This window comes from Thunnus maccoyii, chromosome 23 (genome assembly GCF_910596095.1).
Source record: "Thunnus maccoyii chromosome 23, fThuMac1.1, whole genome shotgun sequence".
NCBI lineage: Eukaryota > Metazoa > Chordata > Actinopteri > Scombriformes > Scombridae > Thunnus > Thunnus maccoyii.
Window position 1 is genome coordinate 23177659 of NC_056555.1, and position 70719 is coordinate 23248377.

At 38.6% G+C, this 70719-nt stretch overlaps 5 protein-coding genes across 10 annotated transcripts in view; 1 reads left to right on the forward strand and 4 right to left on the reverse strand.

Annotated features, from left to right (window-relative positions):
* Nucleotides 1-260: 260 nt before the first annotated feature.
* On the reverse strand, nt 261-6631 carry LOC121891205. 3 transcript variants are annotated; one of them, XM_042404009.1, is made up of 6 exons: nt 6462-6631; nt 5243-5402; nt 4603-4704; nt 4298-4423; nt 3037-3078; nt 261-816 (listed from the first exon to the last, which is right to left on the reverse strand). In XM_042404009.1, the coding sequence occupies exons 1-6, from the start codon at nt 6593-6595 to the stop codon at nt 718-720; spliced, it is 663 nt and encodes a 220-aa protein (XP_042259943.1). In that variant the 5' UTR covers nt 6596-6631; the 3' UTR covers nt 261-717. The 3 variants fall into 3 exon arrangements, with proteins under 3 accessions (XP_042259943.1, XP_042259942.1, XP_042259944.1); XM_042404008.1 differs by having other exon boundaries at nt 5243-5405; nt 6462-6630; XM_042404010.1 differs by lacking the exon at nt 6462-6631 and adding an exon at nt 6222-6348 and having other exon boundaries at nt 5243-5405.
* Nucleotides 6632-9134: 2503 nt separating this feature from the next.
* Nucleotides 9135-28655, forward strand: LOC121890934 (bestrophin-3-like). Of its 4 annotated transcripts, none has more exons than XM_042403582.1 (14): nt 9135-9455; nt 9583-9750; nt 11969-12063; nt 18891-18978; nt 19075-19220; nt 20834-20988; nt 22090-22167; nt 22365-22517; nt 24359-24439; nt 25290-25441; nt 25850-25940; nt 26596-26714; nt 26924-27208; nt 27472-28655. In XM_042403582.1, the coding sequence occupies exons 2-14, from the start codon at nt 9599-9601 to the stop codon at nt 27962-27964; spliced, it is 2088 nt and encodes a 695-aa protein (XP_042259516.1). In that variant the 5' UTR covers nt 9135-9455; nt 9583-9598; the 3' UTR covers nt 27965-28655. The 4 variants fall into 4 exon arrangements, with proteins under 4 accessions (XP_042259516.1, XP_042259514.1, XP_042259518.1 ...); XM_042403580.1 differs by having other exon boundaries at nt 9135-9444; XM_042403584.1 differs by lacking the exons at nt 9135-9455; nt 9583-9750; nt 11969-12063 and adding an exon at nt 12089-12297.
* A 192-nt stretch (nt 28656-28847) lies between these two features.
* nots (nothepsin) lies at nt 28848-36163 on the reverse strand. The gene is made up of 9 exons (XM_042403585.1): nt 35733-36163; nt 34743-34923; nt 34037-34154; nt 33432-33550; nt 31846-32045; nt 30105-30230; nt 29626-29770; nt 29377-29475; nt 28848-29081 (listed from the first exon to the last, which is right to left on the reverse strand). Exons 1-9 carry the CDS (start codon nt 35789-35791, stop codon nt 28905-28907), a joined length of 1224 nt encoding a protein of 407 aa, XP_042259519.1. The 5' UTR covers nt 35792-36163; the 3' UTR covers nt 28848-28904.
* An 883-nt stretch (nt 36164-37046) lies between these two features.
* cct2 (chaperonin containing TCP1, subunit 2 (beta)) lies at nt 37047-46976 on the reverse strand. Its single transcript, XM_042403438.1, has 16 exons — nt 46870-46976; nt 45621-45695; nt 45438-45503; nt 45118-45229; nt 44565-44641; nt 44133-44245; nt 42388-42590; nt 42181-42281; nt 41062-41189; nt 40837-40940; nt 39939-40058; nt 39708-39836; nt 38457-38560; nt 38033-38132; nt 37684-37825; nt 37047-37469 (listed from the first exon to the last, which is right to left on the reverse strand). The coding sequence occupies exons 1-16, from the start codon at nt 46870-46872 to the stop codon at nt 37439-37441; spliced, it is 1608 nt and encodes a 535-aa protein (XP_042259372.1). The 5' UTR covers nt 46873-46976; the 3' UTR covers nt 37047-37438.
* Nucleotides 46977-56938: 9962 nt separating this feature from the next.
* LOC121891197 (myelin regulatory factor-like protein) overlaps nt 56939-70719 on the reverse strand; it is a 25738-nt gene continuing 11957 nt past the window's right edge. Inside the window, exons 10-25 of the mRNA XM_042403999.1 lie at nt 70644-70719; nt 70350-70550; nt 69162-69270; nt 68945-69054; nt 67594-67739; nt 65670-65831; nt 65502-65573; nt 64152-64198; nt 63554-63715; nt 63388-63435; nt 62515-62599; nt 61809-61883; nt 60968-61079; nt 58928-58999; nt 57916-58004; nt 56939-57758 (exon numbers count right to left, since the gene is read on the reverse strand). The exon at nt 70644-70719 is cut by the window's right edge and continues 15 nt beyond it. Of these exons, the coding sequence (XP_042259933.1) occupies nt 57758; nt 57916-58004; nt 58928-58999; nt 60968-61079; nt 61809-61883; nt 62515-62599; nt 63388-63435; nt 63554-63715; nt 64152-64198; nt 65502-65573; nt 65670-65831; nt 67594-67739; nt 68945-69054; nt 69162-69270; nt 70350-70550; nt 70644-70719 (1567 nt within the window). The 3' untranslated portion in view covers nt 56939-57757. The remainder of the gene's footprint in view (nt 57759-57915; nt 58005-58927; nt 59000-60967; nt 61080-61808; nt 61884-62514; nt 62600-63387; nt 63436-63553; nt 63716-64151; nt 64199-65501; nt 65574-65669; nt 65832-67593; nt 67740-68944; nt 69055-69161; nt 69271-70349; nt 70551-70643) is intronic.

Here is a 70719-nt window from a genome sequence, read left to right on the forward strand (position 1 = left end):
GGGGGCCGTTAATCAGCTCAGTGGAAACGCAGGTTTATTATGTTTTGTTCATTTCTTTTAATTCATCTAAGAATAAAAGTGATTCATAACACTGAGGGAAGAACTCACTAAAAGGTGCGGTTACATCGGGTTTCCGTTGCACTGAAACAGGAAACATGTGCTTGACTTTGTCCATATTCCAATATTCATACAACGGAAATCCACCTTTACAGCTTATTTTAACCCTCGTTTGTCTAAAAATGACTCATACGTGATTATATGTTCTGCACTTCTTTATTTATTGGTCATCCACACACACGATTAAAACACAGCGTCAACACAGCGTTTCTGTCGGGCGCCGCCTGTTTGTGATGCGTTTTGGTCCAACAGGCTAAATTTGTGGAATTAAAACAGTGTCAGAATTCACACATTGAAATATAATTTCTGGCTGGTTTATTAGACTTAATTTCAGCAGCATCACTGTTCAAACAGTGTTCAGGATTGGACGGAACAAGCTTATAATCACTGGGATTTATTCTGTTATCCACAGCTCTGTAGATCTGTGATAAGCTTTGATGTAAACTGTGAAAATTAAAAACTTCTCGCTTTCATCAGGGGGATAAATATTTGTGTTGGGAGGGGGGGGGATTTAGGCCCAAAGCTGCTATTTACCCACCACTGCTGTACAAAATACTGTGTCCTGGTCCCCTCTGTTCTGTCTCCAGGTGTGTGTTTGTTTTATGTCTCTTTGTGTCCCTTCAGTAACAGATCCATGTACGCTCCGGTCACCAGACTCTCCTTCGACACACCCAGCTGCTCCATCAGATGCTCGGCCACCTGAAAAACAAACAAAACGAAAGATCTATTTGAAACATGAAAGTTACTTTCAGGTACTTTTGTTTGATATGAACAGAATATTAGAGAAACACTATTTTCTAACATCTATACTATTAAAACAAGAAGAAGTGTTTCTCTCGTAAAAGTGAAATGAAACCAACAATTATTTTCATTATCAATTAATCTGTGGATTCTTCTCTTGATTAGTCGATTAGTTATATGGTCTATAAAATGACAGACCAGACCTTGGTTTACTGTCACAGAAGACTAAAGAAACCAGAAAATATTCACATTTTAAAAGCCGGAAACAGAGAATTTTAGTTTTTTTTTTTACTTTAAACCTGCATATAAATGAACGTTTGTTACATTCACACAACGCTAATTAAGCCAATCGCCGGCAGATAAATCTCTCTGTGTTTCACAGTATACAGGGTTTTTAAGCCTGTGCTGGCTGTTTGGCTGTTAACTCCAAATGTTATCAGACTGAACTGATCAAATTCTGACAGTGAAACGAGTAATTTTGCGATGGTTGTGTCTATCGTTTCATATCTTGCTCTATCGTTTATTTCTTTTGACGGCAATATTTTTCGTCGTTTGGAGTCTGTCCATCTTTTGCGCGGGTTACATTGATAAATTAACTCTTCTTGGCATTTTACTTGCGAACCTTTTATTGCACTTCCACTAACATGATGAGTTTAGTTGTCTCTCCTCTGCTGCTCTGCGCTGCGCTGCACACACGGAGGTCTCAGCCCCGCCCGCGCTGAGAGAGAGCAGAGAAGCAGCGAGACGACGACTATAGATGACAGCAAAACACAGTAGAGACCGTCTTTATTTGTGTTATTTACCAAATGTACGTGTACTCGTTTCATTTCAGCTCAGTGTGTGAGAGTCTCTGCTGTGTTTTGCTGTTGTTTATAGTGGTAAATTGTGCTATATCAGGATCGGTATCAGGATATGAAATGAGCTATATCGCTGCATGCCTGTGTCGATCAGTCCCAGCCGAGTGCCCCCTTTACTCTCACTGCCAGAAGGAGGAGACAAAAGTCCTGCACAGCTTTAAAACAATGACTCAAAACGATTCATATATTATCAAAAGTTACTGATGTATTTTGTGTGGATGGACTAATCGTTACAGCAATAACACCGTTAAAGCAGGACGTAAATCCCACATTAGTGTATCTTGTCTCTCAGTCACACACTCACACTCTCTCCTGCCACTGATCATTTTGTCTGTTTGCACTCCTCTTCATCAGTGACACCAGTAATTCTTGGCTGATTGACAGATGATTCATTCCTCGCTGTGTTTCTGCTCTTTAGGAATTTATTTCCTTCACAGCAGAAAAACACACGAACCTTCAGAGACTCAGTTTTCTCCAGAGTGTCTTAAACCAGCAGTCAGGTGTCTGTAATCATTCCTCCTCTTCATACTGGATATTAAAAGATCCTTCAAATGTGCTTTCAGGGTGAGTGATGGAGGCCAAAATCCACAGTTAAAAGTCTCTGTGAAGCTTATATGAGGCTTCAGCAGTCTGAGTTAGTCATATCAAGTGGATATCTGACACATTTACAGTCTTTTTACCATCAAATTCCCTCTTTGTGTTTCCTCGGACAGTGTTTCCCTGTTGAGCTGCAGGTGGAAGTATAGTAACAAAAAGACTTTGGCACTAAAAAGACTGTAACATTGAAAGATATCTACTTGATTTGACTCATTTGGACGCTGAAGCTTCATATTAGCTTCAGATAAACTTTTAAATACATTTTTTGCTGAAGCATCTGAGCAGCAGTGTGTGTGTGGAAGCAAAACTACCAACGAACATCAGGCTGTTTTACTCTACGACGACAGCAGATGTGAGGACTCAGCAGCTGGTTTACCACAGACGTGACGCAGCGGAAGCTTCGAACCAGCAGGAACTCTACAACCTGGTCTGACGCCGCCGCCGCCGCCGCACAGGAAAACATACAGACGATACTCAGCGGTGAGATGACCTCTCAACACGGACAGATGGACATCGTTGGCCTTATATAAGCTCATCACAGTCACGGTAAATAGCGTCTCCGACACATTACATTAACGAGTTGTGTTCCAATTAATTCAAAATTGATTCAAGAGACACGTTTTAAAATGTAATTTCCAATAATATATTCAGACTAATATGGCGGCAACATTCACTCGTTCATCAGCATCTACTCGCTGCCGGAGGATAAAAAGTTACGACCCACCTGCTGTCCTTCCTCGACGGTCTGCTCCGGACGCATCACCACCTAAACATGAAGTCATTCAGTCAGTGAGTTGACGTTTACACAACTCTGGATGTGTTTTTCTGTTTAGTTTCTTCATCACATCACGTTTACTCCTCAACTCTTCTTCTGTCTTTTCAGGATGATTCAAGTTTCTCTCTTCCTGCTCGTCTCTGACTGAAACAGCTTTAACACATCTTTTTATAGAACGGTGTCAAACTGATTCTTGATTTGATGAAATAAAAAACAAAGATCAACTGATTATTAATTGATTATTTGTTGCGTCTGTAAAATGTCAGAAAACGGTGAAACTGCCTGTTATCATTTCCAGGAGTCAAAGTTGACGTCTTCTTTTATCCAAAAGATAATCAGTTTACTGTCATGTGTTTGACAAAGAAAAACATAAAAATCACATCTGAGAGGCTGAAACCAGCAAATATTTGGACATTTTTGCTTAAAAACAAATTACAAAAGCGATTAATCGATTATGAAAATAGTTGCTGATTGATTAAGTTTCATTTGACATGAGCAGTTTATACTAGATACACGTTTACAGCGATATTTCATATCTGTAGAAACTCAACAAGAATTTAAAGATGCTCAAGCTGGAGACGTTTACACTGTTTTCATAAAAAACAGCTTGAAAGCGTCATAATCATTATTTAATTTAATAAATATATATATATATATTTTTTACATTAAAATGATTAATATACAGCATGCAGCTCAGAGTCAAAGGTGACGTCTTCATACGTCCAAAACACAAAAATCATCAGTTTACCGTCATGTTTGACGAAGAAAAGAATAAAATCACATCTGAGGAGCTGAGAAGTGAATATTTGGCATTTTTGTTTAAAAAATGATTAATTATCTGTCGACTGACTCATTGATTAATTGACTAATCGTTGCAGCTCTACAGCGACTCCTCACCCAGATCACCACACCCTTCCTCTTGTGATCAACTCAGTTTGTAAATGACTGAATTGATTGATTGATTGATTGATTGATTAATATATAATATATAATTAAGGCTTTTCTGTGGATGAATTATTAGAGTGTTTTCATTTTAGCAGGTTTTTCTTTCATTATGTATAAAACATTATTGAATTAATTCACAACAATATAAAAGAAAGAAAAGCTTCATATTTAATAAGCTGGAAGCAGAGAATGTTTGGGATTATTGATTCATTTCCTGCTGATCCATTAATAAATTGATTGTTTCATATGTGTGTGTGTGTCTGACCTCCAGCTCCATGTAGTGTCCCAGTCCCTCCACCGTGTCCAGGTGAACTCTGGTTTGACCAATCAGAAACAGCCGCCGCTCCTTCCGCACCTCACCTTTCACCCCGAGAGCGTCTGACAGCACAACCTGCACACGCACGCACACACACACACACACACACACACAGAAACACACACACACAATATGTGAAGATTTATTTATTCAGCACTTCAAAAAAAAAAGATACAAAGTGCTTCACATTAAACGCATCTTACAAGCATGAAACACACACACGCACACACACACACACGCAGGTGGATGTTTACCTGGAGGCTCGGAGGGTCGCTGGTCGGACTGATGGAGTAGCGGGACAGTTTGGGTCCGTCAGTGTCCGGACGCTCGTAGAAGATCAGCTGACCCGACCCGTTCTGAACAAACAAACAAACAAACAAACAAACAAACCAGTGAGTCAGTTTGTACTTGTGTACGAGGTGTGGTCTGACTTTTAAATTTCTGTTATTACTTTATTTTGTTTTTATTGTTTTTTCTTTTTTATCTTACATGACTTTTATTTTTTCCATTTTTTCTTCAACTTTCTTTTAAATATTTTAAAATATTTTTTTGTTATTTTATTTATAACAATAATAATGTTTATTTGTATATTTTGTTTATAATATATAATTTTCTCTATTTTTTTCTTTACTTTATTTTTCTTCCTAATTTAATTTGTTAATTTTCACAATTATTTCTCGTGTTTTTGTATTTTGTTTCTAACGTTTACATTGATCACTACTGATTGTCTGATGTACACAAACTGTTGTTTTAATATATTTAAGCTTTTAGTTCATGAGTGAATGAAATGTATTGATCTGATCAGTGTTAATAAAAGATAATTGATCATATGTTCTTACAGACTGGCGCGCACACACACACACACACACACACACACACACACACACTGTGTACCATGAGGTCTCGTAGCTTCAGGCGTCCTTGGCTGCAGTTGAAGAACGTGTCGTGCTGCCTGATGATCGTGCCCTCTGATTGGCTGAGCTTGGCCGCCTTCTCGGCGAACCGCGTCGGGTCGCTCACTTTGGCTTTGATCTCCACGTTGGACGGCATGGCGCTACTGAGCATGTGCAGAACAGAGCAGAGAGAACATTAAGTCATCCACCTGTGTGTGTGTTTTCTTCATTCATTAAATCAAACTGGGACCATTAACAGGCCTGATGGTTAACTGATGATTTTGTCGTGAGGTTTTTTTTTTTTTATAATTTTCTCCCAAATTCTATCAATCAATCAGTGCGGAAAAAGTTAAATAAATAGGTTAAGAAAAATATAAAGCTTTTTATATATATATAAAAATGATTTGTATATGTTTTTTAAATCACAATTATTGATAATCGATTCATCATTTTCAGTCACTTTTTAAGAAAAAATGTCCAAATTCTCTGATTCCAGCTTCTTAAATGTGAATATTTTCTGGTTTCTTTAGTCTCTATGACAGTAAACTGAATATCTTTGTGTTGAAGACGTTTCATTGACCAAATGACTAATCAATTAACAGATAAAATAATCAACAGATTAATCGATACTGAAGATAATCAGCTGCAGCTCTATGTAATATATAAAATAACTTATTATGCAAGTTAAGAGGACCATTAAATTCACATAAAAGTCAATTAAACCCATTTGAAGGATGTTTTAATATCCAGTGTGAACAGGAGGAATGATTACAGCGAGGAAAACCTCTTTCACTGTTCATAAGGACACCTGACTGCTGTTTATAGACACACTTGAAAAACTGTGAACTCGTCCTTTAACTTAATCCGAGCACATTTCACCAAACTCGACGGATTCGTGTGGTTCCCAAACCCATTTTTTTTAATGATTAACGTAATTAAAGTGTCTTTGAATTGGACCATATAACAAACACGTGTCCTACCGTGTAACCTGAGCCTCATTAAAACACGTTTATAGCCTCAATCAGTCGATAAAAGCGACTATAATGGGAGTTATTTTAAGCATTATTATGCTAACGTTAGCCTGCTAGCCGGCGGTTAACTCCCGCAGACAGTTAACGGCTCAAACTGAAAACCAACTGAGTAAAAAATAAATTATTATTTTACTTGTTTTCGGGGTTTCTCTCTGCTTTCTCTCTGCGTGTGTCGGTGATTAATTTTACCGCGAAACTCTTCCTCCGGAGCGGAGCAGCAGCAGCAGTGGCGGCGGTCTGAGAACAGCCGGAGACACCCACAGGAAGCGGAGAGCAGAGAGAAAACTGACCGCGGAGCAGCGCTGAGAGGCGGAAGGAAACATCTCTAACGGAGGGTCCTGCGGAGACGATCAGCAGATGATCACTCTGCGCGACTTCCCGGAGAGCTTTGAAAAGCACAAAAAAAAAAAACGATATGAAGACGTCTCACTCTGCATCTTTTCAGCTAACGGCAGCCATCATGGCTGACATTTAAAGGAAAACTCCACCTAAAATCTATGGTTTTGAAAAGTAAATGTGGAGTTTGACCTTTTTTTTTTTACAGGGGACAAGCAGGTCACAACACTTAAAATTCAGTTAAAACTTAATGTTTATTTCTTTATTAGAGCCTGAGCCCAAAGGGCGAAGACCCTATTGTTTTTCGTGTGTTTGTTTCTTTCTTATTTATTATATTATTTCTTAAAATTTGCTCACAGCAGTCTGTGAAAAATGATCCTAAAATACAACTTACTGCAGAAATGAGAGTAAACAAACAAACAAACAAACTGAAAACATTTGTAATTTTACATTTGCACATTACATGTACCGTTCTGATCAATATCTTGTACAATTCAATATCTCTTTTCACTTGGAATATATTTTTACTATATTTAATTTTTTTAAAGGTATACTATGCAAGTTGTGTTGGTGTTTGTAAACACAGCATTCAAAGTTGGCCCCTCCTCCCCGGCTCGACCAGAGCAAGCTGAGAGCAGAGCGAGAGAGAGCAGCAGTGGTCGAGTGAGCTAGAGAGTGAATGAAGAGGGCGAGCGGCGTTGGCGAGAACAAAGCCGTGAATCAGATAAATAAACACACAGACCTGCTGCTCTTCATACATCCATGACACAGAGACAAAAAGCGGAGCGGAGCAGAGGAGAGAGATGGGGACAGCAATGTAACCTGGTCACTACGCTACGAGTCCTGACATCACACCCTGTGCGCTGCTATTGGCTGGGAGGTACACACCCACGGCCCAAAGGTTGATGCCCAAAAACATCCTGAATACAGAAAAAATAATGAGAAAATACATGCAGAGGGCAGAGTCTCTGCAGATAAATACACCGCCACACATTTCTAGTGGGTCATAAGTGATGATTTAGAGGGATTACTTTTATATGAAAATCCAGCATAGTATACCTTTAATTATGCATTTTATTTATATATTTATATCACCTGTCTTTTGGGGAAGTTCTTACTTTGTATAGATACTTGTGTTTTTTTCTTATCTTGTATTTTTTGATTGTTATGCACCACAGCACCAAATCCAAATTCCTTGTACTGTATGTGCAAACCTACTTGGCAATAAACCTGTTTCCGATTCTGAAAAAAGGGAAAAAATAGGTCAAAAAAAAAGAAAAACTAATACGGGGGAAAAACAACAAATAAACAAAGCAAACAAACAAGTAAAAAGTGAGTAAGAAGGGTAGATTGATTCATCTTTCATTTTCATTCTTAACAAAATGAAACAGAAAAATGAACCTTATTGTGAACAAAACAGTTACATTTGAAATGGTTAACCAGGGTCACAGCAAAATAATAGCATTATATATTAATACAATAATAAACTTCATACCTTTTAAAACAGCTGTCTTACAAAGTGAAAATGAAATTAAATATACAAGGTACACACAATATACATAATATCCATATGTACAGACACATACACAATGGGTGGTGTCAATAAAGTGGCACCCAATAAAATATAATTATCACTGTAAAACTGAACTAAAACTAGTTTTTACTTATATTTTTATTGATCAAAAAGACACACAAGCAACAGACCCAAACCAAAACGCTGCAGTGAAAGGGAGTACTTCATTTTTCTAGTTTCCACTCTTTTAATGTACAAATTGAAAATGAGCACAGAGTTCAAAGTTTGAAAACTACAGAAGTCCTCAAACATAACATTTTTTTAAAAATCTTATGCTCAAAAGACAATAACTTATGTGAACAAGATAGATCTAAAAAAAACTTGTGCAAACAAAGTAATATATTGTGCATCTTGTGCAAACAAGATAAAAAAAAATCCGGGGGGGGGGGACTTTTGGGACTCCGTAACTAATCCCCCTGCCAACACCTCTAAAGCTCACTAACTACTTTTAAAATTCATACACAAACAGTCGCATGATATCGATTAATACTGATCTTCTTGTTCCACTTTCAGCCAAAAAAAAAAAAGGTGCATTTTCCTAAAATGTAAAACTGCTCCTCTGGTGTCCCAAGCTGCAGTTCCTCAAATGGCCACTAGATGCTGCGTCAACAAATGTGACTCTATTGAAGTGAACAGAAAAACCTAAATGTCTACTTGACTCCACTAATTGAGGAGCTTTATAAACGTCTTTCTATGTTATGTTTTTAAACAATCATGTTCTTTAATTTGTGAATTTTGCAACAAAAATGAAATGATTCAGGTTGCATATTTAATAACCGCCTCTTTCTGATTGGTTGGTCATTACTTTCACTTGCTGGTATGACATCATGTTGTCGCTGACAGCGTTTCTGTTTATACATGTTTACCTCCACTGCTGACTATGCCACACACACACACACACACACACACACACATACATACACACACACACACACACACACACACACACGCACACACACACACACACACACACACACACACACAGCTGAAACATGACTACATTTAGCTCGCCATCAATATAGCTCTGGACCTGTGGGTGTGTGTGCTGCCTGGCATTACTGGGCAACTGGACAGCATCATGGTGAGAGACACGGAGCGAGCAAGCATCAGAGAGAGAGAGAGAGAGAGAGAGAGAGAGAGAGAGAGAGAGAGAGAGAGAGAGAGAGAGGGAGGGGGAGCAGTGGTCGGTTGGCATTTGGCAAAAACAAATCAGGAAAGAAGAAGCCTGTTGAAAAGCACCGCTGAGGGAACACAAAGACATCTGTGAGTTTTCTGTGAGTAAAATACCTTGAGAATAACATTTTATCCAGACTATAACAGGAAAAGCAGGGTAATCAGAGACAGCTGGACTATTAATTAACTCAGAGTCTGTCCCTTTGGATTCATCTGTCTGTCTCTCAGGTCGGACTGTCTCAGGATGACCGTCACTTATTCTAGTAAAGTGGCCAACGCCACTTTCTTCGGTTTCCACCGGCTGCTGCTGCGCTGGAAAGGAAGCATCTACAAGCTGTTGTACCGAGAATTCACCGTGTTCGCTCTGCTCTACACCGTGCTCAGTGTCATATACAGGTCACGCACACAAAAACACACACAAACACACACAAACACACAGTGACTGTATGTGCAGTACACAATAGGGAAGTAGAAGCACATGAAAGCACCTGAAGGGTTCATATTTATACCTTTTAAAAGTGACACTTTACAACCAAACAACACTAGAGAACGCTCCACTTTTTGTAAAGAAAGTTTAAGTGTGCTTGCTTAGACTGAAAGTTGAATGTGTAAACACTGTATAAAATTCAAAATGTCATAAAATGTTAAAGCTGGAGTGCAGGACTTTTGTCTCCCCCTTCTGGCAGTGAGAGTAAAGGGTTTGACAGTCCACCGGCTCACCAGGATTTGTCCCAGTACGCCCGATGACCAGTACTGGCTGTAACCTACTGTTGCTGCGGAAAAATGGTGGATAAATCGTTTTGAGTGTTACACAACCCCTGTGAAATGGCTCGTTTCACTATCAGAATTTGATACATCCGGTCTAATAACATTTGGAAAGTCTAGAAGAGCCGCACGGTTAACGGCCAGCGCGGAAATGTTACGCCAGACATGAGATTTATAAACTCTGTATACTGTGACACACAGAGAGATTTATCTGCCGCTGATTGGCTTAATCAGCATTGTGTGAACTCATTTGGCTTGAATGTAACAGACGTTCATTTATACGTAAAAGTTCAGCACCGCAGGTTTAATTATTGAAAGCAGTTGAACTGACAGTTGAAAAATAAGTGATGAAAGCAGTCGAAATGCTGAAAATTGCATTTAAGTTGCGCAATTACAAACAAAGTCGATACAAAGACACGAATTTGAGTGCGAATACGTGTCCACATGAGTTGAAAATGTTTCAACTTGAGCAAACATTTGCACGCATCACGGCACTGTATGAATGTGCTTCAAAAACGTGTAAAGACGAGAAGGAAAAGGACAGAGACTGAAGGGAAATAACAGAAAGAATCCTAGTTTCTTGTGATTTCTGAGTATTTTGGTGGTCACAAACTGTCCAACAGTCAAATACACACAAATAACACAATTGGAATTGTGTTCTGTCTGAACATAACATTAAAGACGAAAAGTGGTGAAATGTCAGTTACAGAATAAGAAATGAAAGCAGTTGAACTGTCAGAGTAGAGTAACACCGTGTCTACACTGAAAGCATTTTCAGTCGTCCATCTCACGCAAATCTGACAGAACAAATAATAATTTAATCGGTACAGCTGTCTTACCAGGTTGTGTAACGGTGTAGACCCACTGAAAGTGGCCGGATGCGACTGTAATTCACCTCCATTCATTTTCTATGGCACATGAGCGAATTGCTTCACGAGGCATTGTAGGATTCCAGGCAACACAGGACTGACCAACGGCACAAGACAAGAGAGAGGTTTTAAACTTTATGCAAATTAAGGTGAAATTTGTCCGGAAGTGATGCGATGAAACTGATTAAGTGGCTTAGTGATGGACCAGGAAGATCTTAGAGACTACAAGTACAAAGACACACAAAATGACAAAGGTACAACAGAGCAATAGCAAAGTTTTCTGCTGGTGATCGATGGTGATACAGAGTCAAACGCAGCTGATTCCAAACATATATAACCTGTGTTGAATCCGCGAAAACTCAAATTTTACCAGGAAAACACACAGTGGCCCTTCCTTGTTGAGAATTTGACTCAAATATATCTGCATCCTTATCAGCCGGTGTTGACATGCCCATAGTGATGATGACGATGTTACACAATTTTTTCGCTTCCAGTGGGTTTTCACTCTAACAGCTTGTGTTTCATTTATACACATCAACGTGTCTGGAAGGCTTCAAGTCTGTTTACATGCGTAACTACGGTGATTGTGTTTTTTGGCTGCCAAAACGATGGGGGAAATGTCAGTTAAAGAGTAAGATATGAAAGCAGTTTAAGTACCAAGAGACACCCATCTTAAGGCCTTAATATAAAAATGGTCATGAGTATTTACGTTAGAAATTAACTGAATGTACTGACTTCATATTTCTTGAGAGACGTTTGGGGTTTTTCCAATTCACTTCAATACAGTCAGAGTTTCCTTAGAGCACCATCTAGTGGCAATTAGATGAACTGCAGTTCAGCACTGGCCTCAGCACGTCTGAGGTGGTTTACTGATGATTCAAAAGGCCTCTAATTGACTGCAGAAAAACTAACATTGAAGACTTTTTCAGTTGGTTCGTGATGAGTTTTTGGTTTTGACAAAAATGTCCTCTGTTCTCCAGGCTCGTCCTCACCGACCCTCAGAAGAGACTGTTCGAGAAACTTTCCATGTACTGTGACAAATATGCTGAGCAGATCCCTGTCACCTTCGTACTGGGTACGTCTGTTTACTGACTGAAGCTGTACTCTCACAGGACCAGTGTTGGGGCCGGGTTACGCTAGAACAGAACTAGTTTGTAGAGGTGATTGATATAATTTTTGACCTGTGACAGGCTGTCAACTGTGATGCTCAAGTGTTGGGAAGTGTCGCACTTGACTCAAGTTTTTTTTGGCGGTAACCGAAATGGACATTAAAAAAAAAAGACCAGCACAGGAGCAGGAGCAAGAGCAGGTAAGTCAATGCTGCTTCATTTCTGTGAAAGACAGAGGATGGACTTCAAAAACGTGAGTCAGATACAGCCTCTCTCTCTCTTTGTGTCTGTCTGTATCTTTGTCTCTTTGCTCACGTGCTGGTTAAATGTCCCGCCGTCACTCCCTGTGTGTAACAGTTATTTAACTCTTTGCTGTGTTGTTGCTGATGGTTTGTAGCTCTTATTTTGCGCTGTTTCTGGACGCTGAAACAGTTGTGTTGTTGCCAAGCAGCAACCTCTGGGGTTGAAAAATTAAGCCAATGTGGAGGTGCCAAAAGTGAGTCAATCCCCATAGACCGCCATGTTAAAGTGCCCAACTTTACAGCAGAAATAAACGTCTTTACAGCCTGGTACAAAAAACGGTTTTGGTCTCTATAGCTATAGCTAGTTTCCATGTTCAATTAAGGACATGGCCTCTTTGAGTGACAGGTTGCTAGACGCTAGGTGGCTTGTTTCATCAACCAGGCTTTATTCAGCCCACCTCAGCTCCACATCTTTGCCCATTTTGGATTAGCCGGGAGTTAGGCGGAGTCAGGCACTGCCAAGATGGCGGCCCACTCTGAGCTTCAAAACCACTCTCTAGAAACCAACGGGTGACATCACGGTGACTACATCCATATTTTTACAGCCTATGGCTGTTGCACGCCAGGGCTTTGATAGGTTGTTTGCTGGTTGTTAAATCACCTGGATGTATTCCAGAAAGTGAGTTTAGTGAAAACTCTGAGTTTGTTAACCCTGAGATGAGGGAAACTCTGGGTTTTTACATGATGTTCCTCAGTCTTTGCATTGATTCTACAGTCTCTGGAACTCTTCTGGAGGGATGAACACCATTCTTCAAAAAGATACTCCCTCATATGGTGTTTTGATCATGTTGCTGTCTAACACGTCAGACTAACAATCAGTGTTTCATCATAGGATAAAGGTGATCACTCAGAACAACTTTGTGTTGATTTGCACTGACCCTTCCCTCTAAGGGGACAAGTGGACCCAAACCATGCCAGCAAAATGCCCCCCACAGCATAACGGAGCCAGTGGCAGGTTTTCTTCAACAAACCCTGAGTTTCTTTCTGTCTCCTCCTCTTGCAGAGTTTCATGTCCTCATTCGTTCAGTCCGTATCAAAGCACTTTAATAAGCAGGGGTTTACTGTCCGTCAGAATCTAAATCCTGGTTGGTTATTAGTGTTACTCAGGACTTTCTAAAGTTTTTATGCACAGTTATTTCTTTGAACTGTTACACAGTGTGAATTCAGCCACAGCTCAGAATAAAACCTCTGCATGTTCTTATGTTATAACACTGTTTGCACACAGGACAGCTATCAGTTTGTTAGAGCAACTCTTGCACTGAAATCGTTATTGCACATATTGTGTAATCTCAGTTTAAATGTAAAAAATCGGTATGAAGCTTTAGACATGTAGAATTATCTCTATCACTCATGATGTGATCGGTTGCATTGATGGAACATCATTCCTATAATATTGGAGATTATATGTTAATATTTCTGAGTCAGCAGGATCGAACAGCACCACTGTTGAATGCTGTTGAGCCAAGATACAAATAGACGTCTGAACATTTAAAATCTACTGTATTTTCACCTCGTCGCCTCAACTCAGAGTTCAAGTTAGACTCAGAGTTTGTTGAACCTGCTTTCTGGATTGGACCCTGTTGCTGCTGCTTGTCTGCTATGTGTGATTGTTTGGGGCCTGTGCAGAAGGTCTGCTGGTTGGTCCTGAAAATGTCTTCATTAACGACTTGTTTTCAAGCTATGTTGTATAAATTTTAGTAACTAACTATAATATTTTAAGCCTTGAAGGATAGTTTTTGCACATCAGTCATATACATGAGTGTGTGTAAGTCATGGATCTGTAACATGCATTGACACCTTTTTATGTGAACATAAGTTTTTAGATGTTAATGTAGAGTTTAAACCTGTATCGGAGCTTTGTTGGTCTGAGTTAGCTACTGTTTCCCTTCCAACGACCCACTCCGCCAAATTATGTATGTGTGTCTGTAAACGTATCAGATCTTTCAGAGACCGATTTAAACACACAGTGAGATGTTCTTGCTATGGGATGAAACTTCAGCTCTGCAGTTAGCAGAAAAATAACATTAATTTACATTCTAAGCTCAGTTAAATACAGTATCCACACTGTCTGGGGACATTTCTATTACTTTTGTGATACATGTCTTCAGATTTAAACCAGTGTTGAACCTACAGTAAGCAGTTGGTTCTGTGCGTACTGTAATGTGCAAATATCGCCAGAGTTTATTTCACTAAAATCCTGCAGCTACATTTCTGTGACTCCTCTCTGATTTTCATTGAATTCTGTTAAAGTCTGGAAGCAAATGGAAACAACACATTGAAGCTCAGTGGATGTTTTATTATTGTTTTAAACCTTGAAGATGTGCTGATACATGTAAATCGTACTAATGTGCTTTTTGTATAAATTTTGCTTTTTGATGGGAGAAGTGATTTTGATATTGAACCTGCTGGTGGAGGGATTGCGAATGTAATGATAGTTTATAAGTGAAGCTAAACTTGGTTAATCTCACACTTTGCTATATCGTTGGATACATGATGCCTGATTTATGTACGTGGCACGCTGTCAGTTTGTTTTTGCCATGTAGTGGCATTGTGCAAATAGCTTATAGACGTAGACTAAAAAAAAACATGGTTGTGAGGTTCCCCTTGCTATTAGAAAATCTGATGTGATGTAGTTGCAGTCACCACAACTCCAGGTTTGACACTGCTTTCATGCAACAGTTGTGCTATAATGTTTTTGGGAAATAGCTGCAGCATTAAACGAAGAAATAATGTTGCAGCTCACCTTCACCACCTTATTTCTTGAGACTATCATATGTTACAATGAATAGTAGGCAATTCACTTCTTTAATTGCTCTTAAGTTATTTTAGATTATTCTAAATAATTTTTAGCAATTGATTCCTTTCTTTTTTTTACAAATTTGCGTCTAACACAGTGTAAAATGTTTTTTAGTCTTTGTGACGTATGATATGATGTTGATTGTCATGCAAGATGAACTTAAGCAGTTATTTAGAACAGCGCAACTATGTTTTAGTTAAATTTGTTTGACATGTCCTCATATAAAATTTTAACAGACACCTGTCAGCAAATGGTTTTATGTTTCATATACATAGTAAAGACCTTAACTAATTTACTGACCACATCCTGAAGATTATATCTGGATACAACTGAAATGTTATAATAAGGCTCCTGAAAGATAATGTCATTGTTATCCATCTCATTATCGTTCCAGATTTCACTCTTTCAATGACCTCCTGTTTACAGCTTACAGACCTGTCAGATTCACATGGGATCAAAGAACACAGTTGATGTCTGTTGTTATTAATACTGTAATCACATGAGGAACCCGGCTAATATTGGTCCTCTGAGAACAGGGCTCAACACTAATCCACACTGACTGACTGACAAATGAATGTTTAAATGTACTATAACTTGGACCGTAGGCTACCAAAAACTACAAAATATTTATTTATTTAATAATAATAAAAAATTAAGTTGATGATGCTTTATTAGTACACAGTAATTTTGTGGAAATTTTCTGAGAGATTTGTCGGTATTTAATAGTTAATTTTAAGGACATTTTACAGACAGGGTGGTGCAACTTAGTACAAAATATTTTTTAAAAATGGAAAAAGTTGTAAGTTGGCTTAGCAGTACCAACTCATTATATTTGGATTCAAATTTAGTTCTTAATACGCAAAATATCATAATAAATTTGATTCTTAACAATTCTTTAACAGACAGAAAAACAAAACTTTTCAGTGAGTAGTTTTATGTTGTTTCTTTCAAAAAAAAAAACAACTACTAAATCAACGTAACACTTTTTCAATTTTTTCTTATAATTTGAACCAAATTGCACCACCCTTTCTGTAAAATGTCCTCAAAAACTGTAAACTGTAATTGTAAAATACCTGAAAATTACGCAGAAAATATCCAGGAAATTTGTATAAAATTACAGGACCTGTAAATAAAGTGTTACCATTAAAATCAAATCAAAGTACTGAATCGATATGAGATAAAAATCTGACCAAAAACCCCAGCTGTGACCCTGCTTCCCGTTTGAGGAGAGAGCTGCAGAGACAGATGGAGAGTTCAGTTGCCTCATTAGCAGGCTGCTAATGGAAACAGATCATTAAAGAGCAGAGAAAGGCTAAAAGCAGGATGAGTGTTTGAGTAGCTCTCCAGCCTGATTCACACTCAGTCAGGGAACACACAGTATGTGTATATTCCCAGGGTGCTACACATTCCCTCAATATACTTTCAACTGAAAACATCCTCATGCTCAGTCCACAGTTCAGTGTTTCTTCAACATAAAAACAAGAATAATGTCCATAAAAATACATAAATATCCATAAAAATACGTATTGTACGTCAAGTAATAATATCTAAATAATAATAATATCTTTATTGGATGAGCTGCTTCCATCATATATATAATCATTTGTTATGGATAAGTATAAGGACACACTGGTTATGCTAACAAAAACTATGCTAAATGTACAGGTCTTTCAAATTAAACAGATACGTGTTTTGACCATGTGACCAGATCAACACATAGGAGTGTTACACTGTTACACATCAATGTTAAACATAATGATGTGTTATGTTGTGACAACGCTGTGGTTGAGGTCTGGTTAGATTTAGGGAAAGATCACAGTTTGGATTAAAATGATCACTTTGTTAAGGTTAGAGAAACGTGACCTTTGTTAAAGTTACTACTTCCTTAAAGTTGGGTCGCCTTTGTTGTCATGGCAACAATAATAACCACAAGGTTAAGGTTAGGGGACGATCATTGTTACGCTTTTTAAAAAACTGTCCCAACTTGCAGCTGGAGACAGGAGATGAACAGCGGTCTCCTGTGACAAAGTCCACTGTTGCGCTAATGCCTCCATCCACCCCTCCTCCTCTGAATGAGGAAATCTATATACGTCATCTGAACTGCACCACTGCTCCGGGTAACAATTTCTATGGCCGCTAGATGGCATCTGTCACTCAAAATGTAACAATGTCATTTTTGGGTGACTGTCATTACGACCTATTGTGTTGTTTCTCTTAGGAGGACATGCTAACAATGTGCTAAACATGCGGTTACCATGCTAAAGACACGTTTAACACGCTGAACACATGCTACACATGCACTACACTTGTGCTAAACCCATGCTAAAAATATCAGATACATGCTAAAAACAGGCCATAATTAGCTGTTATTGGGTTATCGCAGATATTGTATCAGCTACAGTTGTGTACTTGTGTCTTTAGCGCTATTAAGCAAATGTCAGCATGCTAACAGGCTAACACCCTGGTAAACATATACCTGCTAAACAATAGCATGTTAGTATTGTAATTACATTAACATTTGGCTCAAAGTGTCGCTATATCAGTATTGATGTTGGTAGATAGTATGCAAAAAGAAATTACAGAGCTGTAAACTGCTGCAATAAAAAGCAGCATTTTCATGTGTTTGATTAAAAATGTTATTGTTTATGTGCTTTTGCTGTTATTTAGAAGTTATGTAAAATAGGACAAGTTACATTTACTGTTCAAAAATGATTAACTCTATCTTTACTGTAGAGGTAAGATACTAGATTGGATTGAGTTGAGTTGAGATGTTCAACTATAAGATATCTTTACTCAAACATGTTGCCACTAAATGTTGCTTATGTGTTTGTGTCAAACACAAACACAAATATATAATATTAAAATTGTTGTTGGATCGTTATTATTTTTATTAAAGGGTAACGTGAAGGACCAGTGTGTAGGATTAAGGGGCATCTAGTGGTGAGATTGCAGATTGCAACATACTGAATACCCCTCTGCTCCCCTTCCAAGCGTGTAGGAGAACCTATGGTGGCCATGAAAGTCGCGAAAATGCAAAAAGCCCTCTCTAGAGCCAGTGTTTGGTTTGTCCATTCTGGGCTACTGTAGAAACATGGCCGTGCAACAAGGTAGGCTCCATGGAAGAGGACCCACTCCCTATGTAGATATAAAGGGCTCATTTTAAGCTAATAAAAACACAACAATTCTTATTTTCAGGTGATTATACACTAATTAAAACATACATATGAATATTAGATTCCATTTCTGCCAAGTCTGCTCCACTAGATGCCACTAAATTCTACACACTGCACCGCAGTGCTGCAAAGTGATGTTTCACTGCCCTTCATGGTCTTTTGTCACTTGAGGAAAGTAGAAGTTAAATCACTGGAGGTCAGATTTTTGGTTAGATTACTCTCTAAGTATTATTATTCCATTTATTGGGGTCCCCCAGTGGCTTCCCTCTCTTTCCCTCATTTCCTGTCATCTTTTTACTATTGTTGTCTACTGAAGTTATAAAAATGCTCTCCCAAAAATAATAGTAAAAATGTATTATTCCATTAGTATTACACATTATGGTAAATGGACATTGAATACACCTTAAAGAAACATCATATATGCACACACAGCAAATATTAACATAGGGGGAAGCTGCTGAGAGAGTTTTATTTATATGAACTAAAGTGAAATTATCATTGTCTCTGTGTTTGTTTTTTAGGTTTTTATGTGACTCTGGTGGTGAATCGATGGTGGAATCAGTTTGTTAACCTGCCCTGGACTGACAGACTCATGTTCCTCATCTCCAGGTAGCCTATATTTACACAAACAGACAGAGTCAGTGGATACACAATGCACACTATGCCATGTTGTTTATGTCTTTATGTTTTTTCTGCTTCCTCCAGCTGTGTTCAGGGTAAAGATGAATATGGTCGCCTGCTGCGTCGGACCCTTGTACGTTATGTCAACCTGACGTCGCTCCTCATTTTCCGCTCCGTCAGCACTGCGGTCTGTAAACGCTTCCCAACTGTGGACCATGTGGTTGAAGCGGGTGAGAGTCTGAGTGTCTCAGTGTGAGAACAGCTTTGTTTTGAGATTTAAATAGGTAAAAATGAGTTTACAAAGATGATTGAAGGGTGAAACAACCTCTCCTCTTATGAGGACCTCGTCCCTCCCTCCAACCATTCCAACTGTCTGAAATACTGCCAGGGAAACCAGGTTTTGATAAAACGCAATAAATTCTGCTGTCCAAGTACAGTACCATAGTTTACAGTACATATATATTTACAGTATATATTTATGTATGGTGTGTATATATGTGTAACTGAACTGTCCATGCTGTGTCAGTGTGTCTGAAATGATAGAAGTCAGACGGGGTTCAGCTCCTTCCCGGCTGTTCTTCTTCCTTCCTGTAACCGTCTGATGTGACCCCAGGGATTGGCTCGTTATCAACCAATTACAGCAGGACTCAGAGAGCTGATGGTGATGACCCTTGTGTCCGATCCCTCATGCTTTGTTAGGTTAAAGCCCTCAGACTACAATATAATTCACATTTTTGTCTGGTGGGTTGGTTGGTCTGTCGGTCTGACTAACACTCAAGTCCAAGAAATATTTCAACAACTACGAGCCAGATTTTCATTAAACTTGCTGTTAATAATCATACACTTTGGTGAACCGCTGACCTTTCCTTTAATGCCAGATCCAGGTCATAATTTCCCCTTGTGCACCAGAATATCAAATTGATGGCAAATTTCCATTTTCATCTATTAGAATTAGTCTCTCAAAGCCAGATGTGGGACTACATTAAAATTAATTTATATTCATGAAGAAAAAATGCATCTTGAGACAAATAGTTAGAACTATAGATGTGAAATCCATCAATGACAATCCTTGACTCCTTAGATTCTGGTCAAGGATTGGTGCAATTTTTAGTTTAAATCACAGCTTCAAATTCCTTAATGAGATGTTGGATTGATTTAGAAATGCTCAGTAATGTTTTTATCACAAATAAATATGAATATTATGTGACATTTCAAGCAGAATCCATTCGAAATGTGTATAATTGAGCACTGGGGATATCAAACGGACCTTGAGTTGTCTGACACAGTAATACTTAACTCATGAGGCAATGTTGTTTTTTACATTACAGCTTTTGAAATTAAATTAAAACTACTCTAGTCAATCACAGACTTTAAATACATTATTTAGCTTTTGCTAAAAAATACAAGGCATAAATGTTATTAACAAGGGTCTTCAGCCATGCTTGCAGCTCTGTGAGGCTGTGTATTGGATGCTAACATCACCTTACTAACCTTACCTGATGTTTAGCAGGTGTAATGTTCACCATGTTAACTCAAAACCACATGCCAACCTCATGGAGGCACTAGAGGAAAAGTCAGAGGCTCACAAAGTCTGTAGGATTTATCCTCTGGGGAACATGAATGTCTGTATCAAATCTCATGGCAATCCATCCAATAGTTTTTTAGACATTTCATCTGAACCAAAGTGGTGGACCAACCGCCATGATGCTAACATGGCTAAAAATAGGTTCATATAAACTACAAAACTGCTTCTAAACTACAACTCTCAAGCATTCAGGAGGGATAACAGGGTATACATGCCGCTGGTTTTGAATAATCTGTCTGTCTGTTTGCCTCTTTTTAGGTTTTATGACTCCAGAGGAGAGGAAGGTGTTTGAGAACATCCGCTCTCCTCATCTGAAGTACTGGATTCCTGTTGTCTGGTTCTCCAACCTGGCGTCTAAAGCTCGGCAGGAAGGACGCATCCAAGACAGCATCGACCTGCAGAACATTCTCAATGTGACACATAGGATTACACTAGATGTTTTATCTCCTGTCAAAATTCAATTATAGATAGAGGGTGGGAAACAATTTACTTTTCAAGTTAAAAAGATGCTCAACAAAACAAACAAAAAACTTAGAGAATATGTTATAGAGAATAAGGAAATATGTTCCTGGAAAAATGAACAATAACATGTTTTTATGGTGTTTTAAATGCTAACTAGCTAGTAAATGTATTTAATGGGAGAAAAACTGTAACAAACACAAAAAACTAATGTACCATTTGCATATGTATATATTCTTATATTTCTTCTTTTTTATGTTACAATAATCATACCTTTATGTTATTTATATTTACTCAGTATGAAGATATGTAGGTACAACAATGAGCACAATGACTGAGAACAGATTACTATGAATAGAGTGCTGTTCAACTCTTCCAAGTAAAGCGTTAAAAGGAGGGTTTTCATTTCACTTCATTTTTTTTATTTTTTTATTTTATTTTATTTAATAAAAAAATAATAACAATTCTCAACAGCAGTCTTTTGGTGAGATGTTCTGAAACCAGTCTAGTGACAGGTTAGGATTTGCAGACAATAGACAACAAAGTGTTATAAAAACAACAAAAGTGACAAAATAAGCATTCTCAAGACAGGAAACAGCAAAGCATTTATGCAAAAATACAGCAATATCCACTGCTCTGTTTGAATAACCATGCAGAGCAACCCAAGGCAACAAAATACTGATTAATTTCATTTTTGCCCTAAGGTCACCCCAACTTGAATTTAGGGCACCCAAAAGGCAATTTGGGGGGCACTTAGGTGGCAGACTAGAAGTGGACTTTGGCCTCAACTGCCCCTCTGGTGTTACATTAGCACAAAAATGAAGCAGGACATTTTCCCATTTGGGCAAAAGCCCTCAAAACCACTTGAGCGCCTGAACCCCTATTAGTCTGTGACCACACAAACCAGACATGTAGGTAATGTGACACTTAGCTTTCTCCCTAAAGGCTGGGCAAGAGTCCTCTTCCAATCAGCCAGTTAAGATTGGAGAAATTTGGGCTTGGGCAGCTGGTGCAAAACTGGAAAACATATTAAATCTGTGTCTGTGTTTCTGCAGGAGATGAATCTGTTCAGGACTTGGTGTGCAACTCTTTTCGGCTACGACTGGGTGGGCATCCCGCTGGTCTACACACAGGTCTGTCTTATATCTGTCACAATACCATCTTTAAAACGGATGTAGCTCATCGAATCACATCAGTCATCACATCAATCATATTCCCTCGTTACTTTAACCAAATCAGTGCTCTAAATCTCCCAGAGAGAGAGAGAGAGAGAGAGAGAGAGAGAGAGGGATGTAAAGTACAATCTTTATCGCTGTCTCTCTCTTTGCAGGTCGTCACTTTAGCCGTCTACACGTTCTTCATCGCTTGTCTGATTGGTCGACAGTTCCTTGACCCCACCCAGGGTTACCAGGGTCACGACCTCGACCTCTACGTCCCGGTCTTTACACTGCTGCAGTTCTTCTTCTACTCCGGCTGGCTGAAGGTGCAGTAGACCTTTATTTTAAGGATGAGGCTGGTGATATTCTTTATTTTTTATTAGTTTCAACAAATCCCATGAAAAGACCAACATACAATACTTTTTGACTTCCCTACTCTGTCTGTGGCTCTGAGCTTCAAGCTGATTGGTTTCTTGAAGATATAAATCTTTAAAAACAGCTCACAAATATCTAGTTTCATTTTTAAAAAGGCTCAGTAATTTACTTAAACAGCTGGCCACTGTAGTTTTTATCAAATGTTACTCAAACAGGTGGAAATAGAGCATTTGTTAGGGACTATTTTCAGCAGTGAATGCATACCAATGTGGTGCTCTAGTGAGTATTTCTGGTCACTCAGTGCAACAATGTGGCTCACTGATGTGTTTTTAATCTTTTTATTTTTGGACAACAATAGAGCTCTGAGATGCACATATAATACTTGTTAGATCAGTTCATTGTTGGTGTTGGGTTTTTCATGGGATATGATAACAATAAGAAAAATATAGAATATCACCAGCCTTATGTAGCACATGCATTGGTGGTGTTTAATGTTTTAGTCCATTGACTTAAAGGGGCCCTGTGGAGTTTTCTAACAAAACTAACAAAATTAATTAAAAATTGTTTAAACTGAGTGTTACTCACCAAAATGAATTGTGAGTATTCTCTAGTCTAACTCAAGTATTGAATAATAATAATAAACTTTATTTCTAAACCACAATTCATGTGTTGAATGCATTTCTTTCCTTACATTTGCAAAGTTGATTTTTAATGTATTTTAAATCCTAAACTCTTCACATCCATGTTTATTAGCCTTGCAGTCTTCTTCTTCTTCTCTGCCTTTGTTGGAACATCACTGCTTTTCTTGGTGCATTAAAGCCTCCTGTAGATCAGTGGAATAGTGTGAAACCACTGGCAGGGGTGTGTTGTGTGTGTTGTCGTGGACCTACTCATAAACAACCATTCCATAGGTTTGCTAAAGGTCAAAAACTACAAGGAAGCTTTAAGTTGTGTCAAATTTCAAATCACTTTAATTTTCTATCCAAAGTAACAGTAATAATAATAACAGTTTCTGGCCGCCATTAGATTGAGGTGTTGCATTTAAGGACACTAAGATTAAAACTGTTGAAGTTAATGTTTAACAAAAACTGTCTGTGTTGACAGGTTCCATCTTGGGATTCCTTGTAAGCAAAGGAAGCTAGTCATACAAGCAAAGTGATTTTTGCTCTCCTGTATTCAGATAGGTGCGTAGGAGAATATAGTCCAATTTGTTATATATACCTGATGAAGTTTGCTTGACTGAAATGTAGCTATTCAATACATTCACCATAATTGTTGAGTGTTGTTACAAGAAGCAAAAGAAGCCAACAAAAAAAATCAGTGTATCACACATCTGAAAGTCTATCCTATCCTGTTTTCTGCCTGACTGAGACATAAAGAGGACTAAGGTTGATCTGCTGTTCATCTCTTGACCTTTTCTGTTATATTAATAACACACTATATAAAGTTATTAATAACTTACTGAGTGGATATGCCAAAACACTTTATGAGCTGCAAAAGAGCCTAACATGTAGTGGGACTAAAGGTTTAAGGTTTTTCCTGGGCGTGGTGCCAGGAAAAATGGCCTGGGGTTGTTAAATTAAAAATGGTACGTCCTCTGAGAAGCATGAATGTGCTCTGTAGATTTTGTTGAAATGGGACCCATAGGTCTTAAGACTGACTTTCATCAAGCGAAACAAGAATCCTGAGCCAAACTCAAATATGGGAAAGTCCAAGGAACATTTTCAGAGGAATGTTTAACATTACATCTTTACATTGTGTGTCTGGATGTGATTTATGTGTTTTTGCTTAGGTAGCGGAGCAGCTGATTAACCCATTCGGAGAGGACGATGATGACTTTGAAGCTAACTGGATCATTGACAGGAATCTTCAGGTCAGCAGCCAATAACATTAATTTTAAACGTCTTATCTGTCTCTGACTGTGTGTTCAGACTACCTGGCGACAAAGCAGCAGGCTAAAAGTCATTTTCAATGGAAGTCAGACATGAAGCTACAAGCTGACACCTGACACTCACAAATCAAAGTTGAGCTGGCCTCAATTTTTTTCAGTGCTCCAATGACACGGTGAAGCGTCAACCAATCATATGTTTTTGTTTCACCATTTTCACCCCCCTTCTCTCTCCCCAATTCCAAATTCCTGTTCCAATCTGTCTAAAAAATGGAAGAAAAATTGATTCTTGCCATTTGCCAGTTCCCTGTGCTATTTAACCCTACCCTTTTCATTTACCGTGACATTAACAAAAAAAAATGCAGCTTGGCAGAGGGTGGCAGCTATTGTGGGAGTACCAGGTATGTAACGTACATTTTTAAAAGCATAATGGCAAGGTGTGGTAGTGTGTTATTTAATTATACTAAATCGTGTTTATTAGCTGTTAAAGATAATTGTAAATTAATATGGTACACAAGCCCATGAAAAGAAAAATTAAAACCATTAAGTTAACTGCTCACACCAAAAGCTACCGCAGCTTCCACGTTAAATTTATGATGGATACGTCACTTGCTGTTAATTGGCAAATGGAAATTCAGTCAGATTATCAGTCTACATGATAGTCTTTTATGTATATATTTTGATCACCAGTGTCTGGTTTTAGCTACTTTGCTATTGGAAACAATAATACAAGTCCCTGAGTGTTATGAGGACCTCTCGTTGAACCTTCATTGAAAACAGACACCACACCGGACACTTTCCATTTCAATCCCTTCCTGTTTACCTGTCCCTCCAGGTGTCTCTTCTGGCTGTGGATGAGATGCATATGAATCTGCCTCATATGACCAAAGACATGTATTGGAACGTCAGTGAGGCGCGTCCGCCATACACGCTGGCTGCTGCCGACTACTGCATCCCTTCTTTCCTCGGTTCCACCAGTGACATGGGGTCAGCACATACACTTCTATACTTCACACATTACACAATGGCTAATTTCACCTGAGCATGCTGATTGGTTTGGTTCTTATGGTAGTTATTACAGTAAGCATGGAGCTAGTTAGTATTTTTACTTCTGTTTTGTTTTGGGGTAAACTTTTACAGCAGCATAATTGGTTAGAACAGTTGTATTAAAACTGTATTTAACTTGTTGTGTAATGTGTCTCTGAGTGTAAAGCACCCTATAAATAAAATGTATAATAATTGTTATTATTATTGAAATGAGAATCTCCTAGAGGGTGCACTTTATCATTATTATGAGGATTTAACTGTTGTTTCCGCCCGAGTATAATTTAAAATTTTCTAATAGAGCACTTTGGATCTGCATTAACCATCCTACTCACTTTTCTCCGCCTCCAGACTCTCCGACATCCTCCAGATTGATGAAGCTGACGTTACTGACAATCGCCCACGGCAACAGGACTCTGTTCTGACTCGGCGCCAAGAATCAGTAATTTTTTATTACAAGATGTTATGTTTTCAGTCTTCTATGGTTGTTTGTTCATGAACAGGATAGCTTCAAATCTGCTCAACTGATTTTACTGGAATTTGATGGAAAGTTAAGCAATGGGCCAAACAGGAACTAGTTAGTTTTGGTGCAGATGGTGCCAACCAGTGGCCATTTATAAAACATGTTACATCTTGGGTAGCAACTCCTGAACTGTGAGGCCTAAAAGTGAAATAGTTTTTTCAACTAAACAAATATTTTCTCCAACAAAATTAATTAAGTGGTACATAAAATATTACCATGAATCCCCCAAAGAAGTGTTTTATATGCCTTACTGTAATTTTTCTATTAACCAAATTTGTGACCAAATTTAGATGGTTTACACAAATAGATGGCATAAAATTCATGGCCTTCAGAGTGATTGACACTAGTTGTCTTTTGACGCACGTTAGGATCTAGATGCATGTTAAACATTTCTAGACATTATAGTTATAGTTGAAATAACAAAATTTAGAGAATTTTGTGGCTTTGATACAATACATGTACAAATTGTCCGAATTTTGTCATTTTCTTAAGAATTGTTTCCCTCACATGACCCTAATTTCTTTCAGTTAAGTCCCTGATTTTTTTCTGCAACCATATTTTTTAATGTTTGCAGGTTTTAGGTCGAGTCCGCCGGCTGTTGAGTGTTCAGGAGCCTCCTGAACTCCAACCTCCTCGACCCATCTTCAAACGACACAGCAGCGATGCAACAGGCAGCTTCTTCCCAGACTTCAGGTATGTAATTTCTACATTTAAAGTACTATGAGTAGCATTTTCAGTGATTTTGGTTAACTGGTATATTACCAGGCGACATTACTAGGTGACTGAATGTGTGTAATGGTTGATACATCTCACTTCAACAGTTAAATCATCAGACATTAATTCCAAAGATAGGGATGTCCTTTAAGTTTACCCTTTCTGACGCCCATTTCATTGTTTGTCAGACAATCCAGGATCAATCCGGGTCGAGAGGACATGGCTCCACCCTCCTTCTTGGTCATGCCCCCACCTGTCGTGGACTCCCTGTCCACTCTGAGGGAAGTCAGCAGCAACCCACCCTCCCCTGAAACCTCACCGTCTGCTGTTTTCCCCCAGCTGGTTGTCAGTCCACCTTTGTTCAGTGATGTCTCTCACAATGTGGATTCTTCTGGCGATGGTGTAGCAGCAAAACATCATAATGGGCTGGATCTGTCCCCGACTGAGGAGACACCAGGCTTGGACACCCCAAGGTGATTCATTGGTTTGTCATGACTTAAACTGACCACTCCTTTTTGTTTTATTTCCTAGCAGACTGACATTCCTTTCCTAGCATCCCCCCCTTGTTTTACTCATTTTGTTTTTACCTGGCCTGAAGATAACTTTATCAGCACCATATAATGACATTATGGCACTGTTATCATGATATGTCTCATTTCTTTTTTAAATTTTGCACTTTTATCCACCCATTCCTTTGATTTCCCTGCCTGTTCTGAGCTGTCCTTTGTATTCCCAGATCTGGCTCTTTAGTTTGTAGTTCCCCAACTCAGCTGGGACCCAAGGAATTTCGATGGACAACAGTCAATGTCCAGAACCGCCCACCAACCCGACCACGGGGACGCCAGTTCTCCCTCCAGTTCTCCAGGCAGTCGTCGAATGCCTCAGTTCGCAGCCTGCCGAGCCCCAACGCTTTGGGGAAGCGTAGACGAGGCATGGCTCGATTCCAGTCCCGGCGCTCGCCCGGTCCACAAACTGACACTCTGCAACTTCCTGACCCCAACTATGACCAGGAATTTCAGGGTACGGCAGGGACTGAAGATGGTGAGAAAGAAGAAACCAGCAGTACTGATGAGACCACAAATTCCAACACCCAATTGCAGAGCTTGGAAAAAAAATCAGAACAGTCACACAGTAACATAACACTGCCCAATCAGACAGGGGTAAATCAAACAGAGGCCAATCTCCAAGCTGGTAACCACCTTACCCAACAAGAGAAGCCACCACTTTAACTGAAGAGAAAAGCTCCAAGCTACTTAATTTTGTTGTTCTTAGCCAATAAATGCTTGGAAAGCTAGATATGGCAACCAGGGATGTTTTAAAGCCTTGAGTTTGGGTTTACTACTGCACTAAAATGGTAAACAAAAGAATACAAAAACATAGAAAGTATCCCCAGAATGAACTTTCATGATCAAAAAAATCCTAATTTGGGCAAAGGAGGTAAGAAGAGCAAGGAACAATCACCACAGCTGTGTGTGCTAGGCTGAGACACTTGCCATTCAAGACAAATGTAAGCATACCCCTCCTTACGCCTTAATATTTTCTTTATGGAAGAAGAACAACGCACATAAGAAGAAGTGAAATAAGCTACTGATAGCTGAACTTGTGGAAAAAATGTGTTGACTTTGCATTTCTGGAGAAAAGCTGTGGGTTTTTTTCCACTCAACTCTGTAGAGTCAACATTTTATTGGATACCATCTAGTGGCCATTAGAGGAACTGTAGCACTCAACTATGATGACTTTTTATTGGTGCTCAAGATTACTGACTAGACTTTATGAACATTTTTTGTCTTCATGTGATGACTGTCGTATTTTTATGTTTTGTAAACGTAATTGACATAATGAATATAGTGTCTGTTGCTGCTGAATCACCAAAAACTGCACTTTTTGAAATAAAAAACACTGACTGACTCGACAATGGGACATTGAAAATGTCGCCATGGCCCTTGATGATATAACTGAAGGTTGGTGCATAATTGGATGCTCTTGATGGACCACTGACTGCAGGATTCTCAAAACATTTACACAAATTAGGCCACAGAATCAAGGTATATCGCTGAAGGCTAGTTGCTAACAAATGCTATTTGTGTTGGTGCCTTTGCAAGAATTACAAAATGCTGGTAAAGTCTTTTAATTGATGTATTGATCATACAGCTGTCAGATATGGATGGGTTAGTGTTTGGTTGGGTGCCTTGCAGGTGCAAAGCCAATGCGGTCCTGTCCTCTGTCGAAGATGCTGTAATACTCTGTCAGAAATACATCTCCCAGAATCCATAGAGGGCCCTCAGGGGAAACTATGTCCACAGCCTGGAAACCACTGAAACACAACTCTCTGTCACCAAGCATCTCCTGAAAATAGAGAGAAAGGGACACATAGAGAAATGGCTTTTGAATGTTTTTTATACTGTATATTTATGTTAAAGTTCAAGTTCATTTGTCATTTCAACCATGAAAATACAACTCAATGAAATATTGTTATTAAGACAAAGGTATAAAACACACAAAACACAAGACAAAACATAAAAACATCTAAAGTGAATGGATCCAGAATGCAATGTCAAAGAATGTTCATTTAAAAGTCTGAGAGCCAGTTGGAAAGACCACCCAGAGAAGACAGAAGACAGACGGAATAAACTTTCCTCACCTTCCTAACATAGTGCTCAGCAGTCAGTGTGTACTCTGTTCCTCCCAGGACAAAAGTCACATGAGGCAAACTGGACAACCTGACACAGTCGATAATAAACTAAAACACACACACAAAGGTAAAAGTCAAATCAGGTTACATGTTATGAAATTCCACCAACAGCAGTTTCTAATTGTGTCCCTTTGTGTTTAGACTGCAGTCCAGACATTTCCATTGTCCTCAGATAAACTAGGAGATGTGAGATTTAACCTCTCCAATGTTTGTGGGTGAGGCTCCAATCAGCTGCTGGAGGGTGAGGATGTCATTGGTCGGTCCAGCAATGAGGGAGGTTCCTGTATCGACAATCGCCTGGCAACCATTAGGACAGAATGAACTCACACCCTGAACCGCCACACTGAAACACACACACATAATTTTTTTGTTATGTTTTCTGAGTGATGTGTGAGTTCCTGTTTTTCAATTTTAATCTCAGTAATAAATAATGTTGATCCTAACCCCCAAATGTTTCAAAAATCCTCCCAAATTAGGACATTTTGCTATTTCCCTCTATGTATTCTTGCTTGCACTGCCTCCAACCAGTTGCTGAATGTACCACCAAAATCAAGAAAAAATTACATTTTGAAAATTAGCACTAAATAAATATTAGTTTAGAGTCCGGGCTTGGACTCCGGGTAAAGATTAAAATTACTTAATTAATCAGATTCACAAAATATAAAAATGTGTGAAACCTGTCCATCTTTATCTGCCAGTATCCCTTGGCAGTCACAGGGAGCCAGTTGATTGGTCCACTGAACAACGCCTCATCTGTTCCGCCTAGCAACAGTTCTCCCTCTGGGTTGCCACTTGTTGTTCTCCTGCAGGAAAAAGAATGAAATGATTGGTGATCTAATTCCAGTTTAACACAATTTATTCTGTTTTTATTCTTCTAAAACATTTTCAAATTCCATCACTGAGGTTTTTGAAGTCCCTCAGTGTCCACTGAAACCTCCTGCGACTCTCTGACTCCCTTGAAATCCCTGGATGCCATGCAGCTTTCAGATTTCCCTGACACCCTCTAGACCAAATATCTCAAACCACGTGCAAGGAGTCTGCAGATTATCAAACCTTCCATGAAAAACTTCCTTCTGAGAAGCTGAGGGACCATGTGTTACGTCCTACCGGGACTTTTTATGTTTTGGACTCTTTGTGTATTCTGTTTTCTTGAGTTTTCAGTGTTGCTATTTTGTTGCCTGGTTTTGTTTTTTTCTGTTTCTCTTGTGTGTTCTTCTTGTGTTTATGTGCACCTCCTCTCACCTGTCCTGCATCACCCTGTCTGTCGCCTCTTGTCTGTTTACTTTAGTTCCTGTTTTATTTTGAAATATTTTCTTCTTGTGTCTGGTCACCTTTACTTCCTGTGTTTGATTATCTCATGTGTCTCACCTGTGTCTCGTTTCCCTCACCTGTGTTTAGTTTGCAATCACTCCCCGTGTATTTATAGTCCAGTTTTCAGTTCAGTCTTGGTCAAGTCGACTGCTTTCGTACTGTTTTTGTTCTACGTTTATTCCATGTTCATTCCATGTTCCTGGTTAGTGTTCCTGTGTAGTGTTCCTGTGTAGTGTTCCTGTGTCTGTGTCTGTGTCTGTGTCTGTGTCTGTGTCTCCTGCGTTTCTGGTATGTTCCTGTGACTTTTGCATTAAATATTTCTGCATCAGATCTTGCTTGCCTGCCATCTCTGCATTTGGGTCCACCTGCTCCACTCACCCATCTTCGTGACACCATGTGGGACTCTTGGACCTTAAGATTCTGCTTTGGAGCATGCCTTAAATCCTAGACTACATTCCTGGATCCCTGGTATCCCATCCCTTGCCATGGATCTAAGAATCCTAGGACCTAGGACCTTGGTGTCTTGGATTCCTCCCTGTAGCCACCTCAAAACCCTCTGCCCTGAAACCCCACTGCAACCTGATCTCCCTTGAAACCTGTGGGCCTCTCAGAACCCATCTGGTTCACCCTGGACAATCTTGAAACATAGAGGAACCATTGTACTCCCTTTGAATCCCCAGGATCCATCTGGAATCATCCGACTAAAACAGATGTACTCTCCTGGAGCATCTAGACACAACTGGAACCAGACGGACTCCAAAGAGACTGAAGAATAAACCTTTGTAACCTTCTGGATCCTCTTGAAACTCTTGCACTTGTCTTGAAATAAAATCTCAAATCTCCTGGATAACTTGAAATTGTCTGGAACTCCCACTGGGAATTCCTGTTGGGAATACTCTTGAAAACCCAGAAACCCTATAGATCCCATCATTTCCTTGATGACCTACAGAAAGACCTTGGACTCCAGTTTGGAAACCACTAGCAAATGTGACTTCAAGGTTGCTTGTTCAAAATGATGAAACTTGGACAGGTTGAAGCAACAGTCTCCACTGGTCTCCCTGGAGAAATAAAATAGCTCAACAGTGAATCTGTCAGATAAGATCACACCTGCTAAGGTAGAAAGAGAAGACAGGTTCCTCCACCGTCTTCTGTGCCAGCATGTTGTCGAAAACAGGGTTTCCCAGGATCTCTGCCAGGGACGGGTAACCCATCCCCAGTACACCATCGAATCTGGCCGAGACGAATGCAGCACCAGGCTCGTAGACCGACTCCCCGAACTCCTGATTCTGGGTGATCAGACCCCCAACCTGGAACAGAAGACAACTGAATACTCATGTCAGACCTCTGTTCATCTCCCTCCACTGGTGGGAGAGATGGTGGAATGAGCTACCCAGCTCCATATGGTCTACTGTCTCCCTTTGTGCATTCAAGAAATGCCTGAAAACTCATTGTTCATGTGTTCAAATGTGTGACACTTCTTGTAGAATTAACTGACCAGTTCTTGCATCTGTTGGAAATCATGATGATTTGAACTGAAACATTATTGCCAGTTTTTAGGTATCCCCCCAAAACTGTTTATAGATATATGGACAACCTGAGGTGCAGCCTCAAGGGTGAGATTTTTGATTAATGCTTAGAGCTTTTGTCTCTGTTTTCATGCTACCCCTCATATCCAAGGGATGTGGCTGCATTGTGTGCCAAGCCAGTGTGTCTACCAGACACGTGAGTGGACTCGCAACTCATTTCTCTGCTGCACCATCTTTACAGTCTGGGTGTGTTTTTGCCGGAGTAGCTCACATGAGAGCCTGAAATTCTCTTGTCAATATACATCAATGCCTATATTTGATAGTTGATATGAAATGAATACATAATGACACATTGCATTTTGTTACTGACGTTTCATAAAGGACATTGAGGAAAAAAAAATCTTGTTTGATTTGTGACTTGTGCCAACACTTGAGTGCTTTAACCTTTTTAGCTCTTTGTTCTTGTTGTTTATGGGATTTCTCATACACTGGTCTACTTTCAGTTATTTCTTACTTGAGAATTATATGTAATAAAAACTTCTATCTAGCTCTCTTTCTCATTGCACTTGTACCTGGTCAGCTACTTGAGAATTTGTACCATGGTTCTTTCAGAATTACTGTCCTTGCTTGTAAGTCGGTTTGGATAAAAGCATCTGCCAAATGATAAAATGTAAATGTAAGATGAATACAACAGTGTACTATACATCCTTGGGTGGCTTTAATGTAATTTAATTTTTGAATGTTTTCAAATAAAACTGTTTCTTTTTATGTTCTGTAAAATATATCTTTTTTTCTTTATTTTTCCTTCCACATCGGTGGCCAAAACATCGATTCCAAGGTCATTCCTTGGAATTGATTTTTTCCTCTTTGATATCAATTGTTGAATTAACACTTCCTGCACCTCCTAAAAGAAAGCTTTGAGATTAAAGATGGTTATATTTGTGAGTAAAGGTACAGTGGTTTAGTGTAGGGTTTAATAAGACAGATGTGTCTCAGGTGAGTGTACTTTTTTTTGGCATTTTACTTTATTGGATATTTAATAGTAAAGCCAGACAGGAAGTAGAACCAGAAATGTTGCAGATGTATGGTATGGATGGATGCTTTGCGCATGTTTGATATATACTGTACAGTTTTATGTAGAACAGAATAGAATAGAAAATAATGGACCTTTAGTGTGTCTCTGGCCATGACTCCCAGCAGGTGTCCTGATCCGTAGTGAATCCCAAACATCCGACCGTCATGACGGAACGAAGTCGACTCAAATGCCCTGAAACGCCTGTGCAATGCTGTGAAACACACACACACACACACACACAGAGGCCTTGAACTTCTTATCACAGTGAGGGACACGCTAAACCAGAGTCATGCTGTCCTGACCCACAAACACAACTCTTATAAAATACAAATACCCTCATCACAGGCAAGTTTTGTTGTGTTATACTGAGGTTGACAGTTCATTCTTGACCTTTGGAAATAGCTGATGACAAAACAATTTCACCTCAAGGTCCATTTAGTTGCTGTTCTGAAGCTTTTCATCTTATCAAATGATCTTCACCAGCAGACAGAGTTTGCTCAGTTGTCACAATGTCAAAATCTTTGACATTTGTCATGTTCCCAATGTCAAGAATGAATTGTCAAGTTCAACTTGTAAGTCAATATGGATTGTAAGTCTTGTAAGTCTCAAAAAAGCTCCAGAACAGCTGCTCAATGAGGTAAAATAGTTTTGGCAACTAGTGTTTTATGGTCTTGTGTGTTGTGTATTGTCATAGTACCACAGGACTGGCTGACGCAGTAGGATGACGGCACCCAGAGGTCAGCTGAGCCGGTGTCAAAAATCACAGAGAAGTTCTGCTCTGGGGTCCCCAAACTGATTTCACCGTAGTACTGAGCCTTACAACACACACACACACACTATAATTGTGGTTTTACTTTTTAAAACACAAGACACATAAAATGGTTGCTGGTTTAATGCCTGACTTATTACTGCTGAGGAAACCCCCGAGCAAGGTACATATCCCTCCTCGATTGAACAAATCCAGCTTTAGAAAAGTTTGGCAGTTTATATTTTAAAGCTGCTATGTGGAAGAATTAAAAATGTCTTCCTTTGGCACCATCTGGTGGTAGTAGCAAGAATGATACTGTGGCTGGAACCAAAGCTTGTTTAAATGATTTAAGAACTCGTCATGATAATTTGACGGATGCTATGATCTCATAAAAAATCTCCACATAGAAGGCACACGGCACTGACCCCCACAGAAGTATTTAAAGCACTGCAGCAAGTTCAAAAAATCGATCTGTGGATGTTTTAAAATATACTTTGATCAAAAACAAATATGCATGTCTGTAGGGTCGGGGGTCTGCAGATCCTAAAGAAAGAAAAGCTGTTGGAGGGAATTTTCAGCTCTTCATTTTTCCCTACCAGGTGTGGGATTTAAACCAGCAACCTCTGAACCTGACAGTCAGTGTTATTGCTCTTACGTCCATGAAGTTGTAGATCTTCTCGCTGGAGCGTCCGAGTCGCAGTGATGGTGTTCCGGGAGGAAAACACTGAGCGTAGCGCCGGTTAAACATGTCAGGACGGTGATCCTTCAGGAACTCCCCCAGCAATCCGTCGGCTCGTAGCTGGGTACGAATCGAAGGCACCCGCCTCAGAGGAACCCTGCATGGTGGGGCAACATTTATCCACATTTGTCCCAGTGGTTGACGTTTTATCACCTTAATGAGAATAATTCCTAGATAGAAATGGACACTTTACATTTTCTGGTGTAAAACAAACCAGTTTTTACAATGTTATGACTCTTCCTAAAATGATGGTTCCAATGCAAAAACTTCATTTGTTTATTTATTTTTTGTGCAGCTGGTACAGTTTTGTATATTAAAAATATAATATGCAAAAATACCATTGCATATTATTATTATTGTTGTTAAATAAAATGACCTAAAATCATGATATAGTGTGTTTGTGAATATTTTACCTCATACACAAACAGTATGAAACCTAAAGAATAAACTCTCTCTGTTCTCTGAAAGCTTCATTGATGGTTGATCACTCATTTATTAATGACTGATGAGGCACTTATGAATGCAAAATAGAGAGGTTTTATTACCTTGTTGACAATCATTTCTGGAAAAAAACCCCTGGAATATTAAAACACTTTCTGGTAAAAAGAAACCTTGGTTCAAGCTTGAAGCATTTTGGGACCGTGAGATGAATTTGAACAGAAACGAACAGAAAAGAATAAAAGTTAACTATAAAAAAATAAATAAATGAATACAAATTTAATCTAAAAATCGGGGAATGAGGTCAGAAGTCTGAGAAAAGTCTTTAAACTCAATTTCAGGTTTCAACCAAATAAATTGCTGTAAAAACTATAGTATAAAACCTGGCTGCAGGCTCATCCAGCCAAACACACGCACTAATCTAATCTACAAAGAGAGTTAAACTCAGTTAAGGTGTATTTTTCCTACCTGACCACCGCCGAGCTCGTCCATGTCCACAACAACAGAACCACCAACAGCAGCTTCATCGTGTCTTGTCTCTGAATCCGTCCGTCAGTCTGAGTCAGATAGCTGGTTGGCAGACGTCGAGGAGTTTATCAGGGTTCATGTCTACTCTGATTGGAAGTCTTTAGTGAAAATGTGAGAAAATCCACCCCAAAAACTCACCCACATATATCTAGCATTTCAAAGTTGCTGCATCAATACATCTGATTTGAATAAAAGATCACAAACTGTAAGCATCTAAAGGTTTCCTGAGCGGTGTATTCAGACCTCCTTTGTAGTTTTCCTTTCTTCTTGGTTAGTTTTCATTTTAACTAAAAAATCTGATTTAGTCAAAACTCAAATAACATTTCATCACCCGTCTTTGCAGTCAAAAATAATGTCAACATGCTTTTTTTAAAAATGTATTGTTAATAATGTAATTTTATATTATTGGGTAAATATCTGAAATGCTCCTTTTTTTCTCAGCCAGGTGGAGGTTGGTGTGTCAGTGTTTGATTGACAGCAGCTGGGTGAGGGGTTTATATTAAATTTATATTTACAATAGTTGTTCTACCTCTTGCAAATGATCCTTTGAATTTCCTGACTTTTGGAAACTCTTTGTACTTATTCATTGAAAATTGCTCTATACATGTAACTATCGTTAGTATGTTAAAAAAAAACAATTTAGTCAGTTCCTTTCTGTATATGATGTTTAATAAAAACTCAACCTTCCTGAATGCTGAGTGGTTTTTGTGTGGATGGTTTGGTTGAGTAACTCCTGTGTTGACACTCTGAGACCTCAGTCACTCTGACCTGATGAGGCAGAAAGTTTTCACTAAATCACAATGAACACTCACTGAAAAAGTCCCCTAACTTTCCTCATCAGATTGTTGGTTTTCTATATTCCTTGTAAGGATGACTGATACCTCCAGCACAAAAATACTACACTATTATCCAAAAACTGCTAGCTACCATTATTAGCATTTTAATATAAATACAATTCAAGTTTAATACAATCAGTTCATTGAAAAAAAAAAAAAAAACAGCTATGTTGTCTAAAGTTAGTTTTTAAACAGTTTGCACTAGCAGCTAGAAATATTTAACGTGATTTAAAGTTAATGGTTGGTTTGGTTAGCTCCAGAGCTAGCAATGCAGCTAACAAGCATGAGTGAGTGCTACACATAGCCTTAGCCACATATTTTGGTTCTTCTTAAACAAATTAAGAATTTGAACACAAGTTAGTAAAAACTAATGAAACTACGACAACAGACACACAAATACACCAAACACCACGACTGATCAGGATTGGTTCATTTATTTCAGTAAACAAAACAAACAACGTCCAAACGTTTCTGTTCTAAGCGTGTTGGCGCCAACTGGCTAACGTTAGCATAACCAGCCTCCAGCAAGTGCTGTGACCTCAGCTAATGTTAGCATCACAAACTCGTACTGACCTACATTTCATCAATAGTTTCACAGTAAATTACTGTTAGCTTCTGTCTTGCTAGCATTAGCAGAGCCACTGAAGTTAGCTGATGGTTAGCTAGCGTTAGCCAGCTAGCCTGTGCAGTGCTTCCACAGTGATTTTAACAGAGAAAAGAAAACAAAACAGCGGAGCGTCTCTTTAATTTCAACTACACAGAGGTGATAAATAACAAAACTGATCCCTCCCCCTTCATCCTCCTCTTCCTCTAGCAGGGGTGATGGTCAGGAACTCTCTTCCTGCAAAACACAAACAAAACAACTCTCAGTAAAACAGGCCGACGTGTAGAGACCCTGTTAGTCAGAGGTGTAAAAGGACGGGTTCACAATTTTTCCTTAGTGAGGAAAACCTCTTTCACTGTTCATATGGACACCTGACTGCTGGTTTAAGACACACATGAAAAACTGCGAACCCGTCCTTTAATTAAACAGTAACATGTTGTGACGGTCTGACCTGGGTGCAGCTTTGATGATGTTGTCGACTCTCAGAATCATCTCGGCGGCCTCGGAGGCGCTCAGCAGCACCTGACGCTTCACCTGGAACGACTCTGTGATCCCGAGCTCCGACATGTTGCCCACTGAGCCCTCGGACATGTCTGCAGGCAAACACACACACACGAATGTTAACTCAAAAACACAATACAGATATATGATATATTAAGTGAAGTTAAAGAAATGGCTCCAGAATTAATTATTTCTTCTTTTTCTGTAAAGCACTTTGAAACTTTGTTAAGACAGTCCTATATAAATAAAGTTCATTATATTATATTATTCATTAATTATCATGTGTAGAGTTCACTCACTCAGTCCGAAGGTGGTCTTGTTGTCCTGGTGTGCGGCTCTCAGTTGAGCCACCAGGTCGGCGCTGTCGTAGCCGGCGTTGTCAGCGATGATGGTCGGCAGCTGGAGGAGAAAAAAAGCACAGATAGAGGATCTCTGATCAATTACAATCTGTCAGATTTTTACAGTTTTATTGATCCTCTACAGCTAAAGTTAATCATCTATTCAAAACTAAATGGTCAAGTCATATTTTTGAGAGATGTGACTCATCGTTTTCCAGTACAAAACCCATTAAAACACCACAAAAAACAACTAAACCACTTAAGCATCTTCAGTTTCCTGGAAGGTCAAAAATTGATCCAAAATATGATGTTTTGTTCTGGAAAACGTTCAGCAGGGATGGATTTACAGTTATATGCTCCTAAAACCAGACAGACGTGTTCGTACCATCCTCAGAGCCTTGGCGAATGACTCCATGGCAACCGCCTCCTTCCCTGGCGTCCTATTGGCCAGATCACTCACCACCTTGGCCATCAGCATCTCAGAGCAGCCTGACGGAGAGACAGCAGGTCAGCATGAGTGTATGTTACAGGTATGGAGGGTGATTAGTGCCGCCATCTTGCTCGACCATTACAGAGGCAGAAGTTACGTGTGTTTAAGTGCGGAAACTGCGAACATTCACCAAAATCTGTATCATACAAAAACAGGGAAGCAGTTTATGGCAACAATCAGCTTTTCCCACATTTGTTTGAAGTGTGTTTACATAGTTGAGTTGAAGCAAACAACTCAAACAGAATCAAAACAAGTTTGATTGGTTATCTCACGTCAGACATTTAACTTATCTCAGCTGTCAGTAAAGTTGAATAATAATATTATTAATTATTAAAAAGGCGTTGTGCTGAGGATGAATTTAGTGCCACCGTATAAATCACACATTACAACAAGTCACATGACATGTTGCAGTCATGCTGCTCTGTGGCACTATTTACACTGCATACATGCATCTGTTAGCAACATTCTTTGTTTTTGATTGATTTGATCGATTCATTTATTGACTTAGGACCATGAATGACCGGGTACGGAGGACAAACACAACGTAATAAAATCATAACAACTGTAATAACAATAGAGCTGCAATGAAAAGTCGATCAATTGTTGACTGACAGAAAATTAATCATCAACTATGTTGATAAGTGAATAATCGTTTCAATCACTTTTTTAAGCAAAAATGCCGAGAATAAGCTGGTTTCAGTTTCTCAGATGTGACAGTTTGATGCCTTTCTTTGTCATGGATGATAGTAAACAGAATATCTTTGGATTCTGGACTGTTGGTCTGACAAAACAAGACACCTTTAGACCTTTAAACGACCTTGGGAATCCTGGTTTCATAATGAAATAATCTGTTTTTTTGTTTTCTTTTGGTGAAAAACACCCATCACAATGTCCCAGAACACCAGCTGACATAATTTAATGGTTTATTTTGTCCAAAACTTAAAGATATTCAATTTACCATCACAGAAAACTGAAGCTGAAACCAATGAATTTTGCATTTTTGCATAAAAAAGACAAATGATCAAATGTGATGATTAATTTCGCCGACTAATTGTTTCAGCTCTGCAGCACTCATCACCCCCTATATGCATTGTGTGTGTGTGTGTGTGTGTGTGTGTGTGTGTGTGTGTGTGTGTGCACGCGTACCTCCTCCGTAGACGGTGCGCGGCTCCTTCACAGTCTGAGCTAACACACACAGAGCGTCGTGCAGCGAGCGCTCCGCCTCGTCCAGAATCTGCTGAGTCGCTCCTCGCAGGATGATGGTGCACGCCTCACCTGAAGGGAGGAGAGGACGAGGGGGTCAGAGGTCAAGTCTCACAGACACGCAGACATACATGTCGTTTGTGTGTGTGTTTGTGTGTGTGTTTGTGTACGTACCCATGGCGACTCCAGAGAAGTGGAGGAGCGTGTCCTCTCCGATCATCACCTCCTCGATCAGCTTGCAGTGACCGAGCTTCACCAGCTCAGGATGGTCGAAGGTGGAGGTGATCTCCCCGCCTAAACACACACACACACGTACACGGTTAATCAATCAACTGATCAGCTGATCGGCTGTAACCTGTGTGTCTGAATCTGAGGTTCAGTACTAGAAACAGAAACTCGTTTTATATTACCTGAAACAGTTCAGTTGATATTTACAATAAATTAATTTCACTGATTGTTTGAACCTTTAAGTGACTCGACGTGTTACATGACGGCTTTTTATTATAAAACCTGTTTGAAATCAATACTAATAATGATAATTAATTTACACCTTTCAAAACAACAACAACACAAAAAAGTACAAAGTGCTTTACATGATTCAACCAGGATTAAAACATTTCAGATAAATAAACCGTCCTGCAGTGAGAAATCAGACAATTACATTAAAAAACCAACATTATAATATTTATATAAAAACTACAATAATAAAACTGACAAGATATGTTGGAAATAAAACTGTGAAAGCATCAATAAATAGTCTGAAAGCCTTTTAAAACAAACAAAAAACAAACAAACAAGACAAGTAAACGTCCCTACAAAATATAAATATACAGTTACAAATAACCGTTCATAATAAAAACATTTAAAAAAGTAATTAAATATTGTTCAAGATGCTCAAAAGACAAATAATAAAGTCCTGTTTTATTTAAACTCTTTAGTGCATAAATTGAAGGAACTGACGATCACATTTCACTGTGATTGTATCTTATATGATAACATGTGACAAATAAACTTGACACTGACAGGACGTGTGTGTGTGTGTGTGTGTGTGTGTGTGTGTGTGTGTTCGTACCAGTGACCAGAGCGAGGCGCTCGACGCCGGCGAAGTCAGCGTGTTCGATGGCCATGACGCCAGCCTGAGCGAACAGCTGCTCCGGGTAGTTATAGATCAACTGTCTGCGAGGAGAGAAAGAAGAAGAGATGAAGGAGTTTCTTCACACGTGGCGCCTCCTGCTGGACACCAACCCGCTGATCTGTACCTCTGTGCGTGTGTGTGTGTGCGTGCGTGTTTACGTACCTGTTGATGAAGCAGTTGATTCCGTGTTTCAGGATTCGTTCGACCTTCTCCTTCATCTTCTCTTTCTCTGCGAGTTCGATCTCTGCAACCTTCGCCGTCGAGTCGACACGAACCCGGGAGCCGAAGATCTGAGGCGCACAGAACGAACGTTCAGGAAACAAAAATCAATTTCTAAACTCAGCTGTGCCCAAATAATTCCTCACGTTCACTGATGTGAAAAACGCTGCGACAGCGAGAAACACAACGGCGTAAAGAGAAGATCGTTATTGATCAGCCGACATTGATCCTTTAAATCTGTTTAAAGTCAGTTACACTCCTACTACAGTAATTACAGCAGCCTAGTCAAAGCTCACAGAGTGTCTTAAGGCTACCGTAATTACTGCAGTAGCCGGGCAACTAAACCAATTTCGTTAACTTGCTCAGCTTTCGTTGATTTGGTCATTTTCCTTGATCTTTGTGCTTCTGCTTTGGTTAATGAGGCGACGTAGTTAATGGTTTCTTTATTTGTCTGTTTTAATTGCGTTTATTGCTGATATACGACCAGGAGTCTGCACAGGGTGTTTTATTTTGAAAATCGACCGGATGCTCAATGCTGTTTCTGTGTCTGACTTCCTGCCCAGCTCCATCTGCTCTGTGCTGCTTGACGCGGCCTCCGTAAAAAATAGACGAGGCGCCTATCTTTAGCGCAGCGGAGCGGAGAGCCGCTTCTGAAACGCGCTGCGGTGCGCCCGGTGGAATTTAGGGGTCAGGAAGCCGACAACGAAGCCCAACTTTACTTTTAAATGAAGAGAAATGTCCTCCCCTCATTCGAGTACTTCCTTGTTTTGTGAATGAAACGATGCACAAGTTGAAGCAGCCTTGCTCTGTGTGTGTTTGACCAATCAGCAACGGTCATCCCTGTAAACCCCGCCCCCAAAGCTCCTGCACTTTCAGGAAGTGCTACCCCCCCCAAGTTCCTGAAAAGGTTCTTAGTCCCTGAGGAAAGTTCCTGCGGTAGAAACGCGGCTATAGAATCACAACGGCCTCATTTAAGTGAGTTTTAAGGCTTTTTAGAGGATCAGTACTGCTACAGTGTGTGTGTGTGTGTGTGTGTGTGTGTGTGTGTATGTGTGTGTGTACCTTGATCTTGTCGGTGTCCATGCCGGTGTTGGCGATCAGGATGTTGGCGTTCTCCATCCTCTTTGGCTGGTTCACTCCGATCTTCTTGTCCAACAGGAAACCTGGAACGAAGCACACAGCCGAGTCACGCGTGACATCACAGCAGAATGTAATGAGGAAACCAGAGCAACAGCCTGACGGGGGGGCGATGATGTCACACGGCCTCACCTTCGTCCAGGTAGGAGTCGGTGAGGCTTCCTCCCAGCTTCTTGATGATGTGGATGGCCTCCAGGTTGCCGGAGCCCTTCAGCCTCATGACGGCGTCCACGGCCAGCTGGGCGAAGTGATCTTTGTGGTGAGTCAGCAGCTTGGAGGACAGCGTGGTGCGGGAGATGTTCAACAGGTCCTCCTTGAAACGAGCCGGGTCGTTGCTATGGAGACCGGGAGGACGACGAGGCAGAGACGGAGGAGGAGGAGGAGGAGGGAGACGCACAAATAAAGATTAACGAATAAATTAACTGATGATGTCAAATTAACAATTTCAGCTGCCGGTTTCACTAATTTGATGCGACTTTTATGATTTTAAAGGAACTTGAGCTGCAGAATCTTCCAGACTGAATCTGTTTTGAGGTGTTTAACTGAAAAACTGGATGATTTAATGTTGGAGAAGATCAACCACAGTAATCTAAAGTCTACCATCAGTTCTCAGACTGATCAATGTGATTTTCCTACTAAAAACAAAAAAAAACACTTCTTTCCCTGCATACCAGGATAAATAAATGTGTGTTTCCTGAATCAGTGTGTTGAGTTTATTTTAGTTTTAATTGCTGATAGTTAAGCGTTAGTAAGAATCACCTGATATACCAGGGAGAAAATTTAAAAAATAAAATATAAAACAGAGGAATGGGGAATAAATAAAAGAAAATCTATTTGATTCACAATATATTAAAGTTGTACAGTTTCACATTTTTCTGATTTCATACACTTTAAAGGATGATTTCACAGTTTTTCAAGTGTCTTAAACCAACAGTCAGGAGTCAAAATGAACATTGAAACATGTTTTTCTTGCTGTAATCATTCCTCCTGTTCATACTGACCATCAGAAGTTTATATGAAGCTAATATGAAGCTTCAGCGTCCAAATGAGTCAAATCAAGTAGATATCTTTCAACGTTACAGTCTTTTTAGTGCCAAAGTTCCTCTTTTTGTTACTATACTTCCACCTGCAGCTCAACAGGGAAACACTGTCCGAGGAAACACAAAGAGGGAATTTGATGCTAAAAAGACTGTAAATGTGTCAGATATCCACTTGATATGACTAACTCAGACTGCTGAAGCTGAATAGAAGCTTCACAGAGACTTTGAAATGACTGTGTGGACACACTGTGGATTTTAACCTCCATCACTTACATTGAAAACACATTTGAAGGATCTTTTAATATCCAGTATGAACAGGAGGAATGATTACAGACACCTGACTGCTGGTTTATAGACACACTAGAAACACTGTGAACTCGTCCTTTAACCTGTGTATCTGTTCTCATGTGGAAGGTTTATTCTCATTAAAGCAGCAGACTTGAATGTCTGCAGTCTTCAGGGATCTGTGAGTGTTTATAAACACTAACTGCCTAATTTACGTTATAATCCAATCCAACAACTCTGCCATTAATTCTGCATTTATGAAACTTTTACATTTTCAGTTTTTATTGACATGGTCAGAAAGGTGATGATTCTACTTTATGTTTATTATTGAGGTCTTAGTGGGTGCTGGTGGTGAACTGAAGCGTTACATTGAAAAGTGTTCCTAATATTTTGCAACCCTCATGTATATATACAAAGTAGAATTATCACCTTTCTGACAGTATCAAAAAAACCTGAACATTTATTCTCTTTGTAACAGCAGCGTTTATAGCAGAGCTGTCGTATTGTTTGTGTTCAGTGTGATAAATAATGATTCATATCAGCTGAAGTCACCTGTGATCCACAGCGGCCTCCCTCAGAGCGTCTCTGGCGACCTGCGTGGCCTTCCTCCAGCCAGAGATGATGGTCTGTGGGTGAATCTTCTTGGCGATCAGAAGCTCCGCCTCCTGTGATGTCAACAGTGGGGGGTTAAAGGTCAGCGGAATAAACTACTGTCTCATATTAAGTTTAATAAAGGCATTTAAATGATGGTTTATGGAAATTAAACAGTATAATCCCATAATCTTAGTTAATTTGTTTGTAATCTTATAAATATGTATTTTAGGATTTGGACTCCTGCATCGAGGCGTCTTTACATCGAGGTCTTGGACTTTAACGTGTTCTTGATATTTTGTGGGTATCTTTGACCTGAGCTCCGCTTTATTGTGTCTAATAAACTAAATCATTATATTTTCTTATACAGGAAACAGTCAGACAGGTTTTTACCCGCAGCAGCTCGGCGGCCAGAACAGTAACGGACGTTGTTCCGTCTCCGACTTCATCGTCCTGAACCTTCGACATGTCTGGAAACACACAAACACCTCACATTTATCATCAATAGAAGAAAATTCATTCATTATTTTGACTCATTTGGTTGTTGAGCGGAGGAAAAAAGATCAATATTTTTATAGCGTCATATTTCACTTTACTGTTAACGCTGATGAGACGGCAACACGACAGCAGATACATGAAACACAAGCTGATCAATTGCATCTATTAATTAATAATTCAGCCTGTAAAATGTCAGAGTCTGTGGTGACGTCTTCAAACGCCTCGTTTGGCCCAAAAAAAACGTCTAAAACCCAAAAATGTCAACATATCGTCACAGAAGACAAAGAAAACTGTCACTTTAACTTTAAAAATGATCAAAATTGTTGCTGATTTAGTTTTTCAGTCACTGAACAAATGATTAGAGTTACGTTTAGATGATTAATTGACTCGTCTGTCGATCAATCATCTGCAAAAATGACAAAGATCTGTTGGTTGCAGCTTCACTCACCAACCAGAACTTTGGCGGCAGGGTTGTCGACTCCGATGGCTTTCAGGATGGTCGCGCCGTCGTTGGTCACCGTCACCGAGCCGCCCTTCCCTCCGCCGAGCAAGATCTTATCCTGGAAGCGAAGACGAGGAGGAATATGATGATTATATAGATTATAGTTGATTTTTACCATCGCTAATATTGTCAAGTCAGACAAGAGCTGAAACTAAAACGAACACACGTCCAAATCACGAGAAACAAGCAGAAAATAACTGAAAACAGAAAATGACTTTTTATGAAAATATTTGAGAAACTGTAATCGGTAAAATAAAAAACGTTACCATCCCCTTTGGTCCCAGAGTGCTCTTCACCAGATCTCCGATGGCGATGGCGCCAATGAAGGACGACTGCAGAGAAAACACACACAAACCAAACAGTTTATAGGTAGAATTTTATAAAAATAGAAGTTTTCTAATATAAAAGGAGTGAATATCAGAATAAAAACTCAAGATGTACAAACACACCAGTCGTGCAGTCTCAGCTTTCTCTTCATCAGCTCCATGTCTGAAGATGTTGACGGGGGCCATCGATAAGGACGCCTACAGAGAGACGACAATTAATCACCACATCAATCAATATATATCATCACATACATTGCAATTACAGACAGGGGCTGCAGGGCTGTTAAAACTAAGACTAATACGTTTTAGCTTAGTTGACCTAATGAACTGGAAAATCAAAGTAAGGCTGCAACTAACGGTCATTTTCTAGATTATTCGATTTATTGTTTGCTCCATAAAATATCAGAAAATTGTGAAAAATGTCGATCACTGTTTCCCAAAGCCCAAGATGACGTCCTCAGATGTCTTGTTTTGTCCACAACCCAAAGACATTCAATTTATAGTCATAGAGGACTAAAGAAACCAGGAAATGTTCACATTTGAGAAGCTGGAATCAGAGAAATTGGACATTTTCTTCTTAAAAAATTACTATTATTATCAAAATAGTTGGCAATTAATTGAATTGTTGCAGCTATAATTGGCACTTTCCATTCTTTTTTGATGTTTCATGAAGTACCAGTCATTTTGGGGTTGTGTATGCGACTGGAGCTAAATTAAGGCGTGTACGGAACTATTTATCCGAGCACCCTTGAAAGCAGCAGCCTCTCATCCTAGAAACCGCTAGAAGCTTTCAGACAAAGTGTTCAGAAAATTAAAGAAAAAAAAAAAGAAACTGCCAATAACTGAGCGAATAGTTAACCTTTAAAAGCAGAACAAGCTATGTTATTTATCTCTGACATGTTGTGTTTATTATTCTTCCCAATATTTAACAAATAAAGTGTAATAATCGCTCATTAGTTTCTCTGACAACCACAAAGCCCGAATGACAAGCTAACCTAGCATGCTAATGAGTCAGCTATAAGGAACAAGCAGGAATAAATGCAGCCTAAACTCACATCTTAAACGTATCACTTAATGTAACTGTAGCTGCTGCAAAGCCGACAGCTCACCGGAGCTTTTATTATGTTTTACAACAGCAGCACTGAAGCGGTTAGCTTAGCCGCTAGCGCAGTCATAACGCCCATGTGCTTACGCTCGCCGGGTAGCATCTCCAGCTAACAGCGAGCTAAACGGACGCTACAGACAACACAAATAGCGTGTTAACTGTTAAACAGAGTCTATGTGAGCTTATCCTCGTGTAAATGAGAAGTTACGTTTGGATTTTAGCTGCTCACATCGGTTTAAAAGAGAACAAATAGATGTAAAAGCTCACCATGATGTCTGTGATTCAGGACGTGCACAGAAGAAGGGCTAGACAGGAGAGTGACGCAGTTACGTAAAAACGTAACGCTGCGTTCAATGCGGTTCATGGAAAATACAGTGCTGCATCACAGTGATGTGCTAGTAAAAAAACTAAAAAGGATGCATGCTTTCTGGGGACACTCTGTCTCCTATGTAACATTTATTAATCTACCATCATTTCATAAAATACATTTTAGCCTTTAGGTTCTTTTAATGAACTGGCCCAGCACCGTTTAAAACCACAGTGTCCAAACTGGAGACACCAGTTAAATTTACTTTTAATCACCAGTCTCTCTGTTTCCATGGGCTCAACAATATTTAAAATAATCCAAAAAATTCCTGTAGAAATGTTGGATTAAATCATTGTGAATCAAAATTATATACAATTGTGTTTGTTTGATTGTTTTCATGTTTTAAAGAATATAGGAGGAAAACATAATACATGGTGGAGACAACCAAATTTATTTTTCCAGAAAAAAAAAAAAAAATCAATATCAAAATTATTTTAAGCCCCGCCCCTTCATGGCCTCTTCTTTAAGCCCCGTCTCCTGCTTCTGTGATTGGCTGCCTGGACGGGCATGCAGTAGATGTGCATGGGGAACTTCCTGAAGTAGCTGCTGACCCAGGGTCTGTGGAGACGAGGACAGAAAAGTGTCCCTGAAGACATGTGATGCTCTTCAAGCTTATCAAACTTAGAATTCAAACTGTCACAAGAGTAAAGTGAGTGAATGTACAGCTGAATTACACTTTGAGGTCAGAGTTAGAAGCCTTTGGATAAATTCAGCACTTTTAATCAGTTCACTTTTGGATTTCAGATCATAGGAATTAAATACCGGGGTGCGTCTTAGCTCCTCCCGGTGAAGATATGAGAGAGAGATGTGATTTGGACCAGCTGTCACAATTCGTGTCGTGATAGCTTATATTCAGCAAGGATTCAGGCATTAATGGATTTATTTTAATGGCATTATTGACTGATTTTGTGTTAATGTTGAGGTTAATAAAGGCTTATAAATGGAGCTCAAGGACAGTATTTTCTTTTTTTTTTTATATAACTTTGAGCCAGTGGTTCTCATTTTCCAAAACAATTCAACAACAATTAGCACTGATATATAGTTGTTTCTGTGATATGCAGTATACGTTTTATCAAAGGAAGTTAAAAAAAATCTCATTATTTTCCTTTGTTTGCAATTTTTCCAAATTCCTGCAATTTTACAACAAACAACAAATTGTATCGCAATTTTTGAGAAAAGCTGCTGCAGAATCAAATGTTTTTGGCCGCAATAATCACAGAAAACTCCTGGAGGGCCTAGTTGTGTGTTTCTATGTGTGTGTGTGTGTGTGTGTGTGTGTGTGTGTGTGTGTGTTTGTGTACTTGGTGACTCGCTGGTTCAGGCTCAGGTAACACAGATTTTGCCACAGCAGTTTTTTCTCCTGCTGGCGGAGGAATTCGGCCTCCTGCTGTCGCTCCATGTCCAGACGCAGCGACTCCCGAAGCTCCGCCTCGATACGACCCAGCTGGATCACACACACAAAAACACACACATGCACACAGTAGCTAGTTAGTGTATATGTATGTATATATGTATATATGTGTGTGTGTGTAACATTACTGCATATTTTATTTATTTTGTACTCATTACTTCATCTAGATAACATATGTATATAAAGTATATCTATAGCTACATCTACCAGAACCATTATTTCTGCACATATTTTGCACCACTTCTATTTTTACAACCCACAAGTCAGGTCATGTTACCTAAGTATTGTAATGTGTATAATATTAATAATGTATATACATTGAGTTCCATTTGCTAGGATTTTTATTTTGTTGTGTTATTACTCCTAGTTCTTATCTGTTTCCTTGTTTCCTGCACAGCTGTAACCTGCGAGTTTCCCTTCTGGGAATCAATAAAGTCTTATCTTATCTTAACACGGCACTGGAAGGTTTTGCATCTTCATGACATTAAAAATATTAACAAAAAAGCACATTTCTCCCTTTTCAGAAACTCCAGCCATGCTAGCAGCTCTGTGAGGATGTATTTTGACACGTCAACACGCACAATAACAATGTTAGTTTACATTTTCTAATTAGCAGTAAACACAAAATACAGCTGAGGTTGATGGAAATTACACTAAGTTTGAAAGTACTAAATTTCATCGGCTAGTTCTCAGTATAACTATAAGAAACATTTAAGTACTGTAATATTAAGGCTAACTAGCAACACTCAAGAAAAATGCTGTTTCTTTATTTCTACATGAATTACCCGGTGAGGTTGGTAACTTTTAGACTCTAAGTTTTATCCTGAAGTCTGTTCACCAACATTTGCATGCTAGGTATGTAGCCATTATTGTTTTCATGCTAACGTTACTTTTTTATCTTTTATACTAAAATAACTTCTTAGCTTTAATGCTAACATTACTTTTTGCCTTCTGTGCAAACATTACTTTTTATCTTTAATTGTAATGTTACTTTTTTACAATCTTTTATTGCATTTTACTTTTTTGCTTTTTTTTGCTAACATTACTTTTTAATGCTAACGTTTCTTTTTTTTTGTCTTGTATGCTAACGTTACTATTTATCTTTTATGCTAACGTTACTGGTTTATACTCATGCTAATGTACTTTTTTTGCTTTTATGCTAATGGTTGATGTTTTTGGACACTCACAGTTAATTTCTCACTACTTGTAGTGTAACTTTGTGTCGTCTGTGTTAGCGTTATCGCTGCTAGCTGCAGTTCTGCTTCTTACTGGAATATGTGACATATGTTAGCTAGCCAGGGCTGAGAGACATATATCTAAGCTTATGTGTGGTAAAAAAAAAAAAAAGAGAATGCAAGGATGAGTGTTGCATAAAAAATCACCTCTAAACAGTAATTTTAATGTTTTCCAGCTTTATTTCTAAATACTGAAAAAGTATATAAGCTATCAGGACATTGTGGCGACATATTTTCTGCCCCACTGCTGTGTTGCGTCCGTGGTTGTTTGTAAACAGAAAATACGTCCATATCTATCTATTCTTTCCAGCCTCTAGAGGGTGTAGTTTCACCTCAAAGCTCCTGTAAAATAAGCGCTCCTGTTGGGTGGTTTATAATCATGTTACCTCTTCCAGCAGACTCCTGTTGTCCTCCAGCTTCCTCTGCTCCTCGTACAGAGCCAGAGATGCCGGATCAGACAGACGCCTCACCATCGCCCGTCTCTCCGCCTCGTTCACACCTGCTCTACGTGCTGCACCTGTCTGCTGCTGCTGGACGATCGGAGGGAGGATAGAAGCACTGAAAGAGAGAGAAAGAGTTCATATTTCACCTCAGCATGTCGTAAGCTTGTTGAGTAGCCACACACACACACACACACACACACACACACACACACACACACACACACACGCTGTCCTCGATGTCGACCAGTTTCCATTCAGATTTGTTTACAGTCTGGTCTGATGATGGTAACGTATCCCTGCGCCATGGTCGCGCTTCGATGGAGAGTATCACACACACACATACACACACACACACAGTTATCAGATTGATCAGTTTCCAGTTCCTCAGCAGATAGATACATCCATATTTTATTATTTTACTTTAACATTTTATTTTATTATTTTACACTTGAATGTTGGGCGTTAGACCTACCAAGATACTTGGCTGGCAAATATCGGTGTGTATTTTCGGATTATCATGTGACCTTAAGGAGGAACTCCACATTAGTTATTTTCATTATTGATTAATATACCAATCGTTGTCTCAATTTATTGATTAATCCATGTCAGAAAAAAAAAAAAAAGAAAAACGCCTGTTACAAGTTCCCAGAGTTCAACATGACGTCTTCAAATACCAACAATCCAAAAACCCGAAACATTCAGTTTTCTATCATAGAAGTCAAAGAAAAAACAGAAAATATACACATTTAAGAAGCTGAAAACACTGAATTTTTTGAAATTTGGTTTCGTCCATAACTTTAAAATTCACCAACATTATCCTCTAAAGTCAGTTTTCTGACTCTTCAGCAGTAAAATCCGCTGTCTGAAAACTTCTACAACAACTGAACTTCTGCTGTGGACTTAGCTCTTTTATCAATCCGTAATGTTTGGAAAATATGACAATAATGGTAATAATAAACTTTATTTACAATTTCCTTTAACAAAGTTATGTTCGTCAAAATCTGCTAAAAACAGAAATAATGAAGATTTTAGATTGTTTAAAAAATAATTACTGTCCTCATCCGAACGCGTGGAGAAACGATGTACGTACTTTTGAATAAAACTGTTTTATATTAACAAATGTCAACGGGATTTTGAGATTTTCCTGCTTCTGGAACAGAACTCGGAAGTTCAGGTTTCCCTTAAAGCTCTCTATCGTGAACACAGTGAATACGTCACATGACATGACGACTCCCTTTCAACCAATCAGCTGTCCCGTTACCTGTGCTCTCTGCTGTCCATCTCCTCCTGAATCTGAGAGAGATGCCGAACTCCCATCCTGCCCTGCAGCGCGCGCGCACACACACACACACACACACACATACACACACACACACACACACACACACACACACACAGAGGATAGAGTATCAGTTAATTACATGTTCTCAGACGACAGGCGGAAGTCGAGAAGAGGAGGAGAGAGACAGACAGTTTCCCCCGACGACAGTTTCCGTGGTGACAGGAGACATCTGTCAGTCTCTGGGCTGACAGACAACACCACCACGTGCGCGCGCACACACACACACACACACACACACAGCTGAGATTAGTGACCTGTATCGGCTTAGAAACGTTACACCTGGCTTTTTGTTTTTTTTATTGATTAACAATTTACTTCACTGATCTGTAAAGTTCCCATCAAATAAAAAAAAATATATTTCTGTGTCGTGTGTTTTTCTTATTGGTGAAATGAGACTGAGTCTGTTAGTGCCCTCTATGGGCTGCGGTGTTTATTACAGACCAACAAACCGACGGATGGACGGCTCTTGTACTTGTTGTGGCAGGAAAGAGGTGGATAAGAGGAGTCAGTTGATGGAGACACAGGTGTCAGATGGGGAATCTCTTTATTCACGGCAAACCTACTAACAACGTAGTCGGAGATATCTTCCAACGTTACAGAACGTGCCTCTTTATACTGAAGACAGGCCGTGTGTGTGTGTGTGTCTATGTGTTCGTGTTGCGTTTCATCCTGTTTACCAGACTTTTTGGCGATCCCAAATTCTAAAGAAAAACGGGACATTTTCTCACTTTCACTTATCTTGGACCAAATGTGAGTGTGCATCTCTGCACTATGTGTGTGTGTGTGTGTGTGTGTGTGTGTGTGTGTGGCACTTCGTCTTTCCAGATGTCTCCTGTTTTGGTTTGGTGACATGTTTGGCATCGGTGGCTCTCATCCTCCTTCATACTAAAGTGTGTTTGCTTTGAGATGTTTTGGTTCAGAATGTTTACAGTTTTTAACAGAGTGAAGGTTTTATATTAATCTGCTTGGTTATTTAATCTCAGGCCAACGTGTTTTACCTGCAGGGATCAACACATGTTCAATGTTCAGTCTACATGTTCAAAACTCTTCACGCAGTCGACACGACAGCAACAATTACGGAGCAAACTGTGACACGTTTGCGTTGTTTTCACACAGAAAACATTCAGTGACCACAGCCTTCACATGTCCTCGATAGTTTTCTCACTCAAACACAAACAAGCAACAAAACTTTGTGGATCTGCAGCACATTTTACACACGTTTACATCTTCACCTCCAAACTCAGAAGCTAATGTCTTCATACAGACAACAGTCTGCTGTTGTTGTTCAGGACGTGTTTTTTGTTTGTTAGAGCTTTTTTTTGCATATAGTCAAGTTTTGCTGTATTGCTGTATGTAATATTCCAATTCATTGTATTGATACTGTATTAAAGTATTATAAAGTAATTTTGTATTTACATAATGTCTATCATTCATTCCTGTAGATACACTGTAGTTCGTTCTATAGAGAGCTGCACATCTGACTGTATTTACACTATACACACATTTCTACACTATCAACCATTAAAACTACATAAACACAATAAAACAGTGATGTAACTTCACAGACAGCTGCTGTTAGTGTTTCTTTTCTAACAGTGTTGTTGTGTTCGTGTCTGCTGGAAGGATTTTGTTTTTGTGTGTTAAATGAGCTGCTGTGTCCAGGTGGACTCTCATCCTCGTGGATATCGAGGGCAAATTTTAAGTAAATCTGGCCAATAATGAAGGAGAGATGAGCGTTTTAGATACTATTTTATATCTCTAACTTCGCCCTTTTTATCTGCTATAAGGTGTCAACGTTTTTGGTGACTCACTCATAACTGCGTCAATAAAAGGTGATTTAAACCATCATTAACTGATGTCAACCTTCATCCCAAACATCATGCAGAAACAAATCTAATCAATATATAACTTTATTAAATTTACATTTCAATTTAATATGATATATATGATATTTATGATTTAGAAAAATTGAAGAATGTAATGTTTTAAACCACAATATCCTTGAATTTCTTAATATAAAAACATAATTCCAACATCAAGAAATTAGATTTGTGTAGATAAAATGTATGTATGAAATTATATTCCAATCGAGGTCAGTTCTAAAGAATTTCATGAGGATTTTTGTTTTCTGGCAAATGCATCAATGTAGTGAATGAATTAAAATTACAAATGAACATTTGTATTAATTGAAGTGGGGGAAAAAAAACAGTTTATTGATCTGAACTCTCAGATACTCACAGCCTGCTGAGCGTCCATTTCTGTCCTGCTGCTCTCTGTGTTTTCTTCTCTGCAGCTGACCCGTTAGTCTCAGACACCTAATTAGTTTGGTGTTTCTGCTGCACCTCCTCCACCTGAATAAGTAATCAGTGTGTATGTGTGTGTGTTTGTGTGTGTGTTTGGCTGAGAGAGTTCACGTTTCTGAAGCTAACCTCGTTTCCTTAAAAGTTTCTAATCTGCAGCTCACTGTCAACGTGTTTCATTTGTTTTCCTACAATATTAGATTCTGGAAACTAAAGACGGATTAATGTTTGTATGTGTGTGTTCAGGTAACTCACAGCGCTTTGTTAGTGTTCAAGGAAGATCACAAGTTGCAATATTTAACCTTAACAAAGTGTTTCAGCAGCTTAAACCAGTTGTTTCCAACTCCTTTAGTTTATCAGTTCCTGTCTGATCTGATGGATCAACAGTCGGTCTCCCATTGAGTGATTTAGTTTTAAGGTTAAGATTATATTTAGGATTACTTTACGGAGAGGGTAAAGGGTTAGGGAATAAATGTAGTCAATGGAAAGTTCTTAAGTTATGTCCAACTACTCCCAAATCAGGTCAAATTCTGTTTAAAGTCCTATACAGCTCATTAAGGAATGAGGAACAGCAGCAACATTAAGCTAACTTTACTGGTGGCCACCAATCAGCAGCTACCACGTCTTCAGGCTGAAGAACCGACCGCTAGACGCTCCAACTGATCCCATTCAAAAGGCCTCAACTTCACTCTAGAAATACTAAGTCAACCATCTTTTCGACGAGTCATTATGGTCGTCATCTTGGAAATTATTGCTCCGTGATGTCACACCTCACTACGTCCAGCTTTATATACAGTCTATGGTGACCAACCATCAATGACTACGTTTACATGCACAAAAAATTCAGCTTTTCATCCTTATTCCAAAAAAGACAGTATTCTTAAGCTATTTAAAAGGCTAGTGAAAATGAATATTCCACTAATATTCCCGTCTACATGCAGGTTTTTAGGGTTTCCCTCTGCTCCGGTGGGAACAGGAATCACAAGATCTCCGCAGGTAGTGAAGTAAACCAGCGAGGTGAAAAATATTAGTGAGCTGCTGCCTGATATTATAAATTTATAGTTACAGGCACATCCAGTACCAAGGTTGTCCCATGATGTTTACTACACTGCTGAGTGTTTTTGGTGCATCACAGTCAGTCCATCGCTGCACGTCAGGATAATAACCAATCCTCTCCACCCGCGTTGTGGAGAGGCGCTCTCTGTTTTTCCAGTCATCTCATTCCATGTCATTTTTCCTGCGCAGGGGTGCGTTACACAACCAGCCCGTTATGCATCTCTATCCCAGCCTTGCAAACACAGAGCTGACTGTAAACAGGCAGGAGGCTGCAGTAAAAACACCGAGACGCATATTCTGAATGTATTCATATCTGAAGAACGCTCCTAAAACCCGAATAATATTGGCATATCCCACACGTTTCAATCGGAAAACGCTATATTCGGAATGAGGCCGTAATATCCAAACGGAATATGCTGTTTAAATGACCCGTATCAATGCGAGTATTCGGAACGTCTTCAGAATATTGTCATATTTGGAATAATAGTGGAATATTACTGTGCATGTAAACATAGTTAATGGCAACATTTAGGAAACCAAATCTCAGATTCAAAGTTTCCATCACCATGCTGACCGTCGAGGGCTCATTGATTTCATGTTTGGAGAGTTACACACTTCTTGGTTAACGTTATCTAGTATCGTGTCTAATCTTTGGATCTCAGTTGAAAAAAGTTTCAGATCAGCTCAAGAACAAAACTTCTCTTTGATGTTCAAAAAGTTTTTTTGTGCTTTCTCATCTCACAGGAAACCCTGGGTTCTGGGCCGAGCCTTCGCGGTCCTTCACAGTCCTGTTGGCATCCTTCCCTGGCTGCTGCTGTGTCATTGTCATTATTGTTATGATTGTTGTTATGATTGTTGTTATTCTGTCCCCACCCCTTCTTTCTGTCTCTCGATGGCCGCCCACCAAGAGCCTGGTTCTGCTTGAGGTTTCTACCCGTTAAAGGGGAGTTTTTCCTTACTGCTGTCGCCAAGTGCTGCTCATGGGGGGAATTGTTGGGTCTCTGTAAATTAAAGAGTACAGTCTTGACCTGCTCTATGTGAAAAGTGCCTTGAGATGACTTTTGTTGTGATTTGGCGCTATATAGGCTAAATAAAAATTGATTGATTGATTGAAAAAATAAAAAGAATCATCAGGAGTCAGAGTTCTGTGCAGCAACATGTACTTTAATAAAAGGAGAGCAATATACAGTGCACACAAGGCTTACCACATATGCTCTGGAGAGCTGGGACCGCACCTCAGTTTTTATACCTTTTGCCTTATAAAGTGCACGCCTATTGTCCAACCTCTTCATACTAGCCAATTACAGCATTATAATCTCTTTACATCACCTGTTGCAGACCCAAAGTCCCAAAAATAGGTTTCGGGCTGAACTGGACATGCCTGGGCATATCCTGTTCTATCCAGTCATGCTCTTTTATTTTTATAACTGTTCAGGGTCATTTTACACCATTATTTCCAATTCTTCTGGCTTTACTTTTGCAAGTTATTCTTGCCACTTTACACCCTTATTTCTCAATCCTTTCCTGAGGTTATACACTTATACACTTACAATTTTATCCAGTGCACTAAGTGAGATTATCTTTAACATACTTTGTGCCCATATATCAATCAAAGTTTCTGTGAGGTATACATACAATATCATAATAATTTAACACACTTCTACTTAATGCTTATCATCTTGACAGTAATCATTTGCATTGCATTTTGTCTTTCTCTCAGCACATCATAAGTCTTATAAAATTATACCACACTAGCACAAAAAATATTAAAGCCAGCATTAGCTAACTGTCCTTTCTGCTTTTTTTATTTTTATTTTACCATAGTTTTCAATGCTTATGTGATGAGATGTTATCTGTCTGCTAGTCCACTCTTTTCCCTCCTTCTTGCACATGATTGGATGCTGTTGGATTGACTGAAACTATATCAATTGTCAGGTAAATGTTGAGCTGATTTGCTGCACAATTTTAAAAACATAATTTTTCATCTCTGGGCTTTGGGAGTTCATGAAGTACTTCCAAAAAAACCTCACTCAAGCAAAAAAGTAAAGTCACAAGTCATTGGTGTTTAGGTCAAAGTCAAGATGAAAGTCACGTGACTTCCAATCACTAATCACTACACTGTAAAAATGTTTCATGTCAAAATGTTAAAGTAAAAAAAAAAAAAAGTTTCACAAAGATGAGATACATTTTTTAAACATTTTATTCAACTTTTTGACCTCACTGTTTATTAGCTTTCATTTCACATGAAGTAGAGCAGTCAGGAGTCACATTCAGTTCAGCTCATAGAAAAGATTCATTTCACAGTTTCACACTCAGAAATGACTCAAACCACATCAATATTATTATTTTAACAAGCAATTTTAACATCTTGCACCAGGCAGACCACTGTTCTTAGTTTATAGGAGGCTTTTCAATTTTCTTTTAACATGAGTACATTGTGGTTTTAAATATTTTGTATTTCAGTGTGGTTTTGTGATCAAATTCAGATAAGAAAATCAATTTCCAGAATTATGATTTAATTTTGTTAGTCTTCAATTTCAGTAAACATTGAGTTTAATTTCAGAATTTTAGGAAAATGTCAGAATTTTGTTGAATTCTGATGTAATTCTCAAAGTTCTTCTTGAAATTGAGAGGGTAATCTAAAAATTCACATTATTTTAGATACACATAGATGTAGTCCTCTTCCATAAGCATAAGTATTTTACAGCAAAAATCTACAAACTTCATAATAACTAAAAACCAAAGACCAACAGAAAGGAGTACCACTTAATTAGCCAGTTTTCAAATTTTCAGGTAAATGAATCATGTTAACATCCTTTAAAAATGAATAAAATCAGTATCTGAGTTCCATTTACTGATTCCTGTACATAATTACCACAATAACTTCTCTGTCTGAAGTGCAGAAAATTAGTCTTTGATTCATCTTTGAGGGCAGGATGCTGATGAAATGAATTATTGTGACGTCGTTCTGTTGGTCTGCGTCTTTACGACCTGAACTCTCTCTATCGAAGCAGGAAAAATATAAAGATACCACAAAAATTTAAGTAAATAAAAGCAGGAAGTGATGATATATCTCTGTGTCGGTGTTTCAGATTATTGTATTCGTGTGGGAAAGTGTGAAATGCAAATATTAATTTCTGTCTTTGTAAATGTGTTTACTAGTCTGTGCAGCGTCGGTAGAAGTGGAAGTGGTAGTCGGTGAAGAGCGCCCCCCGGAAGTGATGGTCAGTATCACAGTCTGCTTGACCCTAGAGAGACAGTTAAAAGAAAATATGAATAAATACTACAAAATAAAGGCACAATTTTTAAATTATCTTTGGCCAACCGTACTGGAAGATTATGGACAATGCTGGTGTGTTTCTGTATTTTTTCTATTATCATCTAATCAAATGAAAAGACCAAAACCAACAATATGTTAGTTTGTCTCCTAATACTCTCTTTTTCCTACTCTGTCAGTAGGTGCGTTTCCATCCACTTGTTTTTATTCAGCTTTCCAATTTGCGCATAAAAGCAAAATGCGATGATGACCCACATGAATCATGTGACTTAAACATCACTGAAGAGCTGAAAACATCAGATCTGTGTGGAGCGATGAGGAGACTGTAACGTTCCTCAAATTAATACAGGAAACAAACATAAATGTCATATTTCCACCATGTTTTCCACATGGTTTTCCATTGTTTGAGCTCTTTTAATGACATCATCTTGTGTCCTCTTCTTCTACAATGACAACAACCAACTGTTATCTTCAAATATTCACACAACAGTAGTGGATGCAAACACACACTAAATTGAATTTTCAGGAAATTTGGTTAAAATTTGCTCAAAATTTTTATGATGTAATTTTTTTTTTTAAAAAACATCTCACAAATATATAGTTTGATTTAAAAAACAGGCTCAGTAATTTCCTAGAATAGCTGGTCACTGTCGTTTTAAGCAAAAATGACTAAAACAGGAGGAAATTGTGCATTCATTTGGGGACTATTTAAGTTTCAGTGTGATTTTCTTGTATTTTAAATACAAAATCTCACTACTGATGCTTTAAAACTAACATGTGAATTATGATGAGTTTCAAAACATCAACAGACAACTGATTATAAATCCAAGGAGGTCATTGTGTGTTACGTCTCATGAAAGGAAGACAAAAGAAAGAGAAAAATAATTTCCTTACGGCCACTGCGGAGCGAAAGTGATAAGAGCTGCGATAAAGACGAGCCACGTGGAGAGGCCATTCGTGTTCTCCCTGCAGAGACAGACAAACAGAGAAATACCAAACCACAAAGATCAGTTGAAGGCTTGTCCAACAAAAGCCCATTTTCCTATAAAAAGAAAAACCTCCCGGTATCTCCACTTGAGCGTTAGTTATGTCCTCTGCTAGCCTGCTAGATAAATATCCTTTTGTTACATTACATATTTGTAGTGGTTTGTTAACTGAATTGATGTGGGTTGTTGTTCAGAGTCTGTGGCTCTTTTATTGTGTAGCAGGATGCTGTCAGGCTCAGTGTGACCGTCTGCTCTGCCTATGATAGAACGACGTTATCGCATTATACAACATTTAATTTGCTGTATGGAAATTAGGACTCCAGGTATGTAGACAAATAATAGTATTCCACTGAATTAATGTAAAATTATGTGGCTCCATCTTGAAACTGAAAGTTTTTTAAATATAAAATTCTCTCTTTTGGTGTCTGATTTTCTCTTAAAGGAGAACACAGGACAAGTGATTTACAGAGCAGATATGCTGCTGTAGTAGAAAACAAAATACAATTTAATTTCAGTTGGACTTTAAAATATTCACATGCTGAATTGCTTTAGCTTCTGGGCAGCTCTGTCCCCAAGAAGTATTTGTAAAATAAAAATACAATCTGCACTTTTAGCAGGAACTGGGACAGACAAAACCATTTGGAATCATGATTAAAGCACAACGGCAAAAACGACCAATCAAATGAGCCTAAAATACCCATTATACGAGTGTGTTTTGTCTAGTATACAGTCTCTTCTGTGTTCTCTACGTTCCAGTAACATGCTGATTGGTGTACATGTACTGGATTAGTGTGAGTGTGGCTGTGATTAGCATGTTGTCATCCTGATGTGAGGGAAACCCTGCCAGATATCCATTATTCATCAGTGTTTCCCCACACATCCTGCATTATTAACTGTAATGGTAACTGAGTTAGTAGACTGGAACCTCACTGACCCTCAAACCAACACACATTGAGACACAAATAGACAAAAACAATGGACGAACACCAATAGAGACAAAAACATGTGAATATTTACTCTATCCGAACTTCATAGAACCACAGGGAGCCAGATAAACCTGCATTAACCCTGCACGGATTAAGTGGGTATAGATAACGGATGAATAAATGGATGATACTTTCTCAGTGTATCCTCCCAAACATAACATAAAACTTAATTAAACTATTGTCAGTTTTTCTAACTGATGTCTTGTCTTTAGGTGTTGACTGGATCTTTCATGTTTTTACAATAAATGGAAATTTCTGGTTATAACGACACTCAAACTTATCATATTGTAAGAAGAAAAGTTTAATGTTTTAATGAAATCTGTCTGTATGTCATGTAAATGTAAAAACATTTCTTGTTTTAATGAGATATGATTGCATTGTGTAATAATGAGAAATATTTATAACCAACACAATTAAATGTGTTGGTTATAACAAGAGAAGGGAAAAATGTGGTAGTAATAACGAGAAACATTTGTCATTAAGAGGTAGAAATATTTTTCTTCATATAATGAGATACTTTGTTATTGTGTAATAATGATAAAAGCTTCATGATATTACAAGATATGTTAGTATAATAAGAACATTTTCTTGTAAAATGGAATAATTTGAAAGTAATAACAAGAAAATAAGTCAGTAAAGGGTGAAAATATCTTGTTATAATGTTAAAAGGCATTTGTTAATCTGATATTTTCTTCATACTGTATAATAAGATTTGTTGTTATTGTGCAATAATGAGAAAACTTTCATAATCTTGTTGTAACAAGATAGGTTTCTAATAAAAGTGAAAAATATGTCATTATAACATTAAAATAACATGTTATAACAATAGGGAACTTTGGGAACATTTACTTGATGTAATAAGAAACTGAGGAGAATTTTAAATTTTTTTTTATTGTATACTTATAAGTAAATAAGCACCGAGTACACTGTATTTTGTACTGTAGGTGAAAGTTAATATTTACCTGTGTGTTCGAGGGGTATCTGCTCCCAGTCACAGTGTTTATATCCAACACAGCAGAGCAGGCCACTGACTCATCAAAACTACACAGATGGACCACCAGCAGCTCTGTAGAACTACACAGAAATAAATATATATGTAAATGAGATCATTTTTCATTTATGTCTTTAGCTTTAGTTTGTACACAAAAAACACTCTTGAGAAAAAGGAGCTCAGCTAACACAAATGTCAGCAAGCTAACGAGCTGGCAGGAGCATCAACTAGCAAACTCACTCATGCTAATGATAGCATGCTAATGGTGATTTCAACTGGCTATGTTAGCTAGTGTTCTAATGAGCTGCATTAGCAACCACACAGCTATGGTTAAGTGAGCATATACTAGCTCTTACTGCATCCCAATTCTATGCTAATTTAATTTTAAAAAATGCCAATGTTTACAAGAAATGAATGTATTGTACAGTATCTTATAACAGGATATGATAAACCCTGTAAGCCGATGGATGACGATGTTAGCTAAATTATGAGTTATGATCACTGCTGTCAGTTGAATTTTTATATAAGAATACCAAGAAATTGATTTTTTTTTGCATTTTTTTGGCATATATTGTGAAAAAGGTGCACTATACGATTAGGGATGTGATCTGAAAGGGTTAAAATTTTTCATTCAGTCTCAACTTTTTTTTTTTAGGAGAGACGCAATCTTTCACTGTCCTACCTCTCCTGCAGAAGTGATTGTTTACTTTAAATTCACATATAGCTGACTATGATGTACTGTAGGTAAAAGTGTGTTTTTATATACGTGAATGTCTATCTGTATTATTAGCGGTGGGTCAGTCAGTACTTACTTCATGAGCAGGGTGACTCTCATGTTGACTGGGACAAACTGGCTGATGGGAACTCTGAAGATGTATCTACCTGGCCTAAAGGAAACACAAAGAGATCAATCAGTCCTCCAAGAGGAATCAAGAGGAAAAATATGCATTATTTTGACCAGACACCTTTCTCTGTATGTGATTCAAACTGACTCTTGCTAATTAGTGACTTTTCAGAACTTTCAGGCCACAATTACACCTGTAAACTTGTTGAGAGTTTCAATGAAAAGTCTGAGCTGTCCCAACTGGCTTCAGCAGGAAAAACGTAAAGTTTATTTTCAGTGTAAAGACAGAAATCTGAAATTAAATTTAAAAAGCAAACCAACTCAAACTCCTCATTCCCACCCCTACCCAACATGGAAACAAGAGGGGTCAACCTGTATATAGAGTGGCTGGTGTATAAAGCTATAAGCCAAGGAGACAATGCAACTCTGAAAGAATGATAATAAAAAAAAATACATTTTTCAGATAAATAAATCAATAAAATTATAATAAAAACAGGGCATGGGCATGTATATTTCTTTTAAAAGCTCACTGTTTTATTATAATTTTATTGATTTATTTATCTTAAAAATGTATTTTTTTTTAAAAATTTTTATTCTTTCAGAGTTGTGTTGTACTTGAGGAGATATTTTTCTGTCCTGTCCTACATTTCCAGTGTGTTTCTTTTCTTACTTACCCACATTTGTCTCTTAGACAGTATCTGCTGTCAATTATCTGCTGATTTTCTTTGATCATGAAATAATTCATGGTGGTGTTTGTCCCTGACAGGGAGAAAGAAGAACACATTTATATATAATGCTGTGTTTTCCAGTGCTTCAGGGCTGCAACTAACAATTATTTTCATTGTCAAAATGCCAATCCCAACTACACCGAGGCCATGGTGACGTCTTCAAATGTCTTATTTTGTCTGACTAAAAGCCAAAAGGTGTTCAGCTCACTATTATATATGACAGAGAAGAAGCAAATCCTGCTTTTAGAGAAGCTGAAAGCTGAGAATATTAAGCATTTTTTCACTATTTTTGCTTTAAAAATGACTGTTGGTGCCAATTATTCTTCTGTCAATCTCTGTTTTCATCAGTCCAGTCTCTGTCCTCACACCAACATAACAGAGCTCTTTCCCTGAAGCTCAGCTCTCATTATAAATGTAAAGTTGTTTTCATTTATTTTACTTTTAAACTTACAGTCTAAAGCCCCACTAGCTGCCCTCAGAGGTTGCTTGTGTTGAATTTGATCAGAAACTTTTATTTTTAACATGTAATTATGACTTAATTATTCTGAGAGGTAAGTATGATGGTATATAATAATCATTTATCATTTTAGCTTTTAATTTTAATTCTGGGTAATATTGGTCTGATGGTGGTATGAGAGAAAACTTCAGGGCATCACATCAAATTTCATCCCAATCTGGTTTGTAGTTGTTGTTGGCGAGAGCTGAAGCTACAGGATCGCATCCATCAGTCTCTGCCTCTTCATATCTACTGAACACAATGATCTGTCAAAGGGTCAATGTGGTCGTTTATTTTAAAAGATGTGGAAAGTAAACACTCACAGTCTCTGTCATCTTTAAGCTTGTGATAAAGTTTTTCTTTTCTTTTGTCTGCAGGGAAAAAAACACACCAAACATTAAAACAGAAATCAGTGACTGTCTTTCTTTCTTTGTATTTATGTGTATACATTAATGTCAACAAGCATGTAGGTCAGTGAGCTGCTGTTACCTGCAAGATCAGACTCCTCTGCTCCAGCTGATTCAGTGATGGTGACGTTGGATTCAGTGCTGCTCTCTGCTGGTGAAGAGCAGCAGTACACCTGGTCACAGTACAGCAGGTCACAGAAGTCCACGTCTGGGGGCCAGGGGCCTGGTGGGCTGGTTGGCGGGACTGCAGAAGAGAAGTGAGAGTTAAAATGATAAAAAATAGCTACTGAAACCAGTTTATTTTATTTTTTACAGTTGGCATTGATGCTAATAGTTTAGGTGAAACTGTAACTTTAAGATAGAAGCTGGAATTTGCTCACATTTATGGGATTAATCTCAGAATTTACAAGTGGCTTTAATCTTCTATGATATGAAACACAAGTTAGCAGTAGTCAGTATGTGAATGAATGAATCAATCCAGTCATTAATCAGTGGCTATTTTTAAATGCTCAGTGGTTATCTGACATCACTTTGGACTCGGGATTATACTGAATCCATGCAAACAGGATACTTTGGATTTTGCTGCAGTCTGACACCTGTTGACTGCTCGACTATACTTATAAACATGAACTTTACATCCTCTATGTAAACACAGTCAGTGTTGTAAGGCTGAAGTTTACCTGTGCTGCTCCAGGCTGTAGTGTGCAGAGGAACCATGCTGTTGTTACTAACAGACAGAAACAACAATCAGCACAAACAACGCCACACAGAACACTGTTGCAACTCAGTCATTATGTCATTAGAAGACAAGTCTGTAAATGTCACAGGCAGCCTTTGAGCCGGTGACTAACAAGCTAACCAAAATTAGCAAATAAACTACACCGATAACATCTGTGTTTAAAATTTCAGAGAGGGGAAATGGTTTATAATAGTGTTACCATGTGGTTGCTAAGGAACTACCAGTGGTTTGATAGGGAGGTTGCCAAGTGACTGTTGCTAGGGTGTTGCAAGGAGACTGTGTCTGTGGAAGTTACTCTGAGGTTGAAGGAAATACTAATGGTAAGGTGTTACTAAAGGGTTGCCAGGTAGGAGGAGGTTACACAAAGGAATACTAATAGTAGAGTGTTACTGGGTGATTGTAAAGTGACTCACTGGTTACTATGATGTTACTTGGTAGTTGTGAGGGTGTTACGTGCCGGTTGCCACAAAACAGCAAAGTCAGTGGTTGCAAGAATGTTGCTAAAAGGCGATTTTAAGCGCTTTACATAATGCATTAAAGCAATTTTAAAAGATAAAAGAAGATAGGTAAAGAAAAAGGTCAGTCAAAGGCAGTGCAGAACATAATCATAAAAGTTTTTACCTGGATTTAGAGGTGGTCAAAGTCGAGGACTGTATGTTGTTACTAGAGAGTTACTCTGAGGTTACAAAGGGGACGGTAGGATGTTATTGGTGGGTCCAATAGGACAATCATTGGTTGCTAAGGATTGATTTGGGGGGTCAACTGTCAGAATGGTGTTATTAGATGGTTGCCAGGTGACTGTTAGTGGTTACAATGGGAATACTATTGATAGGATGTTACTATTTGGTTGCCAAGCGGTTATCAGAAGTGACAATGGGAATACTAATGGTATGGTGTAAATAGGTGATTGCCAAGTGACTGGTTAAAAGAAGAATAATATTGGTAAAGTGTTACTAGGTGTTTGCCAGGTGAATGTCAGTGGTCACTAGGTAGTTGCTAGAGTGTTACAGGGTGTTTCTAGGCTATTTTATGTGGTTACTTAAGTGTTACTTTGAGGTTATAAAGGTAGTGGTCGGGTGTTACTGGGCTGGTCCAATGGGAAAGGTTTCTGAGGTGTTACTATGGGGTCGCTAAGACACTGTGAATGGTTGTAAGGGTGTTACAAGGTTTTTGCTCAGGAATATTCAGTGGTTGCTAGGTTTTATTTGGTGATTGCCAGGCTGTAACTAAATGGGTTATAAATGGTACTTTGTGTTTTGTATTTGGACAGTGAAAAGGCTCGGTTGTTTACCTGTTGCCAGGAAAGGCGCCAAGGTCTTCCTCCTTCAAATTCAGTAGGTACAGAGCGGTGATGGAGATGACGCTGCACATACAGACAAACACACCATAACTGTTTTAAATTCCTACATTTCTTATATTGTCACTATGTAGAACAACAGGAAGTGACATCATGCCTCACCACAAAGCCATGGTGGCCAGCAGGGTGAAGACACTAGCCTGGAAGACTTTATGTCGCAGACAGTGGCAGTACTTCTGACTCCAGCCTTCCTTCTGAACTGTCCCAGTCTTACATGTGTCAGGACTCTGCGTCATCGACACACTGCTGGGTTTCCTGGGTATCCTTTTGGAGAAAACACAAAATTCACATTTATTTGGAAATCACTGATGGATTTTTTTTTTTGTTTTTGTTTACCAAATTTCAAAAGCGGTGATGGACAATTCCAAACAATTTCCATTATTTTGAGAGTTTGAAAAATAATTTCTTGAACTGCAACACAACTAGTCACATAAGTTTACAAAAATACAACAAAAAGAACATAATCGCAGAACAGTCAAATAAAGTCCAGCAAATGAGCAGACAAATACTCAGCAGCACAGATTCAGCAAAACCAGCTGCTGAACAACAAAAGAAAGCAAGTTATAAAAAAGAAAACAGCACCTTGTACTAGACTATACAGCAACAAAGCAGAAAGCCAATAATAATAATAAATAATTTACTATTACAGACACTATAATATAAATTATTTTAATGTAATTCCTACATGGCATTATTATAAAAATAATGTATTAAAATGGTTTTTGAGGAGCTTTAACCAATAATGAACAGATAACATAATAATTGTATCAATAAACTATCAACACTTGAAAGCACAGTTCAGATGTTGTTTTGAAGAAGTGAACCAACTTTATTGCAGCCTCTCTTATGTTGTTTTCTTTGCCTACATTTCCCACAATGCCTTTCAACAAGCCACAGAGGGGGGGCCAAAATGTGAAACTAAAGCACAGCAATAGACCAGTCTGTTAAAACTGGAGGATGTCTTCACACAGTAGCCTTCAGTTTGTCCTTGAACTGTGATTTGCACTGATGCACTGATAACACAGTAATTCCACCATTATGCAACATACACACACACACACATTAATTCACTTCATCAGTACATTTCCACAGCACTGTATACAGTAAAACCTGAACTGCACTTACATAAACATCTTAAAAAGTTCTCCACTCTTACCTCAGCCAGTTTTATTCTACAATGCTACCTCATCCACTAATGTACATGATTTTTATATGAGAGGATTAGAGACTAAAGGTTGGGTTATGCAAGAAAAGAACCACTTTGTATGACGTGATATCCAACCATGTTGGAAGGCAAAAGTGTTTATAGCTGTTCTAAACCATTAAACAGTTATAAGGTGAGGTAAAAAGTTGGCTGTCATAGAGAGGGGGGACACTCAGTAATGTGAATATGGAGATAACAACGTGCATTTTCAGACAGTCTCTGCTGGAAGGAATTTATCATGTTGCAGTCGTTTGTACACTTTTACTTTCTCACCTCCACACAGCTGGCCAATCACTGCGTGAAGTGGGTGTAAATGTTGGACTGACAGTTTTGGAAAGTTACCAAAATTTAAAGAAAAATCAAATACAAATCAGACATCAGAAAGCTGTTCAACCGTCCGACAAACAGTTCTGTTGGAGTATACTGACGTCTAAACTTAAAGTCCAGTCAGAGTTACAAAACTAATTCCTTTAGTTCCTGGTTGGATCTCAGTTTGGCATTGAAGTAAAAAGGACCACAATATTCAGTATCCAAAGTGGCAAATCTTGACATATGCAGGTAAACTTTTAAGCTCTTTAATCTTTAAACCTTGCAAGCTAAGCTAGCTATAGCCTGCTAAATGCTATTAACAGCCTTTTCCTCTGATACATGTCAGTTTGACGGTGCAAGATCGGTATCTGTCATTTGCTAAACATCACCATAATTGAAACCCAACACTGACCGGAAATTACTGCAAGGTGTTTCTATTACCCCTGTAAATGGTGATATCTATAATGAGAGATGAATATATGAATACATGGATGTATGAATGGATGAAGGTACCCGGTGGAGCGCAGGCTGCCCGTCAGGCTCTTCAGTTTGGCCAGTCGGCGGTTCCACACTTCCAGGTCATTGATTCGACTTTCCAGATTGTCGGTGAGCTTCGACAGCTGCTGCACTGCCCCGACGTTCTCCATGAAGATCTGCTCCTGCAGGAGGAAGAGGAGGAAGAAGAGGAAGAGGGCATCAGAGGCATGTAGACAGCTTCTCTCTGTTATGTATCCTGCTGGGACCGAGAAATAACAACTTGTAATTGTTAAGAGTCTTGGTAACTGTAGTTGTTGAATTTCAACAAAAATTTTTGTGAAGATATATTGTAAACTCAAGGTTTACTTACTAGCTTTTTCCCAACCTTCTTTAGCAAATGGAATTTGCTCATCATAAAATCTAAGTATGTAGTCATGTTTATGAGGGGAATATCTCTTCAAATTGTCTCAAGTATTGGATGTGGATGGAAGTTCATGTGATGACACCTGAGCAAGTTCCATTTGCTGAAAAAGACTATGAAATATGATTGAAAGGACAGGAAAAAGCTAGTAAGTGAACCTTAAATATCATCACAGACATGTGTTCCCCGCAGTTGAGAATTAACCTCAATGCTAAAATAAATTGTTGTATTATCTTCTTCTTTAAACAATAACATCAGCAATGCAGTTGACATTTTCAGACTGATTAAAGAAACCTAAAAGTGTAGCAGAGCGATTCTATCCTGAAATAGTATGTAGATTTAAAGAGATTGTAGCCAGGTTTCCATCCAAATTTAACGCAAATTTTAACCCAATTTCCAGAATATCAGCAAAAGAAAATTCAAATGAATGCTTTTTCCAATCCACTGCCGTTATGTGAATCTTAGCAGATAAACAGTTGATGGTGCTAATTCTCTAGTCGGTGCCGTTAAACCGTCATTAAAAGAGCAGCAGTCAAAGCTCAAACGATGGAAAACCATGTTGAAAACATGATGGAAATATGAAATTTCTGTTTGTTTCATGTATTGATTTGAGGAAGGTTACAGTCTCCTCATCGCTTCACACAGATCTGATGTTTTCAGCTCTTCAGTGACGTTTCCATTTCGTTTTAATTGATATGTTAACTTTTCCACCTCCGTCAAGTGTAAAATCTTTTTTGTAATTTTTTTTGTAATTTTTGAAGTTTCCACTCTGTTTTTTCTGGGGTTTTTTTTAGGTTAAATCAGCTAATTTATTGATTTATTAATACATTGCTAAACATTTGACCTTTAAAACATGCCATTTTCTGCTGTTTGAACTTTTAATTGTCTCTAACACAAACAAAATTATCAAATAAAGGTAAAATAACACAGTCTGGAGGCAGAAATGATGGAGGGAGGAGAATATACCTTGTCCACCATGAGGAAGTTAGGAATCTTCTCTCCGTCAGAACAGGTGACGTCTCCGACCTCCTTCACCGCTGACGGCAGCAGCTCCTTCACCTCCTGAGCTAATATACCTGAAAGATCAGACAGTAATGTTGTTATTGTTCAAAAGAATCACAATATAAACACTAACGCACACTCATGGATATCAATATTAATTGTTAACAGTGTGGTCAGTTACCTGTCTGGTGGGTGTGGTCTATTCCCATGGTGGAAGCAAACTCTGGTTTGTAGTCAAACTCAACGATTCTCATCTGAGTGATTCTTTTCAGCTGCTGCTCAGAGTCGACCTGAAAGACAAACAGACAGAAGAGGTTTTATTATTTTGATATAATGAGTCAAATTCAATAAGAACTGTAGTCAATCTAAAATATGTGTTTCAAAGTCAGTATTTGAATTGCTTTGTCCAAGACAATTCGATAGCACACTAAGAGTTTAAAAATCAATATGCTGGATATTCTAGACTAATAAAAAGCTGATAACGATATATATTAATTGATTTTCTGACATAAACTCATAATGTAATACAAACAAGCATTTTTGATAAGCATGTTTTTTTTTCTAATTGTGACCAAGATATGTATTGATCCGGACATTTTTTAGTTGAAAAATAAACTTATGTGATACATGATGATGCCAAGAGTCACATTTACAATTTTTTTTTTTAAGCTATTAAGTCTTTAGTTCAAGCATGTATGTTCTCTCTCTTAACTTAAATGTAATTCTCTCTATGGTTTGAATTTTCCCCATTTTCTTTTCAGTCATGGATGCATGGACATGATTTCTGTAACCATAATTTAAGTTTCAAAGGAGAAATCCTTAAAATTTTAGGTAAATATACATCAATTTTACTAATGACCTTTGGTATTCTAGTATTAATAGTAATACAAATTCTACAAAAAAAATAAATAAATAAAGGGCTTTGCAATATTTTCTTTTCAATTTCTGTAGTTATATTTTCCCAGATTGTGTTTACGGCATATTTTTTACTAGCCCACATCCTTTGCAACATTTTGGTGTCATTTATAAATTATATTTAGCTTGTTGTATCAGTATGATAAACTAGTGTGTCTGTATTTTCCTTGTATATTCTCTCAAGTCTCTTACTAGATCTTCTTCCCATCATTTCTTAGCTTTTCTTACATCTTTGATACTGACAGTAGGTGCATGAAAGTACATTTGATTGGTTTTCACAATATGTTGTCTGGTCATGTTACAATGCAGTCAAACAAAAGTTCAACTGTTTTGATGTTTTGTAAAGAAAGTAGGTATTTCTGGCTCCATTGGGGAGCATAAAATTAACAAATATGGAGGCCTCCAATCAGTTGCTGTCATAAATTATTTAAGTGATATTGTTTTATCATCTTACCTCCTGTATGTTCTGCTTGGCACGGCAGTCTGATGGCTGTATGATGGTGCCCATCACCTTGGCGTTGCCGCAGACGACCAATGCCTCGTCAGGAGAGTCGGTGTTGATGCCCACTCGGCCCTGACAGACCACTGCGTCCTGCACCGCCCCACGCTGCCACAGGGGGTCCCCGTCTGTCTCAAACTGACCGGGGTTAGAGGCCTGCAGGAAAAAACATGTGGATTTATGTGTTTCTGCTAATTATTTACACTAAGGAGGTTTTATAGTCTATTGGTTGAACATCAGTGTCGTTACCCTGACGATGATTCTCTCCGACACCAGAGCTGTCAGGAGGAAAGTCTCCTCTTTTACCACAGCGTACAGACCGACC

What these genes read in the sequence shown, in the direction of transcription:
- nots (XM_042403585.1), bottom strand. Translation starts at nt 35,791, where the DNA reads ATGAAGCTGCTGTTGGTGGTTCTGTTGTTGTGGACATGGACGAGCTCG. An exon ending in CACCCACAAACATTGGAGAG is followed by an intron (nt 29,476 to 29,625) that starts GTTAAATCTCAC and finishes TGTGTGTTTTAG; the next exon opens with TTTATTATCGACTGTGTCAG. An exon ending in CTGAGCACTATGTTAGGAAG is followed by an intron (nt 29,082 to 29,376) that starts GTGAGGAAAGTT and finishes CTCTATTTTCAG; the next exon opens with GAGATGCTTGGTGACAGAGA.
- LOC121890934 (XM_042403580.1), top strand. Translation starts at nt 9,260, where the DNA reads ATGGTGAGAGACACGGAGCGAGCAAGCATCAGAGAGAGAGAGAGAGAG. An exon ending in GGTTCCACCAGTGACATGGG is followed by an intron (nt 25,442 to 25,849) that starts GTCAGCACATAC and finishes CTCCGCCTCCAG; the next exon opens with ACTCTCCGACATCCTCCAGA. An exon ending in CCAGGCTTGGACACCCCAAG is followed by an intron (nt 27,209 to 27,471) that starts GTGATTCATTGG and finishes TTGTATTCCCAG; the next exon opens with ATCTGGCTCTTTAGTTTGTA.
- cct2 (XM_042403438.1), bottom strand. An exon ending in TGGACACCGACAAGATCAAG is followed by an intron (nt 41,190 to 42,180) that starts GTACACACACAC and finishes TGTGCGCCTCAG; the next exon opens with ATCTTCGGCTCCCGGGTTCG. An exon ending in TCGCCAAGGCTCTGAGGATG is followed by an intron (nt 38,133 to 38,456) that starts GTACGAACACGT and finishes TTTCTCCTCCAG; the next exon opens with CTGCCGACCATCATCGCTGA.
- LOC121891205 (XM_042404008.1), bottom strand. Translation starts at nt 6,595, where the DNA reads ATGTTTCCTTCCGCCTCTCAGCGCTGCTCCGCGGTCAGTTTTCTCTCT. An exon ending in TGAAGCTACGAGACCTCATG is followed by an intron (nt 4,705 to 5,242) that starts GTACACAGTGTG and finishes TTGTTTGTTCAG; the next exon opens with AACGGGTCGGGTCAGCTGAT. An exon ending in CCGTCGAGGAAGGACAGCAG is followed by an intron (nt 817 to 3,036) that starts GTGGGTCGTAAC and finishes TTTGTTTTTCAG; the next exon opens with GTGGCCGAGCATCTGATGGA.